The sequence below is a fragment of the Lampetra fluviatilis genome, chromosome 31, assembly GCF_964198595.1.
Source record: "Lampetra fluviatilis chromosome 31, kcLamFluv1.1, whole genome shotgun sequence".
Classification (NCBI taxonomy): Eukaryota; Metazoa; Chordata; class Hyperoartia; order Petromyzontiformes; family Petromyzontidae; genus Lampetra; species Lampetra fluviatilis.
In genome coordinates, this window is record NC_136305.1 from 3,980,963 (window position 1) to 4,052,263 (window position 71,301).

Sequence of the window (71,301 nt, forward strand, 5' to 3'; positions counted from 1 at the left end):
TTCTCCAACACACCGGTGTGCTGTACTAGTGAGGAATTGGCACGTTCTGTTTTACGTGTCAAACCTTACTCATTGGCTGTGTCGGGTGTTGACTGGTTTAACAGCACTTTCATATATTTAAGTGATGTAACCCAAAAAAGCCTGGATTTTGGATATTTATATATTTTCGCAATCTAACCCCGAAAAAACAGTATTATGGATATTTATATATTTACGTGATCTAACCCCAAAAAAAAACCCAGTATTATGGACATTTATATATTTACACGATCTAACCCAAAAAATCCTGTATTATGGATATTTTTTTGTTTACGTGATCTAACCAAAAAAAATCCTGTATTATGGATATTTATATATTTTCGCAATCTAACCCAAAAAAAACTATATTATGGCTATTCATATAGTTACGCGATGTAACCCAAAAACCCCTTGCATTATGGATAATTACGTGGTGTTTTTTTTTCTCCTCGATCATCCTTAAGAGCAACCGGCTCCTCCCACCCCCCGCCCCCACGTACTTAAGGCAACTGGGGAAGGCCAAACGCCTCCCCCCTCGCTCCGAAAATAACTGTGCTTTGCCTATCGCACAACGCTGCTGCCTGCTGCAACCTCCAGCAGCAAGCAACCTCCAGCAGCAAGCAACGCCGTCGACAAGACACAAAACACCGCTTCACCCTAAAAGATTTTAAAAACACACGCGCGCGCGGACAGGTAAGATGAGAGAGACAGAGATTCGGTCTGGGTTTTTTTTTTGTTAAATAATTTTCGCTTCGTTCGGCTGCGGTCGTTGGGGTATTTGTTGTTGTTGTTGTGGTGAGAATTTTTGAAAGAAGCTGCCGCTGCATAGAAACGCGAGATTTGACAATAGGTGGCGGCGAGGGCCTAGCGCGAGACCCCGTAGGTGCAGTGCGAAGCGGTGTAGACTAGTAAGGGCGGCTGGGGTTCGGTGGGGGTTTCCCCGCAGAGAGGGATCAGGCCGCACGCCTCCGTCCCCCGAAGTGTTTTTTTTTTCTCTTTGACAAAACATTCGTTATTGCGTTGAGCTACACGCGTACGTGTTTTGTAAACGGCGCTTATGGATGTTGTGTAAGCTTGTCGGTCTGTAAACCCTTCGAGTTATAATCGCGTGAAGTTATAATCAGCGACAGTTGTCTGCCCGTGATTCGGGGTGGGTTTTTGTTTAGGTGAATGCGCGGTTGTCGATTTGCGTTTATTGATTTGCGAACGCCATCGAGTGTCAAAAATGAACACTTACATTATCACCCTTGTTGTGTGCGTGTCTTTTTATATTCGCGATATTGTTGATGTAAACGCCGTTGTTGCTTTTATTTATTTATCCACGGCGCCGCTATCAATGTGTGTGCCCTGTTGTGTTGTGCCGTCTGTAACACGTTTCACGAGTAATTGGACGCTGCCGGGCCTGGCTGTGATTAGGGTGTTTTTTTTCTTGTTTGCTGGATGTGGTCGTGAGTGTATTTGTTTGTTGTTGTAAAGGGGCCGTTCTTAAAACGAGGAAAACTGCCGCGACCCAAGCGAAAGGTGATTTAAGTCGATTGTGACCGAAATTCGTTTTCTGGGGTGTTTAGGCAAAAGCATGCGTTGCTTATCAATGTGCTTGCTGGATGCTGACTTTGCCGGCTTCCGATCGGATTTAGGAAGCGAATTACTTTGTCTACTGATTACCCAAAGGGATTGTATCCAGTGTGTAAGTGTGTTAAGCGTGAGACGTGAAACATTTCCTAACGGGGAATGAGACCTCCCTCAATCAGTCATCCTCCGGAAGAACTGAATTGTTTGTAGCACAAATGAGACAACACTGTAATTGGTTCTTAGAAACGTTCTATTCCTTACCAAATACTCGACTATATTTGTGGCAAGTTTCAGCTTCCTCGCACTTTGTAAAACACGATTATGTGTGCAATATACCATGTGATAATCTGACTGCAACCACATCTGTGTGTGTGTGTTGTTGTTGCCTTGTTATGTTGCTCATGTCCAACATCCACACTTGAATATACCATTACCGCTGTCTGGAATGCGCTGCTGTTTTAATATGATTTATCTTTACTACTGCCCTTGACCATATCACCTGGAATGCGGCTAGTCTCATCAGAACTTTCAGAAGCTGAAGCAAGGTTGAGCCGGGATGGTGATGACTGAGAAGCCGCAACCACAATTCATAGAGCAGGCCCCTACAATTTTCAGCAGAGTCCAGTAAAATGCATTGTTATACTGTACCTCCTATGCTCCCCAACTTCACCAACCCGCACTGACCAGTGTGGTGAAGCATGGTCCAGTCACCCCAAAGACCCGTACCACATGGGAAGACATTCATCATTGGAGCTGTACACGTTATAAGTGAAGTGTTTCACAATGACACTTCACATGCGCTCACAAACTTGGTGTTTTCGTGGGATATTCTCAGGGGAGTTTGTGAGATTTGCTTACATTTAGTTAAAAGGGACCATTACAAAATGCGCTTCGTTAGGTATTGTTATGTCTGAAACAATGCCGATGTTTGGGAATGGTAACCTTGAGTTCACATCCTTAGAATTGTTTTTATTATATTTTACTGTTTCAGAGTTGGGCGTGATTATGCCACCGTTCTTTTCGTACTGCATTGCACAAGTGATTAAACTATTTTTAACGGGTTAATCGCAGACGTATGGTGAAAATAGTCAATAATACGTTTACAATTAGTGCTTAATAGTGCCTATGACTAAATCTCCCAGAATACCTCCGATTTCGTCAGATCTAGCTAAGCATGTTTGGGTCTGGATGGGCGACCACCTTGCATCACGAGCAGCATAATCCATTGTTGTCCTCTACTTCTATGCTCTCACATTCTATTCTCCTCACTCTCATCAATCTACAGGCGTGGAGAGGCCCCTCATCTGCCAGTGGTTTGACATGGCAGCACGTGTACACACTGTTGCTCTGCATTGTAATACTATCAATAATAATCATAAGAGCCACACCCATGCCGTGTCACACTTGATGTAATGTTCATTGTTATGTTTTTCCTTCTCGCAGAGGACAAAAACATGGGCACTCCGCAGAAGTTTGTGTCAAATATAGAAGAAGCAATGCTGTTGGAAATATTGAAGAAGAAGCTGGCATTTCTGTCGGGTAATTTCTGGCGCCTTCTTGTTGTTGCGTATTCTGTTGTGGTTTTGTTACAAACACGTTAAAGAGGAAGCGGCCATACATCCCAATGCAGAACCCTCTTTAAAAATGTATTGAGACTCGACGAGGTCTCTATTATACAGAATTCCAGCAGCTTCTGTTTTTTTATGTACGTGGATATTTGTTATATATGCAATTAAACGTATTAATGCATTGCATGAATATGGGAGTTAAGCAGCGTATAATAAATAGACTAAAGTTAAAAAGATGATTCGTGGGAAACATTTTGATATTTTATTTGGATTTCTCTCAGGATGAATAAAGATTCTGATTCTGGGTATAAAATACAATATGAATGTATGAAGTGATGAAATGCATTCGTATTCTGTCATTCATATGTGTATGTACCAGTTCTATTTTACTTGAATTATCGTTTAAACCTACATTCTTCCAACTAACCACCCACTAAGCGACTGCTTTATTGCCATTTAAGAGCTTGTAGCTCCGAGTGGGTGCATTGGGTTTGTTTGGTTAATTGTTGGTATTTGTGGGACACTTTTGAGGGCAGCATGTCCAAAGAAATGTATTGTTTACAGTCTCCGGTTCATCCCAGTTCATCCCAATTTCTCCGCATGTTTGTACTTGTCACATATTTTTTAGCCCGCTTTGACGTGACACAAATCGTGTTTCTTTACGATCGGTCACCGGGGGAGTCCCATGACCTTCAGATTGCTGAGTTTGACCCTGCTTCTCAATGGATGAGCCGGGTGGAAAGAAAAAAAAACACTGCCTCAGCTTTTTTTACAGGACTAATGTGCAAATGCAAAGATGTGCTTGTGCTTCGAAATACATTAATACTTCACCAGAACTGGAATGAACTGGCAATGTAGCCAGGATAAACGCCCCAATAAGTTGAAACAGAGCTGCGGGCCTAAGCAAGGAATGTCATTGTTACTATTAAGCTTTCAGCCAGTGACGAGATGGATTCTAGAAATGGGCAGATTGTGGAATCGGATTAGGTGAATGTGATTTGGGGTGGATGGTGCAGGGGGGGGGCGTGCTGTGTGTTCATTGCCAAGCAGCTGGGAGTGGGGGTTAGCCAGAGGGAGAATTAGGCTGAAGCCAGAATACTTGAGTTTCATCCAAACAACCTGACCCCTGACCCCTCTGGCTTCTCAGCATTTGAGAATTCCATAACGCGTCTATTATTTCACTGTTTGAACGCCACAACTTTAGAATGCAATTTTGAGTTGCGGTTGAGACTGTGGCCCATGAAACCCACATCTGTTTTCACAACAATGTTCAAATGCTATAGCCCTGCTAGAAAGCATTATTATATGCAGGAAATGGTAAACGTATCAATATTGCATTGTTGAAACACTCTTCTGCATCGTAAAGAAAAAGGCTACTGTGAATATGGTCATAGGTCATGAAATGGAAACGAAACAACAAAACACAAAAACAGCTCTTGTAGATGCACACCTAGGCTGTGTATTCTGGTATACCAACTCACACTCACCAGCACGGTGAAGTATGGTTAAATAACTTCCATAACCTGCATAGTGTGGGAGGGGCGGGAGGCGGGTCTCTCGTCTCGCAGTGGATTGACAAACGCCATACGTGTGTATTTTTCAACAGTTAAGTGTGCAATGTAGATGTTTTTTTGTACATCAATTTGCACTGGAGAGAAAAAAAACCACCCAAAATTCCCACCAAAGAAGGCTTTCACAAAGTTCACACAGTTTTTGTTGCCGTAATCATGACTTGTTCATGTATCATCAACCACAAAACTCAAGTCGGGCATATCGCGTGGCACAGTCTAGCCACTTAAATGCACTGTTGGCCGAAACAAAAATAAAACCATTAAAACAAACTTTGGTGGAGGGGGAAATCCAAACAAACTTTATCTGTGACATGAGTAATAACTCGATGAACACCAGGAACTTAAATAGTGCTTCCCACCCCTAGAGTTAGTAAAAACCCCCGTACACACTTGTAGCTTGCCCACAGCATTACCCATTTGTCTTTGGATAATTTGAATTTGCAGTCGCTGACTCACACCTGTGTTTACACATTGAGTGGCCCCTTTCAAACAAGGTGTCTATTGTAAGAGGTGGAACCAATTATGGTCCTAACGTATGCAGTCGCCCTGCACTTTTGTGCACTGTGATTGCATATATACGGCCCTTTTGTCAATCCACTTCGAGATGACGGCATGAGGGTATTTTTATCCATACTTCACCATGATGGTCAGTGCTGGGTTGGTTAGACTTGCAGAACGTGAATGGATTTGGCTGCACCGTGCTCTGCTGCGCTACATACACACAGTGCTGCACCATATAACGTGCTGCTGTGCATGGTGGGACACCCTTCCAAGCACTATCCTGGCTTTGCGATGCCTCCCATCCAAGATATGATGAGGTCGGGCACATTTTGGGTGATTTGGTCAGAGGTGTTACAGTACTACGCAGCGAGTCCATTTACCGCTAATTTAGTGTGGAGTACCGCTCATCTCTATTGGAGGCCTTGAGCCAGAGTTGAAAATTCCACATTCCTATGATGGGAAAAGGCTTTTTCAAAGGATAACCAGTGAACATTTTTACGATAAATATTGTATATCAGTTTGATGCAATAATTTTATCCACAAAATCTTAAAACAGCTAGACCACCTCTGGCGTGGATTATAAATGATCCCTTTTGATCAATATATCATTTACATTTCATTTTACATGAATTATTTAGGCAAAATGGGGTGCACATCTCAAGATGCTCTCCAGAAAAGTGAAAGTGCGTATATTTATTTTATAGTGGCAGCCATGCGTGGGCAGAGACTCTTGAGCCTGGACTTGGGCAGGGGGAAGGGATAAGAGGAAAGAAGTAGGAGAGCAAGGGGGGGTAGAGTCGGATGCGAGGTGAGAGGAAGAATTGGTGCATGGAGGGGAGTAGAGCGAGATGGGAGAGGCACTTGCACGGATCGGAGTCAGAATTATATTTAATAAATTATCATCTTTATTTAGACCGGAGGAATCCAATGAGCTATGAGGCTCTTTTTCACACATGTCTAGGGTGAGGTTTAGATGCGAGAGTTAGTGGAGTGGCTGGAGAAGAGTAGAGTGAGATGAGAGGTTGGGACAGATGGGTAAGGTTGAGTCGGTGGAACTTCTGAATAATGGTGAGTGTGATCTTCAAAGTGGTCTGCGCTTGGGTTGGGAGATAGTGGAAGCATTTGAGGTAAATGTGCGATGCGCTGTCATTTACCGGTGCAGGTGAGAAGTCCGGCAGCAGCAGTATAAATTAAGGACTCGTAACAGAATTACACGGAAGTCCTTTTCTGTCTCACACCGTCGCCATCTCTGTCCCCTGCAGGTGGCAAAGATCGCCGCTCCGGCCTCATCCTGACGATTCCTCTCAACTCGGATCAGAACAACATCGACGAGATCAACGTGACGCTTAACTACCTCCTCAGTATTCCCAGGCAAGTCGGCCCTGTCCTCCCCACCCCCCCAAAACCCAGGAGCGACATACAGCAGCCCAGGCGCCACCGTGAAGCTCGGATATCAAACCCTCCAGTTGGCCGTTTGCCCGCGAGCAACTTTGTTTGCACTCTAGCGCTACAGTTCCTGAAAAAACAATTGGGGGAAGAAAAAAAAATCTCTCGTGGGATGGCATTTCACACCGCCCCAAAGCCGAGTGTGTTGATATTAATGCACTGAGCATATGTGGTGTAAAAGCTGCGGAGACGGAGTGTCTGCCGCTTGTTTTGAAGGACGTTTTGCCCAGAGGTGTGTTACCCGCACTTTACATCACCATGAGCCCCGTTCGCCAGTTGAGCAAAAGTGTGTGTTGGCGTAACCTGCAATGTATGTAGCAGAACATATTACGGATAGTAATGTGAATTAAATCAAACTTAACGTGTCGTCGCTCATCATTCGTTGATTATAATGATGTTCTGTTATGATAAACGAGTGTACATAATCACCCTCTGTGTCATCCTTCTTGGCCGGTTTGACAGCTCTTGAGGTTTTCATTTGGACAGGTGAAAGGTTATGGTCTCAGAGTCATTTGTTTGCGTTTGCCCTTAAGCTACAATGACCTCCGACCTCATCACCTGCCCGTACAACTTTTTTCAGAAACGTTTGCTCACACCAGGGCTTTTGGCAAGGTGGCCAGGACGTGACAGTACAGCAAGTAGAGCGAATTCATCCGCGCAGAGCATTGAGTGATGCCCCCTGTGTGTTTGTGCGTTTTCGATGGTGTGATCCAATTTCATCCCACAAGTCGTATTAATGGAACGTGCCAAACATCCTTAGGCAAGACCGCCACAAGCAGGTCCTAAAACTCGGCGAGACTTTGCCGTGTGAACCAAGTGCTTCATTAATATTACATTGCACATTGTATGAAAACTCCTAACAGCACAATGCCAACCGCAGCCCCAATGTGACGTTGCGTGTGCTCCGCATTATGCTGAAGTCGCTTGGCAGCGGCACCGGCAATTTTAATTGCCATTGAAGACATCATAACCATTCCATGTGACGATAAGTCACGCGACGCCCGTTGCCAAGTTGCTTCTTAAAACAAAAACATTCTCCCAAGAGCCACAACTCTACGTGGTTATCACGTCACTAGTTGACACCGTTAATTTACCAGACTGTTGCTTAAACTTGATTTGAAGCTTTCGTGACTGCAGGAATTACTCTTTGGTTCTTTCGGTAAAGTCACGTAGAAAGAAAATAAATTAATAAATAGAATACGACGTTTCGATTGCAACACAAGCAACCGTCATCAGGTAGAACTAAATTTGAGAGAGAGACAAAACACAGACACGGAGACACACAGACAGACACACAAGCAGAGAGAGACAACACAGACACACAGTGTGACATCCTTTGTGCATTGGACATCAAAGACACCGTTACATCATGAATTGAAAATTTTAAGCGCATTCTGAATTGAAAACTCATTTCTTTAAAACTGCTTTTTGTATTTAGTTTGTTGTCTTTCCCCCACACCTCCGATTAACACGGTTGGCTACGCACGGTGTGAAAGAAGTTCACCTACATACATGAATGCTGATAATAATTTGGAGGACTGTTCGGCATTGCAGTGAGAAGTGCAAGTCCCGTGGCTTCACCGTGATTGTCGATGGGCGGAAGGCTGCGTGGAATCTGGTGAAGACGGTGGTGCTGACGTTACAGGTGACTTTTTTTTTACCTTTCCCATTCTAGCACCTCCTGTATCTCGTAGACCAGTGGTTCTCAACCGGGGGCGGTGGGGGGGCATGCGGACCCTTGGGGATGCGTGGCAGTGTCCCAGGGGGTACGTGGGTTGATTTTCAAATGTGTTAAATTATATCATACATGAGAGTTATTGGTGAATAATCATGTACGAATCTGCCGGTTATCAAATAACTAGGGTAAAAATTTAATCCGCATGGTGATGTAGAACGATCTAAAATTTCTTATTAAACCCACTCATCATGAACAATGTGCTTTGCAAAAGTAACCAGCATGCAAAGCGTCCGTTGAATATTTTGTATTTTCTTTATTCGCTTGCAGTTGCTATCTAGTTAGGATACTTCACGAAAGGGGAAATTGGTTCAAATATTGATGTTCATTATTCATTTATTTATTTCTCAGAACCATGTTGGGTCTGACAAGGGGGGGGGGGCGGTACTTGATTGAAACTAAATTTAAACAAGGTGCACAGTATCCAAAAACCACTCCTGTAGCCCAGAGTCATGCATGTTTCAGGGTATTTGAAAGTATTGTAAGTGCGTATAATGAAACTGGTTCCCAGGAGCAATCCTGGACTACACCGCCACACATTTGGGTTTGACAGCATGGTGTGGGGTGTTTTCACATTTGTGTATTGTCAGGGGCCGCACTAAAGGCCACCAGGGGCCGCCAGTGGCCCGCGGGCCTTGCAACGAAGAACACTGGTTTTCAGGAAGCAATGCGATCACCGGATATTGCATCGTCACTGATCTATACGCACGTATACAATTACGCGTGGTTTTTATTTCTCGCGTTGCAGAACGTCATCCCGGCGGAAGTGTCCCTCGTGTGCGTCGTGAAGCCCGACGACTTCTGGGACAAGAAGTTCACGCACTTCTGCTTCTGGAAGGAGAAAAACAGGCTTGGCTTTGAGGCATGTTTCAGTAGGAATGTTGAAAAGAATTACGGTCCTTTGTCAATTGACCCTTTCTGAGATGTTTGTGAGTTGCAGGGCAGGTCCCGTTCACCGCCGAATCTTGGAATGCGCAAGCATTTAGCGTAAATTTTATTTGGAGAGGCGTTGCGCCACTGTTTTAAAGACATTGTGCTCACCGCAGAGAACTGTAGTATACGACCGCACTCTATGACAGCTGGCACCAAAGTGTGTCACACGCCCTTCCGCATGACCATTTTTCTTCCGATTCTGTTCCGATGCCGTACACCTATGTGGTACGTACGTTATCGGAATCGTCATCGGAACGCAATCGGAAGAAAAACCGACGACGTACACGTCATCATGTTGCGATTTCAAGTCCTGGAACGGATTCAGTTTGGCTCATCATCTCTCCGAGGTCAACATAACAAAGTGCTGCTTAGGGGAAGTCAACAATATGGTTTTTCTATGGCTAGACCTACCCCCCTCCATGGGAATGTGGAATTTTCAGTTGCTGCTGTAAACAGGAAATGAACACCATCGCAACACCCACCTACTGGGCTGTGAGTTGCCCAAGAGTTGGTAATACAACAAGCCGGTTGTTGTAGGTTATTCCCTGATGTGCCATGGCAAGGCAACAAAAACCCATCGCTGTACCTTAACTGTGCTCCAGCGTCAGGCAGTACGGTCAAATAGCCCACACAGTGTTGGAAGACCCTCATCCAGCAGTGGATTGACATGTATACATCCCCTCATGTAATGGAATGCTGATACATTCCTTGGGAGTTTTGGTTTTCTCCTGCAATCAAGAGCACGCTCAAGTAAAGAATCGGTTCAACTTTCTCAGGTCGCATATTTATATATATAAGAAAAAATTGTCTTGAGGTCCAGTTGAGGCTTCCCTGTGTAAATAACCGATTGTTGTTGTTTGCGTTTTAGGTCATCCTGGTGTCCGCTAACAAACTGACGCGCTACATAGAGCCATGTCAGCTGACGGAGGAGTTTGGAGGAACGTTGAAGCACAATCACGTGGACTGGGTTTCTAAGCGCATGGTGCGTCACGCCTCAAATGCACTCCCCTTCCAAATCAACACTCTGTCCATTGCTTATCTGTGAAAATAATGTAACGATGCATGCATATAAAAGAGCCCTCTATATAAAAGCCGCATACAAGCAATCCTCAAATTACGACCACCTGCGGTTACGAACACAAGCATTTACGAATCAGCTTCCATCCTATATATATTCGTTTTTTTTTAACATTGACTTAAAACGCAAACTCTTGCTTGCACATCGAACCGCGGCACTATTTTGTTCGGCTGAGCGATGCTTCGCGAGATATAAACGAGTCTGCCTCGTGCTGGGAGTGAGTGCTTGTGTGTGCGTGGGTATTTAAATGCGGTAGATTGCTGTGTTCTGGCTTACGAACGGTTCGACTTACGAACAGGTCTCGTGAACAAATTGTGTTCGTAAGTAGGGGACTGCAAATACTGGGTGTTTCCCACGTGAATTGTGAATCGTGTGTGACGTTTACATTCGCTGCGTAATGATAACGCGGAATAATATCGACGCACGTATCGAGTTTGCGCGACGACGTGACGCGTGCAGGGTGAAGTCGTGGTCACGTGATCCTCGGGGGCCCATGGGGGGGTGGGGAGGTGGAGGTCATTTGGTGGTAACGTGTGCCGCTTGACCACTGTGTGTAGTGTTTGAAAACACATTTTGCTCTTATTTGGAGACCTAAAACTTGTTTCATTGTCACCTACTTTGAGTATATCTCCGCCTATGACCAAAGCAAGAGATTGTGCCTGATCTCATCAGATCATAGAAGCTAAGCAGGCTTTAAACCTGGATAGACTGTGGGACTATATGTGATGCAGCAAAGGGCAGTGGAGCAATATTCGGACTGTATTTATATGATCCCACGTCTATGCTCCCAGCCTTCAACAATTCATGCACTGACTGGCGTTGTGAATTATAGGCAGGTAAAATAAACTGAACAATTTTTTTTATTTTAGCAGGTAAGGCCCAGAGGCCACCTGGCCACAAATGATAGCCCAACGAAGTGGCCTTTCTTGTGGAAATGTATTGCAGCTAAATACTCGTAACGCGTGATGTTGATTCTAAATGTGAAGGGAAAAACCAGTGGACCTGGAAAAAATCCATGCGACCACGGGGAGAATATCCAAACTCTAGATAGGCATCAGGGCTGGGATCAAACCCACGACCTCTTGTATACCAGGCAAGGTAGTTAGCTCACCATGGTGGCGAGATGTTTTCTCTTACTCACCAGTGGTCGAGACTCATAACCGAGTGGCAGCCTATAGAGGAAAAATGCCTGACAGTATGTGGTAAGATATCCCATAGTGATAAATGCACTTCTACAATGCAGATGATCCAGGTTGAAATCCTGACCACGATGCTCAACAGGAATGGGAATTGGCCTGGGCCCTCCCCAGTGTCAATTTTTGTAAAACACGAGTACACCACGTCTCGCCACCATGACCCACACTGCACCGGGAGGTCCTCGTCGAACAGTGGATTGACAATGGGGCTGCACACGTGCTCGAGATGATCTCTCACCCTTTTCTCCCGTGCGTTGTCTCGTTGCTCGCCCCCCCCTGTAGGCGTTTGAGAAGTTTGAGAGAGACTCCTTGACGCTGCTCAGCGAGATGGCGCGAGTGATGAACGGAACGAAAACGTCAAACCAGCAGAGTGGAAATCTGTAAGCATCAGCAAATGGTGGCGCTTCACGGGCTTGTTTTGTACCGATGGCTGATTAGCGGTTTGAAAATTTATATTTCTCCCCATTGATGGTGGTCATCTCCGTTGCTGATCCTGAGCCAGTCAGTTGTGAGAAGTATGTACATATTTATGTACGTTTAACTTTTTTAGCACCGTACGGTAGCCAACTGCTGATCGGAGGTGCGGGGGAAGGACAACAAACTAAACACAACAAGCAGTTCTAAAGAAATGAGTTTTCAATCTAGATTTAAAAGTGCATAGCTCAAGTGGCTCCTAATATCGGCAGGAAGAGCATTCCAGACGGCCGCAGAAGCACATTTGAAAGCTAACCCAGCCAGGTGGCACCCTGATTCGATTTCTCAACTCCCAAATGGAATTGCAGTGAGCGCAGTCCTTCATCCCTGCAAGGTTTATGAAATGAGTAATCTTTTTTGAGCAGAGAATGGCCCTTGCCACGAAAAGGTGCAGTGCTTCTCTCTCAGAAAGCAACCTTCAATCAAATCACCCGGAATGCGCCAGGTCTCGCCAGGTCTCCGAAGCAAAGCAGGGGTAGAGCCTGCATAGTGCTTGGATGGGTGACCACCTTGCACAAATGGTTGTCATAGTCAGCGGGGCGACGTAGTGAAGTACTGTAAAATAACTTCCACGACCCGCACGAAGTGGGTGGTCCTCATCCAGCAGTGGATTGACAAAACGCCGTACTTACATTTGAATGCAGTAGAAACGGGCCGTTACTTAACAACATGGCTGTTTCCGGTTTCTCATTCTTGGTGCAACCTCACCATAGTGGTACTTGCTTTAATTACCATGGAGGGACACGTACAATGATGATGATTCAACCGCAAGCACAGTGGACTCCCATCGAAGTGGTTCTATCTCCTTATTAGCAGCGCACTGCAGGCATTTGATGCCGTGCAGTAATTGCGGTTCTTGTTTACGTTATGACATTCTGTTGCTGCCTTGTACAAAGTGTTTGTTGATTGAAACGTTTTGGTTCATTTTGTGTCCTTTGCAGACCCTCGGACGAGCACATGCTGTCTGGCGACCCCGAAGCCTATGCTGAAAATGGTACGGTCCTCTGATTTTCTACGTCTGGTTAAAATTTTAATCATTGTGGTCATTGTCCCTATCTAATATCTATCCACTGCTGTATCAAGGCCTACCCCAAGCCGTCACCATCCCACGTGGTCACGCCGATCGCATGGTGCCCTTGTCACAGTAGATGTCCTCTCGCGGGTGTGGTCACCCTGTTGGCCGCGCTTCCGTTGGTCTCAAGCCCAGGCCATCACCCACATGCGTCTGTATTAATTCGATAATTTTGCTGCTATACATTTTCACATGATAAGCCACTTTGTTGAGATATCATTTGTGGCCAGAGTGCTTCTGAAAAAGAAGCTAATAGCTCAGTTGGCTTCACCTGGTAAGGTAAAAATATTTTTGTTTTATTTGTGTATATGAACCTTATGGCGGTACCCCAGGGTACCATAGTATCGCGGCTCTCGCATAATTTCCAAGACTGTCCCCTTTTCCAAATCCCAGTTCCGTATTTAAATGGTCAAAACAATGTCCCCTAACTTGCGTTTTATTCCGCTCATCCATGCGTTCCTCTTTCTGTCCCTCCGGTGTGATTCAAAACGTTCACCTCTCTTGATGTTTCCTTGCATACTGCTCAGCTTTTTGTTTCCATCATCTTTGTAAATGTGCGTATTTCTGAATTGTTCTTGATATATCTGGCAAAGCCTTCCAAAGTCTGAAACGTCTGAAGCATTCTGCACTGGAATGCTTGGCATATCCCCAAATAACTTACATTGAACTACCCATTGAAAATGTACACGTACAAACGCAATAATACATTGTAAATTAAGAATGAGTAAATTTTTTGTGTATGTTAAACATAAAATGCTATTGTAAATAGATATGTAAAAACAATCAATTTTCAGCAACTGAAGCCACAGTATTTCATTTGGATTATTGAAATGTTGCGGGCACAACTTAAGTGCACCATTAAATCGCATTAAAACTTTGCCCTCCCAAGTGCAGGGCTGTGCGTGAATGATGATGATAATTGACACTTGTAGGTCACTGTTACTTCCCAGCACGGCAACCCATATAGACTTGGCATCTCTTACTGTGGCCTTGAAAGATTTGGCATCGTTGGTTTATGCTGAAGGAAGCTTGTAAATGTGTTTTTTTTAATCGCCACTTTTTGTCTCGCGGGCCGTGGCGGAAGTCGACTGCCATTTGTCTATATCTTTGCCTTTTTAAAATGTGCCTTCTGATGACAGCTGAACAATTCAAAACACATGGTTCCAAAATAAATATATATATATATACACGAGCTAAAACCGGCATTATTATTATAGTGTGAAAATAGTTCAAAACGTGTTTCATTTTATTCGAAATGCACAGCAGAAAAATGTACTGTAATTTTTTCTCTCCAAATAACCAAATTCATTCCTCCCATAAGCTTCCTGTTATTCCATAAGCACTCCAGTGCTGCACATATCAATCTTGCATTCATTCAACACATATGGACATTTTAAAGGCGTTATGGGATTTACGTGTGTTTTGATGTCTCTACAACAGTTTGGGGACCTGAAAGTTCCAGGCCAGGCTGTGTGGACAACCTCAGAAAAATGACATGGACCTTCCTGATTTCTAAATCGGATCTCTTTAAGCCGACATAATATCGATGTAGAATTCCAAAGGGGGAACAACTTTGGACGGCCCCAGCGCATCCGTGCGTCGGTTTGAGGGCTTGAGGTTGGGTTCGGGGTGCTTGAAATTCTCGGACTGTTGCTCCCGTGATCGCATTTGATAAATTCCTGCACCGCCACGTGACAATGTGCTTTAAAAACCGCTATCGGTGGATCGCACCATTTCCAGATGGCAGTGATCTAACTCCAAAAAAGAGCCTCAAAATGTGGGCCACTTTTTTGTTGTTATCTGGAAGTGTGATTACTGGCTAACTTGATGGCTGATACAGTACATGATCCTTAAGGAGTAAACCCACAAGCGGTCGTATCTCGGTCCTGCCTATGTCTAAAATAATGTAGTGACAGCTTTAAGTCTCTTTGAGTTGGTGTCTAAAGCAAGAGGCTGTGTGCATTACGCACGCATTGTGGCCATGTCACATGACACGCAGGGCATGACGCACGTTTCTGCGCGAGTTTCTCATTGTGTGCAGAGTGTCAGAATCGGTTCACGCTACTGCTGTTTCAAACACATTTTTGCTTCTTGGAATCGGCTCTCTGCTGCTGCTGTGTCTGCAACCTGCCCTCTAGTCGGCTGCTTATGGCCAATTCGCTCCGCAATGCACCCGATTCTGTCGCATCTTGGAAGCTATGCAGGATTGAGCGTGGGTGGGGGTAGTGCTTGGATGGGCGACCACCCTGCGTGATGGCACGCAGGGTGCTCTCGGCTACCTTGGGGCTACGTTGTCATCAGAGGGCAGTGCAGCAAAAGTTATTGTATTGTGCTCTGCGCCAATGTCTATGCATACCACTTTCACCAACCCATTGACTGGTGTCGTCTAGGCCTTCACCCAGCTGTAGATTAACTGAATGTACAATCATTGTCAGCTACAACTGTGTGCTCGGCACCTCCGCTTTGGTATAGCTCCTGTGCAGCGGGGAAGCGCACTTCCGGATGCAAGAAGAAGCGTTAAACGTCTTCCGTATACGACTGTTTAAACTGGGTCTCTCTACCCTGGCTGGAGGAAAAGGAGCGGCTGCCTCTCCTTTCCTCTGCTGCCCCGACCGCATGGACTTCCCTCCCCCTTTCCCCGTCCATGCCACCCAACCGACTCGCTTTCCCGTGTTCTAAACTCGACGCCACACGTTTTCCCCCTTTGCCGACAGTTAGATGTGGCGTCGCCCTGTCTACGGCATTGACTCTTGCACTTGTAAACTCTGACGTTTGTAAACGGCGTGCGGATCTTACGTGCATGCTTTGTGTTTTATATAGGTTGGCTCTCGATTATTGGTCGGTGGAATATCTAGTTTTGCGGATTATAATGGTGCTTACATGCATACGTTGGTTTAATTACAAGCTGCTCCTCGCTCGTTGAGGGTCACTGCCGCATTGTCCACTTGACCGCACGACTGTCAGCAAGTGAAACATTCTGCATGTTAACCCCTATTGTTTTTCAGGCATGCAACAAATGTATTTGGAAAGCTACGTTCACGTCTGTTTTTTATTAATCTGGGCCACCCTTCCCTCCCATTACGTCAGATAATTTAAGGGTCGACTGAACCCCTCCTTCGTAATGTGGAACTCTTTGCATCATATGTCCTTGTAGCCTTCCTGCAACATGCAGAACTCTGTGCATCATTTGCCTTGTATTGTATGCGTGCTATCATAGTATCACTTGTTTACCCCTCCTTCAACCATAACTGTGCCGATCATTGAATTACGTTTGCAGTTTAGCACTTTGTTTATATAAATTATGTTTCACCATTGGAACCTCATTTGCCAGTACAATATATGATAATTGTTTTTTTACGACAGATAGAAGGGTAAAAAACCAATTTTAAAATTATGTTTCATTAATAAATTCACGTGAAGACAAGCAATGCTTTTGAAGGTATAATAGGTGAAAGTTACTACATTTCTTGAATTGAGCAAAGTTATAAGAACTTGACAAAATAGGTCATGCAGCTGTTGTTGCTGACCAACTCCCCGCCTATACGAAAGAAGAAGTGAGCCTTTCCTGTGTTAAGAATTTCACATTGTCTGAAGCTGACTACCTGTGTGTGTGTGTGCGAGCGTGTGTATGTAAGGGAAGCGGTAGTGTAGCAGTTCGCGTGCTACAATATGAACCCGGCTACTTGCGTTTGATTTCTGCTCACAGCCAAACACCATTGATGATTATCTGAACCAGACCTGGGCCTCAGCTTGATTGAATCCGCCTCAAAGGAGTACCTGGTGCGATGTGTAAACATCGCTACTGGGGAGACAAAGGCGACTGGTCGTGGTGCTCGCCACCCACCCCTTCGTGCGCCGTGCCGGCCATCATAGGTGCTACTCACGAACAGCACTTGCCCCAGCAGTCTGTTGAAGGCTACACGGGGGATCTTTGTCTTGTGTAGGACGCCAGCTGCTCCTGGACCTGCAGCAGAGCCAAGGGCCGCGGGCCGAGGATGACCTAGTCCGGTTTCCCGTGGAGGGCGAGGTGACGGTCCAGGCCAGGGTTTTGGAGCTGCTCGATGCTGTGCACTCGCAGCACGAGAAGTGCCGTGAGATGTGCCGGCAGCAGAGTCAGCTGATTCGTCTGGACGACCTACGGCAGAAGATCACCGAGGTGGGGATGTCCTTTAAAACTGCGCACTGTTTAAAAATCTCAACACAGTGCCACACGATCTCGCAACAAAACAATTGCTGACACCTAATCGCAGACGCCAAACCCAGACTGAACAGGTCCCAATCTCGTTATCAACCCCCCCAGAGTGACATTCAGCATGATAATGTTATCTTAGAGGGGGGGAGGGGAGTTTAATTCGTGATCTTATGAACGAGAGCCCTCCAGCTCTTGCAACTGAGCTCCATCCCAGCCTCATTAATCCACATTATTTCCGTTAATTAAAAGTCCGTGACGGCTCGCTATACCACTGTTATCTAATTACGTTTAATACATGTAAAATAATATAACGTATGACCTTTCTTCGAGTAATTTAATACAGAGATAAGTTTGTTTTGGTGTAAAAAAAAAACATTTTATTATTGTAACCAGCAGAAAATTTACTATTTCGTCATTTTTATATTTTAATCAAACCAGCTGTGGCTGCGTTGGCTCTACACTTTAAATGGACTTCCCCAGAAGCCATGCGTCCCGCCTCTTGTTTTGATTACCGACCAGCTTGACGTCTTTGCGAGCGGGTTTTTTTTTTCCTTTGAGGTCGTCTAAATTCCGCAGTGTGCGACATGTGTTTACCCTTAGATCACAGTGTCCGCCTCTTTGTAATCAATCGGTGAAAAACCCCGCTTGACGATGCAAGTCCTCGCCAGCGCTTAGTTTATCTTCGTTTAAAACTCACGCGTGGCACAATTAGCTTGCTGTCCACTTTCCATAACAAACGCTGTGGATGAATATGGCACATGTTCTGCTTGAAATCACTTTACTTTGTAAAGATTCTTTACAGAGTGTGGCAGGCAGCACAAGCCTGAAGTTGTTGGGCTGTAAGCGGGCAAACAACTTCGTTTCATACGGCCACAGCCACTTTGAGGCCTACTACCAGTTTAGCTGCACTGCTCGACAACTAGAGGGGACTATTTTCAGTCTGGCAACAACACCGTGTTTCTAGATTTAGCGGTCTTAAGTCACCTTCAAAGGGGAGTCCTAATTGTTGTGATTTTATTGGATAACGCGACGGTGTGTGCGCTAATGTTGCGTGGCCCTCAAAAGGTATTGTTTTATATTCCTATCCGGCCCTCGGCAAGGGAGAGATTTTCCAGGCCTGCTTCATGGCAACATCATTCAACCTAAGTATAATTGAAAAATTATGAAGCTAGGCAACATTCATCTTCTTTGGTCTTTCGGTAAAGTCACGTAGAAGGGAAGTAATAAAATAATAAAATAATTCTCACGACGTTTCGGCCACAACGCAAGCAGCCGTCCTCAGGTGAAAACCAGGTCTGTCGAGGCGACAGCGTCTGAGGACGGCTGCTTGCGTTGTGGCCGAAACGTCGTGAGAATTATTTTATTATGTTTTATCATTATTATTTTATTATTTCCCTTCTACGTGACTTTACCGAAAGAACCAAGAAGATGAATCCCTGCAGTCACGAAAGCTTTAAATCGAAATCTAGGCAACATTGTGCACCCCGGCACTTTTGCAGGTTCGTTCGAGCAACGTGTACGGCACGGCACGGAATTAAGTATTCACAAAAGTCCGTGTAAACATAGGTTCGTTCAGTCAGCCCCGGTCATAGCATTTCATCTGATATACTGAGCATGCGCTGTAGAGACATCAGCCGATTTAGCTGCTGCCTGCCTGAGTCTGGTGCTGCACCACTCACCACTTACTCGTATGTGAGCCTGCTCACGGTGAATTCTTAGCCAAAAACTTCACAGCAATATAGTGCCATGAATAACTTGTAGGCTGATAGCTGATCGCTGAACGCAAGAGAAAATATAACATGGTTGCACGCTGCCGTTTATTTATGAAACGTGGAACGTTTCCATTTTTTTGCACGGCCCGTTGTAATATTTTTTTTTGTTCTCGCGAAGGAAGGAAATGAAGTGATGCGGCCTGGCTGGCAGAGAACGCTCTACATCCTTGTATAAATACATCAGACCGCTCAACCAAAGCGAGCGTAATTACTTGCACATTGGCAAAAAAAATTAGCGATGTTCTCTGTAATGCTTTTGAAAAATGTCAGATGTCTCAATATTTTGCTGGTGTGAAAATATTAAATCCCATGCGTTTGCTCATGCCATCACATTATTATGATTCTTTTTTTTTCATACTTTTACAGTTAAATATACTGAGAGTTAAGAGTTGAGTTGTTGCTTTAAGTATATATTATATAGGAGCACGTCGCTGGTTGACTCTGGTCCGAGCACTGAGCAGGCACCGCTGTGATCCTGGATTTGAATCTGGGTTTCAGACACTCGTGATTATCAAGTGTAGAGAGCTGGTGATCTCTGCCTGGTCGCCAATGACTGCACACGAGAAAACAAGGCAGTAATGCCGTAGTTTTACTTAATTTGCCAAACATTCCAGCTCGGACAATTGAACATTTTAGCTTGACCACCAGGTGACGAACCATTCGTATGGATGAAATGTGGTTAAAGAGATGATTTGAAAGAGTTATCAAAAGTTGTTCTGTGTTATCTGCATCTGCGAGCCGATCTTCGTATGTGGGTTGATGACCTGGTCTGGGAGTTCTGAATGGGTTTTTTTTTTGTCTCATGACAGAATGCTGATAGCATAGTTGGAATATAGTCTTGGAAAATCATCTAAGAGATGCATTGTTTCGTACTGTTTTCCAATACGCATTTATCCTTCGCAGTATATGTCCATTACAGAAACCGACGGGTGAAATGCATTTTCACATGAGTCAATTTTGCTCTGTTTTGGGTCTCCAAGTTACGGGCAACCCTTTGGTCAATTTCGTCCTATTGCATCACTATAACAAGACTTGTAGTGCCGCCCCCATGTCAGATAGACAGATGGTCATTGGAATGGATGGGTCAACTCCGGAAATGCATAAAAGCTTTCAATGTTAGTTGGAAAGAGTTAACAAGGAAATGTAAAAAAAAAAGGTAACGAGAGTAAATGGGTTTAGTTTGACTACGTTGTGTTGTGTGAGCCGAGTCTAAGAAAAAAATACTTTTTTTATTTACCAGGTAATGCCCACTGGGCTATATTGCTATTTTTCAGAAGCGACCTGGCCACCAATGATAGCTCAATGAAGTGGCTTAACACGTGGAAATTTATCACCGCAAAATACTCTAAACGCATGTTTCTAAATGTGGTGGGAAACAACGGAGGATCCGGAGAAAAATCCACGTGACCACAGTGAGAACGTGTAAACTCCAAATATACAGCAGCAGGCGTCAGGGTTGGGATCGAACCCACGACCTCCTGTATACCAGGCGAGGTGGTTAACATCTCGCCGCCGTGGTGTCGTTGCAGGTTGTGAACTGGTTTGAAGGCCCAGGGGCTGATATGCTGAAGGAGCAGCGAGGCATCGGAGACTCGGCGCGTGCGACACAAGCTCTGCAGCAGAAGCACGAAGACATCGAGAACTTGTACACGGTAACTGCCCCTCCACTGGAGGACATACGCACGAAGGCTAGTCTAGCGCACTCGGTTTTTAGTGACCACTGGGCCAAGCTAGTGCAGCGGTTTGATGGGTTTCTGGTTTGATTTCTGTTCATACCTTGAGACGTTGATTCTGAACCTCTCCTGGGGTTCCCTTCGTACAATGAAATGGGATTCGTGTCGCGTTTGAATGTGACTTGCATCTAAGATGCTGTCCTGAAACGGTGAGCATTCTGGTCCATTCAGCCTTCAGTGATTACCGAGAAAAGTGTGTTAACATCAGCAATGGGAAGACAAAGGTGGCCAGGCGTAGTGCTAACCAATTCAGTGAATTGTCGAAGTATGGGGGGGGAGGTTAATGGATCCAATAAACTTTTTTTAGCTGAAAAAAATTAATGCTAAAATTCTCACGTTAAATGCATCGATGCATGCAACACGAATGGATAAATCGATTTAAATTAAAGAATCAATGCATCATTACATCCCTAGGGGCTGTTCAGACCATTGTTTATCAAAAATGCTCTTTCACAAACTGTTTTCATTGGCTGGACAAAAATCCGTCACTCTTATTATGCCAGGCTTCATCAGTTCACCCCGAGCCAGGTCGGAGAAAATGAAGGGGATATAAACACGAGAGCTAATAGAGAGCTGTGAACGAGAGATAAAGATTTGTGAGAATGACAGTCGGTTATCGTGTGGAGATGTATAGCAGACATACACACACAGAGAGAGACATGCGAACTCCAAAAATACAGGTGTCGGGGTCGAATCCACGACCTGCATATCAGGCGAGGTCGTTAACATCTCACCACCGTGGCACCCCAATGCGATGCCTCATTACTTTTCCGTCCCCGAGATTTAAATCGCTCCCCCCCCCACCCCACCCCGAGCTATGACCAGGCCGATCCGAACCCCCCCCCCTTTAACGACTCCCTCCTGTTCTACCTGCCACTAAAACTTACACTGCCACTTTTAACAACCCAATTCTTCATCTCGAACCAATATCATCTTGCCTACAATTTTTCAATTGCTGTAAAGCACTTCGGAAAAGGCGCTGTATTAATCTCGATGAGATAAGAAAGTTGCACTGAACGGCCGTTACTGATTGCGCGCGTCATTCGCCCCCCCCCGCTCCCGCTTTCGTGCGCGTCGCGCGCCCAACCGCAGGAGTGGTTCGCCGTCTACGTGGACCTGGGCCAGCAGATCTCGGCGCTGCTGTCGGCGGCCGAGACGGCGGAGGGGGAGGAGGACGAGGGGGGGGTCGGCGGCTCCGAGGGCAGCTCGGAGGAGCTGCAGGCGCTGCAGCAGCGGCTCAACGACGTGTGCTACCGGCACGCCATGCAGCTCGAGTACCGGCAGAGCCTGCTGCAGGCCGCGGCGGACTTCCACAGGCTCTCGCATGACGTGAGCCCCTTCCCGCGCTCGCTCGCTCGTGAATTTGCTCGCTCGCTCGTCAATTCGCTCGCCAATTCGCTCGTTTGTCAGTTCGCTCGCTCACTCGCACGCCAATTTTCTCGCTCGCCAAATCGCTCATTCACACATGTAACACATTGACAGTTGTAATCTTAAAGAATGTGTACGTTGAGCCAAATCTCAAAACGCTGTGAAAAATCGAATCAATACGCACATCAGGGGGACCGCAGAAGACGGAGACCGTTTATTGGGGTTTTGTTTTGTTGTTTATGAGGTTCAGTTGGGGGGTGGGGGATGGGGGTCAGACGACAGGGCAGGCAAGTGCGCAGATTAAACACGTTTCGTAGAAAAGAGACAGGTAATTCACAAGCAGTGGAAACGCGCATCACAAACACCTCGATTGCGTTTTAGTGGCACATCACCTTGGAAAGGTGTTGGGTGGGGGGGTGGCAGAATGCATTTTCACCCGCACCTCTGCGGAGCTGAGAGGTGACGTGGAGGTGGAACGTTGTTTGGGCTGAGCGTGAATTGTATTGCTGCTGCTGGTGTCCCCCACTGACTCAACTTGCCCTTGGCAGCTGTCGCACAATCTGGACGGGCTGCTGGGAGTTCTGTGCACGGACGTTCTGCTCGTTGACGGCACCACGGCGCAGCAGAGCCTGCGCGTGCTGGAGGAGAAGCTGCAGACCGTGGGTATGAATGCGTAGACGCGCACGCTCCTATGCACGACTGGACATCGCTATGTATGTATTTGGAACTTCTTTCGCATCCATATGTAGCCGACCGCGCGAATCGGAGATGATTGGGAAGGATAATAAACTAAAGACAAAAAGCAGTTCTAAAGAAATTAGTTTTCAATCGAGATGATTTAAAAGTGAATATCTCCAGTGGCTTCCCAATATTGGAAGGAAGAGCGTTCCAGACGGCCGCAGAAGCGCGTCTGAAAGGGCCCAATGCGGTGTCCGTCTTTGTTAGATGGTTAGCCAAAAGCCGCCTCAAGGATGAATGGAGTTTGCGTGATGGTTTATGCTCCTTGACAAGACCATCAAGTTATTTTGGTTCATTTGTCGCAGGCTTTTAACAGTTGATCCTTATGGCGGTACCCCGGGGTACCAAATAATACAAATAACCGAGGCAATTAAATATTTTATTTCTGGTACACTATTTTTTCCAGGGGTATACTTAACTCCGCGACTGGGGTACCAATCAATCCGAAATTGGCGCTACTCCGCAATGTCGAAACGCAGCGAGGACGATTGCGCTGAAACCCTGAACGCTCGGGTACGCACCGTGGCGGTGCATCTTGTACAGCTCGTCGAGATGAGTCGATTGCCGCATCGCCGACCATCGACAGACTAAAAGTGACTCCATCGCGGACATTATGCGAGAGCCGGGGTACTATGGTACCCGGGGGTACCGCCATAAGGTTCAGTTGCCAAAAGTGATGCTGCCCACAGCACTCGCTTCTGTCCTATACACGCCTTAATAGCTGCTCGCTAACAGCACTTGCGCCTGTTGTGGGGAGTAGCGGCGCAGCGATGCGCGTGCTGTGCTACGAACCCAAGCGACCCAAGCTGACAATTATCTGAACCAGTGATGACGATCTGAACCAGTCTGCCTCAAATGAGTACCTGGTGCAATGCGTAAACATCGCCACTAGGGAGACGAAGGCGGCCGGGCATGGTGCCCGCCACCCACGCCCCCGTGTGCCGTGCAGGCCTTCGTAGGTGCTCGCTAACAGCACTTGCCCCAACAGACTTGAAATAGGCTATGCGGGGGTTCTTTGTCTTTGTCTTTGTGGGTGCACATGCAGAGGCCGTGTCACAGGGGCTGCAGGAGAAGAGCCAGGCCCTGTTGGAGCTGCTGGGCAGCCCCCCGCCGCAGGCCACGTGGCGCGGGGAGCCCGGCTCCGGTGACGGCGGCGAGGCCGACACCGGCACCCACGTGCGCGCACTCATGGACGACATGCTGCTGCGCAAGAAGAGGCATTGCACGCACTCGCACGCACTCACTCACACGCACTCACTCACACGCACTCACGCGCAGTACCCACGCAGGCATGCAGATACACACACGTGGGGCTGATAGAGTACACTCGCATGCACGTAGCACGTGCACATTGCATGCACTTAGAACATGCGGCACACGTAAAACGCGCACATGCAACGCACCCGCCTAGACAGATATAAAGATCCACTGCATAGCCTTTCACAGATTGTTGGGGTAAGTGCTGTTATCGAGCAATACCGATGAAGGCCGAAATGGGACATGAGGGGGTGGTTGGCCAGTACCACGCCCGACCGACTTAGTCTCCCCAGTGGTGATGTTTACACACCGCTCCAGGTACTCACTTGAGGCTGAGTCGACCTAAAGGAGGCCCAAGACCGGTTCAGATAATCGTGACTGGCGTTGGCCATGAGCGGACCCACCTGCGTGCACATTTAACGCACACCACGCATGCACGACTCGCCCGAATCTATGCACGCAAACCCGGGTAGCCAAGATTATAGCGCGGTTCTCCAACTGCATCTCGTGACGTACGAAGACAACGATTCTTCGTTTACACACGTAGGCACACACGTGCCGACGCATTAATCGAATACGTTGGCACATGCACGCACAAAGACACATGCTTTGTATAAACTCTCGGGCCCCTTTCTGTCAGCGAGCACCTTCTCAGGCCATTGTACCGAGGCACGAGGTGAGAAGTTGGAACCAATACTCTGCGACTTGGGGTCCGATAGACACGGAAAGGTGTTTGATATCTGAAGGCGGCTGCACCACTCATGCAAAAGAGAGACTCGATAATATCTAAGCAAGCGCACAGCCGATTTGATCTACGTGTCAATTCAAGCCCCCCCCCCCCGACCCGTTCTGCCGTGTTACCCGCGTCCTGGCAGGTGTGAGGACATGGTGGACGTGAGGAAGCTGAAGCTCCTGCAGATCATCCAGGTGCTCAAGTGCGAGGACGACGCCTCCCAGGTGAGGATGAATTATTGGACCACTCGATCTGTTCACGTGCTGCCTGAGAACTCGTGCTCGTCATCATTAACTCTATTCAGCTCTAAAAGCCATGATTCTCCATTAATTCCCCTCCCTGCTGATCCTTCAGGCCATCATTCAGGTCTAAAGCCCTCTTGTCAACCCTCAGGGCCATTATATTATCTTGAACCCCTCATTGTGTAGCCTGAAGACAAATTACTCACTCTCTGCTGAGCAGCCATTCTTGAGGGTTTATGGTTTTCGCCTTGAGGAGGCTGACTGGGTTGATGGTCTCAGGCCAGTCATCAATGTCTGTGTAAAAAAAAAAATCATTAATTTTCTTTCCTTAAGTTGCCTAAATTCCTCCTAACAATTAAAAAATATCGGTGGGACTGTCATGTGATAAGCAGTCTCCTCGCAGAGTTTGTAGGAAAGTGCAGCGTTTGTAGGAAAGCGCTCCTTCTGGGTAAAGGATATAAAGGTCACGTTAATCATTGATCGGGAGAGGTCGTGTCTGTCCTTGGAGGGCATACACAAGGCGTGCCCCTCGTGCGTGTGGATAAAGAGGTCTGTAAAAGAAACGTTCAAATTCTCTCCTGGTCTGTAAAAGATAGTTCAAATTCTTTCCTTGACACACCGTGTTCCACAACAGTTTTCCCGCGCGCACACACATCCACAGAGTGATGCACTCCTTCCAACGCAATGCCCAGTCCTCAAATACAAAGGAGACATCGCAGCGATACACTCGGCTGCTCCTGGTGCGGTTGTCTGGCTTGACCACCTGTACAGAAAATCGGTGGAACTCGGTCCCGAACACTGCATCTGGATTTAAAGCTCAAATCACGCACTCCTTTACCTCTCTCTTCCCCTTCTCCCCCCCCCCTCCCTTGGCCCTCAGTACATCACCCCCCAACGTGTTGTCCCCACTGGGTTGGGGCAGCGAGTAAAACTCCCCCCCCCCCACTCCTCCTACATACGGTCCCGTCGTGCCGAATTCAAATTTTCGCGGAGTTTCTGTTCCCCTTCCGATGTCGGTCGGCGTTTTGTACCCGGCTCGCGTTTTGTCTGGGTGGGTGGGGGGGTGAAATAAAAAAAAAATACTCTGATAGCACAGTTGATTGGTCGACTGCGCGCAGGCGGTGGACTGGCTCGGGGAGCTGCAGGACGCGATGCTCAAGACGCACACGCAGCTCGGGGATGACTCGCGCGAGGTGGAGGCGCTGCTGGAGAAACACAAGAAGTGCCACGACGTAGCCCAGGTGCGAGACCCCACGCCGTTCGTCCGTCCGTCAGTCAGTCCACTCGCTCGCCGATAATAACAATAAGAATGCTTTCGTTGTTTTCTATAGCGTCATTCATGCCAACAGCATCACGCACCATCGCGTGGTGCGAAAGAAGTTCTACATACATACGTGCTTCCCTCTTTATCGTTTGCGTGTGCGCGATTGGCCTGCGTGCGTGCGTGCGCCTGCCCGCGTGCGTGTGTGCAGAGCACGTACGAGTACGGGCGGGAGCTGCTGCAGGCGTCGGTGCTGATGCGCAAGTCTCTCCGCTACGCGGGGAAAGCGAGCGGCGAGGTGCTGCCGCGGCTCACGCGCGCCTGGAAGCAGTTCTCTGCCACGTCCGATGAGCGGGGATGCCGGCTCGCCATGGCGCAGGCTTTCCACGCCGCCGCGGAGAAGGTTCCGTCCCACGCCCCCCTCCCACCCCTCCCCCCACCCACCCCTCCCCCCACCCTGGACATGCTGGGCGTCGGTGAAAAAGAGCTTAGTAGCTCATCGGATGACTGGAGGACAAATAAAGATTCGAATGAATTAAAGATTCTGACTCCCCTCCATGCACGGCTTCTCTCTAATCTCACTCTACTCCCCTCCACGACCGTGGCGCCCTTCGCAGCCTAGGGGTGTGGACGTGACGCCAACGATGACCAGCGAGAGATCCTCCGGTGATTATCGGTTAAGACTACAGACGCGCGGTGGGATGTCTGGACACCCGCGGCACCCGTAGTAGTAGCTGTGCCCCTGCATCGCACCCCCGGGTAACGCAAAATGGAACGCAGCGCTGGGTTTCCTTCTGTCCAGAACCACTGCGTAGAAAACGTAGGTGAAATGCAGATGCTTTTGTAAATAACGATCAAGTCAGGGTTTCTAATGAGATGGTGAAGTATCTGGTGCTGTTACCCACGACTTCTATTGTTTGAGTAAAAACCCGTGTGTGTCTTATTTGTTTGTCTTTCTGTTGGTCTATGCCGGTTGTCTCTTGTTCAGTTAGTTTTTTTGCTTGTCCATCAATACATTTTTCAGTCTGTCAGTCTTTCTGTCTGTGCCTGCCTGCTTGCCCCACCCCTCTTCCTGATTGCCTACCTCTCTGCCTTCCTGGCTGTCTGCCTGCCTGTTCATTTGTCTGTTTGTCCACCCTCTCAGTCGGTCGGTCTGTCTGCCTGTGTCCGCCTGCGCCGTTCATTTCTCCGTTATCTTTCCGCGCGCAGGTGCTGAGGGAGGACGCGTCCGCCACGGGGAACGGGAGTCACGACCGCGAGCGGGAAGCGGAGGAGCTGGGGCGCTCGCTGCTGGATCGGCTAACGATGCCCGTGAGCCTGCCCGACGGGTACGATGCAACACGCGCACGCGACGGCAACAACAGCAATGACAACAATGTGGGTTGACGTGGCGCCTAAATGTGACATCTCAAGGCATTGGACAGCAGCCGTGTGTTTTTATATGGGGAAGCAGTCGATCAGACACGGGTGTGAAAAACAGGAAGGGTTCCTGAGTCTGGACTTGAACAGGGAGCAGCAGAGAGTTGACAGCACAGATGGATGTGGAAAAGCGGAGTTCCAGACTAGGAGGGCAGCGGAAGAGAAGATTAATTTTAATTCGTTTCAGGGAATGGACAGACCCCATTCCCGTTCATCTATTTACCTCGTATTAATTCAAAGACGCGTTTTAAGATTCGTATCATTAAATGGGGGAAATGCCTAGAACGTTAAACCAACCAAACAAAGGCAACTTTTTTTAGGAATCCCAGAGACGGTGGGAGAAACGCCCCAAGCTGCTGCTGGCACGGCTGCCTTGCTCTCGCAAATTGTTTAGTAATTATCCGGCAATGGCTTCCTGTTTGCGAAAATTAGAAACCTTCACGGGGTGTTAACGGTCATTGTGTGCGTTTTGGCGAGTCCGTTGCGTTGTCGGGTCAAAGCGATTTTTTTCCTCCGAGATTGCGAGCCCGCGTGTAGAGTGCGGTTTCCCTCCTCTCGTGCTTCGTGGACGCCAAATTGACGCGCGGGGGCGGCTCTCGCTCGCATTAACGAGTTGCCTGACGCCTTAAAATAATTTGACGCCGACGTGAATAAAAATCATTGCCCGGTGTTAATTAAACTCCTAAAGCTGAGCCAAAACCATTTTATCAACCAACTAGAAGCCCACTGAGCTTTTAGCTGCCACGCATGATAGCTCATCGAAATGGCTCGATTCGTCATCACAAGTGGAAATTTCATAGTAGCAGCCAAATCATCTTAAGCGCTTGTTTCTAAATGTGGAGGGCAAAACCGGAGGACCCGTGGAAAAATCCACGTGACCACCACTAAGAAGAGAGAACGCATCAACTCCCAATTATACAACAGGCATCGTCAGAGTCCGGGATCGAACCCAAGATCCCCTGCTTACCGGGCGAAGGAGATAGCATCTTGCCACCGCAGCGCCCCAATTTATTGCCGCATGCAGTTCAGTCCCCCTCCTGGGCTTGCAATGGCCAGCAGATGGCAGTACAACAAATGGGTTCAAGAATCTGCGTGTGGCGTAACCCTTGGTTTCATCCCTTATGCAAAACACACCTTCACCAGGAATTGGCCAAACATCCCAATGTAGGGCCCGCCGGACTTGTACGCGTTGTTATGCAAATCGTTTGTGTGACCCCCGCAGAGACGCGAGGGCACTAAAATGTCATCGCCATGTTAAAAATGTAAAGAACGAGTTGTCAGTTGAATTTACAACCCGCTGATCACGTGACAATTCATCAGGTGCGCCAAGGTGGTTCCGAATTGCCACGGGCGTAATTATTAGTTGGACATCAGTCTGTTGGAGTGGCGGCGCAGCGGTTAGGGGACTGCACTTTCAATCCCGTGACCTGAGTTTACTGCTGGTGACGGTTAACACCGATTGGCGAGTGATATCGTAGCCGGGCCCTGGTCCGCGCTTCACCAACCAACGCTGACCAGCGTTGTGAAGCACCGTGTGGTCAAATCATCGTTGTCGTCGTTGTTATCATGGTCCTTCTAATGATCTCATTGTGGTCATCGTCATGATTGTTTTCTTCTTAGTTGTGAAAGTTGTCGTCATCGCCATGGTGTGCAGCAAAGAGACACACAATACATTGACTTAAAGCTTTCGTGACTGCATGAGTTCATGCTCTTTGGGTCTTACGGTAAAGTCACGTGACTTTAGCGAAAGGCCAAAATGAGCGCTGGTGTCTTGCTCATCTCTTGTTTCGAGCCCTGAGCCAATGGTCAAAGTTCCACATTCCACCACAATGTGATGCCTACTTTAGCGACCCTGAATGGACGATGGGCTGAGTCAACCCCGAACCAGGATTATTATTAATATAGTGTGTTATTATTAATACCGTGTGTTCTCAGTACTACAGTGTGTTTTATTTACGCAAGAAAAAGCATTGCCGAGTTGCAAGGCACTTTGCCAAGTTTGCGTCGCGTCGCGGCATTTGTTGTGTTCACCGCACGCCGCTCTTCGTTGAGGGACTGCTGCTGTGCTGTCTTGGTGTGGTCTGGGACTGTTTCCTTGGTGTTGTTTTCTGCCTTGCCCAAGGCTTGATCAATCGGACTTGTATCATGAATGTATTTATAATTCAGCGACTCTCTTTTACCTGTTTCTCCATTTTACGCTCTTGTCGCCTTTTTGTATGTTTCGTTTGTTGTAACTCCTTGACTCGCCCCGTACTGGACATCTGTAGGAAAGAGCCTCGTAGCTCCACGGATTCCTCCTCCATTCCAAGCAGAGTTTCTGATTCTGGAATTTTGTACGCGGTGTAACTATATTTCTCAAAGTTCCGCTTGACAAAGGGCTGACGAATTGTTTTTGTTACAACGCGTTCCTGTCACAGGGACTTTTGCCATTGAGCGTCGTCGTCACACTAGTACCAAGCGGCGGCCTTCTCGCGGCTTTAGCGTTACACTCGAGGCAAATTACTCGGTCCACCGCCATCACCGCCGCCGCTGCTGCTGCTGGTGATCTTTGACCCTCGCTGCTCGCTCGTCTTGCACTTCTCAGCTCGGAGCAGTTCTTCGGGAGCCCCGGCGACATGGCCGCGGCGACGGAAGGGATCCGCGAGAAGCTGCGGCTGCTGGAGCAGAGGCTGAGCGCTCCGTGCGGAACACCCAACGGCGACTTCTAGTCGCTGGCCCCAAGCAGCATCCTCCGTTTCGCGCGAGCGGCTCCGGGATTGGCCTCCAGGCGACTTGCGTGCGGTCGCTCGCTCGCTGACGGCCGCCGTCCCTCCCCGCGCGGACGGGCAACTGTGCGCGCTCACGGCGGCCCGGAGCGTCGGCTTGCATCTTAACGCCCGGAGTAGAGGCGGTCTCGCCCGTTGTGGTGTGGTGACAAGGTCCTTGTTGGGTGGGGGGGGAGGGGTGGCTGAGTCTTTTTCACAAACGCCTGGTTACACTGCACAGACTTCCGCGCGAGGGCTTCTGGCGGCCGGCCTTGGTTGTCTTCCGATTACTTGGAACGAGATTTTGTCATTTGCTCGCCGTATCTCACGGCGAGGTCTCCTGCGCCGCCCTACACCGTGGTGTAACGGCCCGGCGTCCTGTACACGACACCGTCGAGGTTTATAAGCTGCCGATGGCTTGTATATCATGCTACGGTAGCCTGTGCGGTGTGTTGTTACACCTCACACCATGGTGTGTATAACATGATATTCTGTACACCAACTTAGTGCCCTTGATTTACACTGCACCTCGCTGCGGCACACACACACACACGCACTCGGTATCCCGTACGTCTCGTACACCGTTTTGCACGCTGCGCGTACCGCACCGAGTCCCGTATGCCTCCCCGTGCACACTGTGAGAGTTGACGGCTGTGTAAACTGCACTGCTAAGCACGCCTGCGCACTAACAGGCTGCACAACAAAGCCTACAAACGCGTTCCTGTCTTCGCCGGGTATATCCGGCGTTCCGCCGCCGCCGCGGGTGAATTTCACGACGAATAAAACGGCAGCGCGTGTGTGCGCGCCAGTCGCGTTTGCGTCTCGCGTTTACGAAAAGCAATGTGGTCCGGTATCGTGCAAGTGGCTTCCTATGGTTCAGCCGCTGATGCAGGGATTTAAGTGACGAGCGAAAGGGCATGCGGTCAGAGAGCGACGTCGATTTTTACTGAAGGACCTGCGGGAGTAGGGAGCGGAGAGTGAAGGGGGTGTAGCAATGGGTCCCTGAACGTAGGATATTGGTGCGAGAAGAGTACAAGAGGGAATCTGCGTTCAGGATTGGTGCGGCCTACAGCACGTGTTGTCGCTGGGCTTTAAAGCGGCGAGATTAGCGAACTCCCGTCCCCTTTTCTGCAATAAGTGAAATATTTGAGCAATGACAAATTGGATTTTCGATGGAAGTAAGTTGATTGGAAATTGCAAGCCTCTTCGGTTTTTAAAAATGTATATTCTTGCAAGGTAAAGTACGGTTTATCATCTTAAAAGAACGGGGCACATTCATTTTTGTCGGTTTTTTTCAAGTGTTGCAGTGAAGGTGCACGCCGACTGCATATTATTAATGACGATCGGGATGGGTATTTGTTTTTCTTACCTACTTAGGTAGATGGTGGCAATATTTTCTACTCCGCCACATTTTCCATCGTGGTCACACAGCAGTCTTGATTAACTTGATAGTAATAAATAAGTGCACGCTAAACTTCTTAATCAATAGAAGCTTCTTGCAGCGATGTTTAGGCTCCGGGTAATTTTCTCTTATTTATTAAAAGATTTGTTTTTTTTTAAGCAGGCTGGACATTTGTTTTACTTTTTTTTTAACTATTCGCTTGATGCTATAAATGGTGCTGAAGTAATAGCAATTTAAATATTTTACTTATCTATAATAATTATTCAATCATTAATACTTTTAGTTGACGAGTTATAGGTTAGCATATTCACGTTATTTAAACATTGAGCTGGCCTCGCCCTTGCATTGTAGTGTTAACCAAGTACAGTACAGCTCTCATTTTTCCACGTTAACACGTTTGATTATTTCCTATAGCGTACTTTTTTCTTCATTCACAGATGGTCACTATTACTTTTTGAAGTTTTCCCAATGCGTTTCGGCTTTGATTGGCCGATGTACAATGTATAAAGTAATAGCGTTTCCTGAATCTGCGTAAATATCACCGCAACGCTCATTTTCAATTGGTTCCTATATTGATATGTTTTGCCAATTCCACCAGAAACCGATGCTCGTTTTGTGTGGAAGGCAACTGGAGTGCCTGCCATAATAGGCCCTGTCGGCTTTGAATAAGAATAAGGTGCCACGGTGGCGAGATGTTGACTACCTCGCCCGGTATGCAAGAGGTCGTGGGTTCGATCATGCTCCGACGTCTGCTGTATATTTGGAGTTTGCATATTCTCCCTGTGGTCGCGTGGATTTTTCTCCGGGTCCTACGGTTTTTCTCTCCACGTTTAGAATGAACGTGCGTTTTTAGAAAATTTGGCTGCTATAAATTTTCACATGATGTTAATCCACTTTCGTTGAGCTATCATTTGTGTGATAGCCAGGTTGCTTCTGAAAAAGGGCTTTAGCTGGTAGGGAAAATACATTTTTTTAAATAAAAGGATTAATGCCTGGAGAAAACCTACACATTCGAGGAAGATATCACTCAAAACGCCACACAAATAGGTCAGAAACTCAGTCACTTTATTGGCCCCGTTGGCGGGCATCTTCTCTTTTTGTTATTTCTCCACATATCTGAGCCAGCCACCAACTCCCCCACCCCCAAGTCTCTGCACTGCAGAGGGGCGGGGAGAAGGGGGGGGGAGGGGGTACATTCACAGGTGCCGCTCCTGGCAGTGAGTTTATTAAGATGATGATACAGTTTCCTTCTGAGTAGTGCAACGGTTTGACAACGAGCAAGCGGCGTTGATTTTTTTGTGTGTACGAGCAAAGTGCAGTGCAGCGTTTCCAAGTTTTTGCTGATGTTGGCTGTAATTGAGACGCATTGTGTCCCAGCGTAATGAGACATCCGGTGTTGCGGAATCCCATCGATTTCAGATTGCCGTGCCAGTGTGCTCCATATCTTTTAAATAAGGGCGAATGCTCCGTGTTTTCAATGGACCACAGTTTGGAGTATTTTGGTCACGAAGTAGTTGACCTTTGAAATTCAGGGTAAGGCTTTAAACTAAAGTGATTTTACAAGGGCATTTACGTGGCAAGTTTAAAAAATATATATATTATTTGGATTTTTTTTGTAAAGCTGTAAATGATGAAATTAAAAATGTCTCGAGGGGAATCGAATAGAAGCTGCACGTTAATTCCATGCCCCAGACTTATGTAATGAGATGTAATGGTGTATTCTGTTATTATTTCTCAATTAAGTGTTCGAATAATGTTGAGTCCGCACAATATTTGACAACCGTTCGAACGTTGCTTTTTATGGAATTGGTCTTTCTCTCCCACAAACTTTCAGATGTTGATCTTGTTTTTATATCCAGTATTTAAACACCTTTTTGTACCCTACCTATTATTTTTGTATTGTCGGCTTGAAAACCAAACATGGTAAATGTTATGGATGTTTCATGATTGTTACTTTTAATCGGATTATTGGCCATTGCTCTCGGTGAGGCAAAGCGTCGCACCGCGTACGAACGCGTGCGTTATGGAGCATTGTGGGTAAAAATCATATCTCCAATCAATATATTGGCTTTCCAGACCAATATTATCTCGCGACATTTGTTTAAACAACCAAATTCTGGAGCGGTTTTAACCTTCGTGGGTTGCATCAGCAGAGACACGGTTGTTAAATAAAAAACATTGTGTTTATATGTATATTAAAATGCACCTGTTATTTAGAGCCAGGTTATTTCGGAGATAACTTTATTATCGTCTTGCAAGTTCAAAAGCCATGAACTGAAGGAAACTAGTTGAGGTTTATCAGCAAACATTCTGAACATTGCTAATGTTTTTCTAATGTGGAATGTTAATTCTTTTTTTTATATTCTTCTTGTTTTGGAAGTTCCGGTCGCATTTCATCCACCTGCATTGTTTAAAACAAATGTTAAACGTGGTCGTTCATTGTAGCATGTCACTGAAGTTGAGAGATACACCACAAACGAACATGTATTCATGATAAACTGAAGTATTCTTTTTTTTTGTAGTTTCTTATCCGCTTTTGTTAAATTAAAGGCACGCGGTCTCAGTAACCTCTACGTCACAAACTGTAAAAAATGTAGAAAGTAAATACAGTATAATTTTGTAGACTTTTATCGTAGGGCGATGTCTGTGTAGGAGGTTAGGCGACGGCGAGCCGAGGGTAAACCGAAGCGTTAAGGCTCTATATTCTCATATTCCTGAACTCTTGCAGTTTAACGGGTTATAAAATGTGCATGTTTCACTTACGTAAGCAGGTTCAACAATAAAGACACATTGTCTTGATACCGATGACCGGTTGCTGCTGTTGCTGTTTCACTGGCGTTGGTGAAGTTGAGCTCCACATAGATACAGGTGGAGGTGCAACCAGGGCCCTCCACGGGGGCGTGCAGGGCCTCAGGGCAAATCCCACCGTGTGGCCCCCCAATGCGCGGGGCCCGGGGCGGTCGCCCCGATTTGCCGTACCCCTAAGGACGACGGCTCTGGGCGCAGCCCTGAAATTTCTCGCGTCGCTGCCGGCAGAAGGGGCGCCTCCTCGAGAAAGAGAGAGAAAGCGAGCCGCTCCTCTGGAGAGTATTGGGTCTACTCCCACGCTGGCCAGCCGCCTCGGAAGAGGCTGGAGTCGCCACGCCGTGACTCCACCGCACGCTTTCGGATGGCTGCTGATGTCCATGCAGAGCAACGGCTACAATTTCACATTGAGGTGGTCAAGCCAGGTAACCTCGGTCGGGGTCAGTCGGAGTCTTGTATCACCGTGATGACAAACAACATGAATGGAATTGGCCAAACGTCCTGACAATTTAGCAGAGACTTTCCTGGGCAAGCAAAGGGGTTTTTTTTTTAACGTACCACAACGCAGTGTGTCCGTCATTCTCCACAGTTGCGAATGGGAAATGATAATCTCAAATACATTGTTTCGTTTTGGGCCAACAAATTCCGTGTAAGCGGATTGTGTGAAGGGCAATTTTCGAGTGCTACGGAGATCATTTCGTATTTTTGGCTTCCGCCGTACATCAAGACTGTAAGTAACGAGTGTTCGCCTCCTGTGTTACATCTTCAAATTTTCGGCCCAGAGTAGGAGTGAATAATGCCGCTTGCTTTCACGGACAAAGGACCATGGTGGATTACGTTCCTCGCAGGGTCGTGATGGAAAGGCGGGCGAACGGCTTTTCCGGGAGCTGATCCATTTAAACCCGTGTGATTACCCCGAGGTTATTGGAGGCTCGGGTATGCCGCGAGTGAGAAATTATAATAAATATTGACAGTCGCGCATTGCTATAACTTCACGGCATCCGCTCGCCACCGTCGATGGCAATTTTTTTTTTAGTTTTACCAGGTAAGGCCCACTGAGCTATACAGCTCTTTAAATTAAATAGCGACCTGGCGATCACGTGATAGCTCCAACGAGAAGTGCCTTATCACGGGGACATTTGTTGAGCAGCCAAATACTCCAAACGCATGCTGATTCTAAATGTGGAGAGGGGACGGGGGCGGGGGAGGCAAACCGCAGGGTCTACTGGTCGAAAATGCAAACTCCAGATATCCAACAGGCGTCAAGAAGTCGGGATCGAACCCACGACATCCTGCCCGCCAGGGGAGAGAGTTAACATCTCGCCACCGCAAAACCCCGTTCGTGTGAGCGACGGTTGCCACCTCTAATGTCCGGGCAAGCACCAACCCGGGACACATTCTGAGAGGCGTGGAGATGGACGCGCTCGGAATCCCATTGAGAGACATATCTGTACCGTCATCTGTACTGGTTTAAAGAACGTACGCAGGCCAAGGACATTGTTCAAACTATTAAGTGGGTTTGGGTAGAGGGCATGCCATCGGAAGGCGTGATGCCCGAAGAAGAAGAAAAAAACGTTATTATAATGGAGTGGCAGCAAAAGGGTGGACTATGTCAGAGAGCATGTCCATCGGATTGACGGAGCGATTACATCGGCTGGTGTCACACGTGTGGTGGGTGGATCATTGCATTGCAGGATGGCGACGACTTGGGGAGGAACTCCTCCAGCAGTGGATTGACCGATGGTTGATTTACGACGACGATGATGATCATGGAAAGAATCCTATCTCCGATGAACGCATCCGATTAGCACGATTGGCTTCGTGCGGTGCGAAAGAAGTTCAACATGCCTACATGCACATCTGATGGCAGAATAGAGAACCGCGTGTAACTGCGCCGTCTTGCTTGAGGTATTATCACGAAACCGGCACAAAAAACACACCGGGAGTTTTAATGTCGTGGGAGGGCTTCCAGATTTCCGAGGAACAGCAAACCTCAAAACAAAGAGAACGAACCTGGGAACCTGGGACAGGCAGCAATCCCTCTGCCGTGAGCCGAGGACGGTCACAAGCCGCGCATTTGAGGATGTTTTGTGGCAGTCTCCCACTAGGGGGCATCGCGGAAATCCTGTGGACGTAACGCCAACGATCTCCCACCATGTCGAGTGTCTGCGTGTGTGTTTGTTGAACCTCTTTCGCACCGTACGTAGCCGACCGTGCTCGTCGGAGGTGCGCGATTCCAGTGTCCATGATAGAATCAACAGGTAGGTGAAGACTGCACAGCAAAGTGCGAACCCATTCCTTGTCCCTTTTGTCCAGGGATAAAGTGTTGCACCAATCGCACGCGTGAGTTTTCTCCTACACCTAAAACAAACTACTCATTGTCTGAGAAAAAACCTAAATTTGATATGTGTGTATGCTGAACTTCTTTCGCGCCGTACGTAACGAACCGTGCTTATCGAAGGAGGTGTGGGGGAAGGACAACAAACTACACAAAAAGCGAGTTGTAAAGAAATTAGTTTTCAATCTAGATGATTTAAAAGTGCATGGCTCCCAGTGGCTTCCGAGTATCGCAAGGAGGAAGAGTGCGTTCCAGACGGCCCCAGAAGCGCGTCTGAAAGCGCCGCGCGATGCGGTGCTGCTGTGAGGATGAGCGGGAGTTGGCGTGATGATGGTTGATGCTTCTAGACGAGTAGGCAAGGTATTGCGGTTTCATTTGTGACAAGCGCAGGTAAAAATAAGTATTATTTTTAAAATACTTTATTTTAAAACACGCTTTTATGAAATGTACTCGTAATGGAAGAACTCCACGACTCCAGGAAGTGACCCCGAAGCTTGCCATAACGTAGGGGACCGTGGCCAATGACAGCCAACGTCAGTTGACCGTGGACAAGTAGACCAAAGCCGAAATATAATATATAAAACATAATATAATTTTTATTTTATTTTTTATGATCGAATATAGTATTCTCATCAGTATGACGTAAGTATACCAAGTTTGCAGTCGATACCACATTGGGAAGTGGGTTAAAATTGAGTTACAATATTTGAGGATACAACAACGACAACAGACAGAGTGAGTTAAATGACAGTGTGTAAAAAAAAATAAACGAGCAGCCCTGCGATATTTACTGTCTCGCACCGCTGCTGACGGAAGGAAATGCCATCGTGAGCTTCGTCAGTTTACAGCGTTGAGACTGTGAGCGAAATTACGCGGCACGCGCTCAATCTGATCTCATCTCAGAAGTCTAAGCAGGTTTTGAGGCTGGATCGTGCGTGCTTGGATGAGCTACTGCCATACACGAATAACAATGATATATCATTTCGATTTAAAGCTTTCGTGACTGCAGGGATTCATCTTCTTGGTTCTTTCGGTTAAGTCTTTCCGACAGACCTGTTCTTCACCTGAGGACGGCTGCTTGCGTTGTGGCCGAAACGTCGTGAGAATTATTTTATTATGTTTTATTTTTATTATTTTATTATTTTCCTTCTACGTGACTTTACCGAAAGAACCAAGCAAATGATATATGAGTGGCGGGTGTTTATCGGCTGGGCAACAGAGGGTAGTGAAGTAAAATCGATTGTGCTACTGCACTGTGACCCCCACGTCTGTGCCCTCTGCTTTCACCAACCCGAACCGACCAAAGTGGAGAGGTATGGCCAAATAGACCCCGTGACCCGCACAATTTGGGGAGGCCCTCATTCAGCAGTGGATTGACAATAGGCTCGTACATGAGCAATATCGTTCGTGAAATACGAGGGTACATTGGAAAGCATTGCGGAATCGATGCGTATGCGTGATTTTTTTTTCATTGTACTGTTCATCAACCAATATTTTAATTCTCGCAGCTGGAATGTATCCATATTAAGTGCACAGTCACATTTTACGTGATGATTTTTTGTGTGTGTGTATGTGTGCAGTCATGGGTGGCCAAGTCCGAAGACCATCAAATCACTCCGCTTTGAGAGCGAGAGATAGCCCCGTTTTAATCACAGCTCATTTCACAGAAATCGAACCCGCGATCTCAGTGTTGCACTCTGACCTCTGAGCCGCCAGGCCACCGCGTACGTTTAAAACACAAGAGTGAAGCCACAGTCTTGGCCACTGGGTTCTTCTCCATTACCGTGGACGGTTTAAAAAAAATTAAACCCCCATTGATGTCATCCGCAAGAGTAGTGCCGTTTCGTGTAACCGGCGTCATGGGGGCTCCAAATTTACAGCAACGACATAGAATGACAATTCGTTACTCGCACAGCACACGGGTGCGTTTGGAGAGCAAATCCACAACGACACTGGCAACGCGAGCACGACGTTTCGCCAACAATTACAACAGCCGGCATCATCAGGCGGCAGGCAGATTTGTGGAGAAATCTCCTCCTGTTTCCTTCCTTGTGATAGAGGGATGGATGTGATGGCGTCACTTGTGAGCCCTTCCCGTGCGAAGGCCAGAGGGGGTGGGGGGTGGGGGATTAATGAATGTATATAATGTACAATTGGCATGTTCTGTTTACGTGAGAAACCTTACTAATTGGCTGTGTCGGGTGGTGGCCGGTTTAACGACACATTTATGGACGGCTGCTTGCGTTGTGGCCGAAACGTCGTGATAATTATTGTATTATGTTTTATTTTTATTATTTTATTATTTCCCTTCTACGTGACTTTACCGAAAGAACCAAGAAGACACATTTATATTCATGGGATCTCACCCAAAAACCTATATTAGGGATAACAAAAAAATTGCCCACAATTTACTCATTTGGAATCCGCATAGGAATCATTGCCCCCTACTGCTATAATTTGGCTGGACACTCCTGCGAAAAAGAAGAGTCACAAGGCTTTTCCTGGGTAAAGAAGCGTCGTAGTAATAATAGTAATATATGAGTATGGCTGGAGCTCAGTAATGAGCTCTTACCCTTGAGATCGTGTGACTCAGCTCTGATTAACAGCTTGGAGTAATAGGGGCGGCGTGGGGAGGATTTTCACACGGTGAGTTGTTGTGGTCTCAGCTAAACCTTCGACAAATAAACATTACCCAAAAGCCCCCTCCCACCCCCCAGGACAGAACGCATTGTAAATCTCACGTAATTTATGCCTCTGAATGAGTCAGTCACCCTGCGTGTACCACATCTCCTCGCAAAGAGCAAACAAGCTGAGCAGATTTTAGCCTGGTTACCGCTTGGATGGCAGATTGCCGGGGGATACATTAAACGATGTTTTAATTTTATTTTACTTTACCAGGTATGGCCCACTGAGCTGTGTAGCTCTTTTTCAGAAACGACCTGGCCACAAATAATAGCTCAACGAAGTGGCTTATCACGTGGACATTTATGGCAGGCAAATTGCTCTAAACGCGTGTGGATTCTAAATGTGGAGGGAAAACCCGGAGAAAAATCCATGCAACCACGGGGAGAGAGACACAATCTCTAGGCGTCAATATCGGGATCGAACCCACGACCTTCTGTATACTAAGCGAGGTAGTAAACATCTGGCCACCGTAGTTCAAGCGTTGTGTACTTTGGCTTGTGCGGTGGCCAGGAGATGACGGTACAGAAATGGATTCTTGAATTGATCTGTGTGGAGTTCGAAGTGTTACTCCCTTTGTGTGCGTTGTGAGTTTTCTCTGGTTTCCTCCTTGCACGAAATGTAACTCTCTTTTAATTGAATCAGATAAATAAAAAAGAATCGCGGAGTCTTGAGAGTCCATTAATACTTCCGTAAAGAAATAAATACGTTGATTTCTTAAAATTGTTACATTCATCTCTGGAGGGTGTATTCACTTGTGACTAAAATGGCAAGATTATATTTTTTGTTAGCTAATTTTCACATCAAACAGACCGGAAAAAACCCAAATTGATCTTACATCCAGTCTCACAAAGTTCGTGCGTTTATGGCGAAGCGAATTATATTTATTGCTGCGTAGTAGCCGAGTTTATTTTTATTAAACACACGACGACGACGACGATTGATGGTTGTAACGTCGAATACATTTTTTTTTTAAACGTCGCTTGCTTTTCAACATTCCTCCTCCGGTATTTCTGAAAGACCAAATCAATTGGAAAGTTTGGCCCATCACGTGACAACTTGATTGGCTATAGTCGGGTAGTGGAGGGTTATACGTGAACAAAAAAAGACACGATGATCTCACCCAAAATAAAAAAAAAATTGGAATCCTAATATTTCTCGTGAATTCCTACACGTAACAAAACATTGGGCTGCCTCGGTTTTGAGCAGCCGTGCTGGATTGCTCTCCGATTTGCTATGGTTGTGCCGCGTGTCGTCAGATGATTCGCTTCAATTTGCTTGCCAACTCAGTTCGTGAAGAAAGCTCCCAGCAGCACGTGGAGCGAAACGTCGGACACGGTGCCGAAAGGGCACACGGCGGTGCACATCGGAGAGCAGTACAACACGCGGATACAATCGCCGTTCATGGGCGCAGTGGATTCTTGCCCTGCTGTGCACTTCCACTACAACTCATCTGGCAAAGCCACGCCTGCTTTTAACATAAACAGGGCATCTCACTCCAACTCACGATGGGCAAAATTGTGAAATATTTAGCGAGGGTTGTCATTGTGTGTATTTGTGTGTGTGTTGTGTGATAAACTGTATTTAAATATCGGAGTACTAAATGACCTCTGTTTCTAGTGGCAGGATTGGGATTATTTGTGGCAAAGGGAGAGAGGTGGATTTAGAACTTCCCAGGTGGGGAGTGGGGGGACGAGGGGAAAGGGGGAGAGAGGAAGTGGGGGAAGGGCGGGGCGAGGTCCCAAATTTCAAGATTTTTAAATAGGGCCCTAGAGTAATACATGGTAAATATCAATAAAATACCAATTTTCGGGGTCTCACGAGGGGCTGGGTCGATAGCCCCCCATCATCTCGCCTGGCAAGGGAGCAGCAAAAAAAAAACCCGGTAAATCTAAAAGAAATACGAACGGTTTGCAAAGCCTCGCTCTTGAAATTGCCTTTTACTACTCGGGTCGACTGCAACGCCACACCTCGTTACACACGGCCGCGAGGATTGCTCGCCGCTATCACCGCTGAGCCCGCGGCGTCCACGTTTCGAGCCTCAACGATGAATCAGGGCGGCGCGCAATTAGCCAAGGTCATCAAAGAGCGGAACGACTTATGGGCCTGGGGGAGAGAGAGAGAGGGGGGAGGGAGAGGATGTGTGTATGTATGTTGAACTTCTTTCGCAAAGTACGTAGGCAACCGTTCTAATCGGAGGTGCGGGGGGGGGGGACAAAACACTAAACACAAAAAGCGGTTCTAAAGAAATTAGTTTTTCCATCTGAAATTAAAAGTGCATGGCTCCCAGTGGCTTCCTAATATGGGAAGGGAGAGGGTTCCAGACGGCCGCAAAAGCGCATCTGAAAGCGCATGATGCAACTGACCATCTTCGTTCGATAGCCAGCCAAACAGCCGCCGCTACCGGCATGACCGGAGTTCGCACGGAGTCATGAAATCTGCTCGTGTGCAGATTCTAGACGGGTCATTCCATCACGGGGCCACGAGCGGTGGCGACGGTTTTGCAGATACCCTAATTCAGCAGTGTTCGATGGCCCAGCCAAACGCCGCCACTGCTGCGAGGATGATCGCAGTTCGCACCATGATGGCTTCTGCTCCTTGACGGTCTCAGCGAGCTTATTGGTGGTTAAAATTGTGGCAAGAACTCTTTGTGTGTGTGTGTGTGTAACGAGCGCGACCTTCCCGTAACGCGTTCTTTCGGCAACAGGAATCCAGTGCAGCTCGGCGGGCACTGACCGACGAGGATGAAATTGTTGTTCGTCAAATCGTTATCTCCGCTACTCCGGGGAGCCCTCGCTTTTCGACCGAGAGGAGGGCTTTAACGAGCTCCCGCACGGCGCGTTAAAAACACGGGGCCAGACCCTGAGCCGAATTGGAAATGCGCGCGCCGTCAATGCGCGGTGGCGGTGCGCGAAATTCCCCGGTGGATATCCGCGCTGCTCTTTACGAAACGTGTTAATTACGAGGCCACTAAGTCCTGTAAGTGGTCGGCGATCTACGCTGCCCGTTAGGGAAATGTCCCCCGCCCCGATGCGCGGAGCAGATCACCGCGAAGTTGTTGATGCGCCGCGACGCTCTCGTGCCGGGAGCGCCGCCGTCTCTCCTTCCCCGGTCGTCACCTACGTGACTTTACCGAAAGAACCAAGGAGTATGGATTCCTGCAGTCACGAAAGCTTCAAATCTAGACTGTGGTCGCTCGTGGGATTTTTTGTTTTTTCTTGTGTTCGTTTGTAACTTTTTTTCACGATTCCCAAGCGAGGTTTGTGAGTGTCGGTGCGTTCGCTCTGACCGCGTGTTTGTAACAGTTGGGGCCGGGGGGTGTGCTGGTCACGATCATTCTCGTCGAGATACGATGCAACATTCACAAGCTACGAGTATTAAGTTGTGTTGCTGTTCGGGTCTTATCCGAGATAAAAATGGGTTTCCCAAGAAGAGTTGGTGATTTAAACAAAACAAACAGCAGAACGAAGTGTTGTGTTGCCTTGCCGGCCATGGCGAAGAGGTCACGCGAAATCGCATTCAAGGGCTGCCACATTCCTATGTCACCTGCACGGCATGCCCCAGGCACGCATTTCACCATCCGAGGACTCGCCAGGCTCATGCCCTTCTCAGCTGCTGAGATCCGATGGGATCGAGCACGGTAAGGACGATTTGTTTTCGTACCCCCTCGCTTGGCGCGGTTGGCTACGTACGGTGCGAAAGAAGTTCAACACACATACACTTGACCATAGGCAACAGAACGTGTGGAATTATCTCCCAGAAAAACGATCGCTTGATTGAGAGCCGCGTATAAGGGAGCATAACGGTCCCAAAAATGCAACGGAAAATGCCCTCTTTTCCCTAATCGATGCCACTGGGCCCTGTGATTACGTGGGTCGGTAAGCATGAAATTATATCATAAGAGGCCTAAATCCCACAATTTTACACAAAATAATAACTGCCTCGACTTCCAGTAAACTGTCTGAAAATATGCAGCATGCTGCCTTTGTGCCACTTCAAACAAATGGATGGCAGTCTCTTTTGAGATGGGTTTCTTTTTTAAACAGAATAACGGTTTTTAATGGCAGTGACGTTGAGCGTTGGTGCCTTGATTATCGCGCACTGCACTCTGAACATGGCAGTCGTTTACTCACAATAGTATACACAGGAATAAGCTGTATGTATTGTTTTATTCCCAGAGATATGTTGAATTGGGTGGAAATGATCCATCAGCAACATGGTTAGATTTAGCATCAACACAAATATAACCCTTTCCCTGGATAGCCTTAACAGACCGTTGGGGCAAGTGCTGTTTGCGACCATCTATGAAGGCCAACAGGGCACACGAGGGGGAGGGTGTCCAACACCACGCCCGGCCGCCTTTGTCTCCCTATTGGCGATGTTTACACGCCACAGGTACTCACTGAGTCGACCAAGGAGAGGCCCATCACCGGTTCAGATAATCGTCACCGATGTTGGCCGTGAGTTAGAAGCGAACTGGGGTCTATTACTATAGTACTATACCGCCTTCAACTTTTATGAATGACTTTGTGTTTAAGGTTAGCGATTTTGTCGTATTATCTGGCTGTATAGCAATTTAAAAAATACAATTACTTTACTATGCAATAAAAAAATGTGTGTTTTAATATTTACGTGATTTTTGTTTTTATTTAGGGCCCCTTTATAACATATGCTACAGGCCCCGTACTAGCTTAATAGATTAATCTGGGCACTGGTCAAGACTAATGACAGAGTGGCAGCCAAAGGCAGGGAAGGCGGTGATCATGAGACTTTGGGAGCGGTCCACTGGCTCAGCTGGATGCGGACCGACCAGTTGGCCAGCCCGAAAACAAACCGTGCCTCATCTGGTAACAACTCACAAACGCCGGAGATCGAAGGTCAACGATCTATATTCACCTGGCCCAGAAAGTCTACGCCAAATGAACAGAAGGATTTGGGGGGGGGGGGTGTTCTGCGTTGAACTTCGTTCGCGCCGAACGTAGCCCAACCGTGCCAATCGGATGATACGGAATTCCAGTGTCCATTGTAGAAGCCGAGATGGAACGGAAGTTGTTTTCTGCAAGTGCGGTACGGTAGGCATGGGAACGCAACGACATGAACATTAAATGGACAAATGCTTTTTTTAAAGTGATTTCGACCGGCCCTCTTACCGGAAGGTCATATTCTGTCCACGTACTTTTATTGGCAGCTTTTCAATCGTACGACAGATCCCGTAAGATGTCGTTGTATGGGGGGCGGGGGAAAACATCTAAGATATGTACAATGTTTACGTTATCGTTAGTGAAGAGACTCATTGGCAGGCCGGGAGACGAAGAGAGGAACGCATGGATTCAAGATTACGCACAAGTTGGAGACGTCCTCTCGAGTGTGGAGAAACGTCAGTGGGCCTCAGCAGCACGTGTGACGAGAAGTCACGATGGATGATGAACGAAGCTAAATAAGGAACGTGCCAGCGAATACGTCCACCAGGGAGATGTCCGTATATGCACGTTGATCCTATTTCGCACCGGACGTAGCCAATCGTGGAGGTGCGGTGTGGGAGGATAACAAACTAAATACAAAAAGCAGTTCTGAAAAAAAATTAGTTTTTCAAGCTAAAATTAAATGTGATTGACTACCATTGGCTTCCTAATATCGGAAGGAAGAGCGTTCCAGACGGTCGCATAAGCGCATCGGAAAGCGCGCAATGCAACTGACCGTCTTTGTCCGATAGCCAGCCAGAAGCCGCTCCTAGGAGGATGACCAGAGTTCGCATGGAGTCATGAAATCTGCTCGTGTGCAGATTCTAGACGGCTCATTCCATTACAGGACCACGGGAGATGGCGACGGTTTTGCAGAGACCTTCATTCAGCGGTGGATAGATCACGGCATTGTTTAGACGAGAAAACGCACTTCTGTCACGGAAGCAAACCTCACCATTGCCACGGGAAATGCACGAAGCACGGAGGAAGGGGCTTTTCTTCTGGCAATTTCCCAATTTAATGGGTCGTTTGACCCGCGCTGAGATGTAAAGCGGTGGACATTCAATGATCGGACGGCACCGCATCCACCGCCAACCACCCCCGTCACAGCCCCCCCTCCCCTAACTCCCGACTCCTAAAAACCCATAGCCTGCCCCCATCACCTCATAAGGGCCCACGCGAGACTCGGGGCAATATGCAGACGCGTCAGAGGTGTCAATGGAAAATCCGAGATCAAAAGCGCAATAACCCTTAAACCACAATTGCGCGCGGAGAAATAATTCAACTGGAATAGGCTTCCCCCGCTATTGATTTAGTTAAACGTCAAGGCGCAGCCCTGCAATATCTTGCTCATGTCACTGCTGGCGGGTGGGCAGACAGACGAAAAAAAAACTTCCACTAAAGGCGCTTCACCTGAGGACGGCTGCTTGCGTTGTGGCCGAAACGTTGTGAGAATTATTTTATTATGTTTATTTTTATAATTTTATTATTTCCCTTCTACGTGACTTCACCGAAAGAACCAAGAAGATGAATCCCTGCAGTCACGAAAGCTTCAAATCGAAATTTAATGAATAGATTATCGGAGCATGTTTGTTTGCATGTTCCAGTACAAGTACCACGTGTGGTTCATGCCGACTTGATTCCTCGCAAAAGCTTTATATTTGGAATTCTTGGGTCTTTCGGTAAAGTCACGTGCGTTGCGATCGAAACGTCGTAGTTTTCTGTTATTTTTTATTCTTTTTTTTTAACCTATCTACGTGATTTTACCGAAAGACCCAAGAATAGGAATTCCTGCAGTCACGAAAGCTTTAAGTCAAGATTTATATTTGGTTTTTGGACATCTTAACACCTGTTGTTTTGCCAGAAAGGGTAAAATGTATTTGATATTTTTTCATACTTTGATCCTGGCAAAAAGGTCCCATTTCATGTTGTCATAGTTTAGGTTTGAGTTTAAACTAGAAATGTGTGGGAGACTCTTCACGTGTCTCTCCCACGGGGAAGTGTTAATAAAGGATGAGCGGCGATGATTTTGTGACCCAGGCTCATGAAACCACTGCCAACGAAGTCCCTAAACGGTGTCGCCTTTTAAGACTTTGACATTTATTAACTGCGCTGCTACACTCTCGCCATTCGTAAGACTCGAGACCTAAATGTCAGAAAGTCAATTCGTTTCGTGTTTTTTTTTATACATTCAGGTGCTAAAGATCTTTTGTTCATCCACTGCTCTCGACGAAATCAGCAAGGGTTGATGAATCTACCCGTTCGGTTTTTGAGTGTGGGTATTCTGCCTTCCTGCCACGTGCCAAACATTCAAAATAAAACATTTAAAACAACTATCTACCGTATTAACTTTTGATTTAAAGCTTTCGTGACTGCAGGGATTCATATTCTTGGTTCTTTCGGTAAAGTCACGTAGAAGGGAAATAATACAATAATATAAATATAAAACAATACAAATTATCTTATTTATATTATTTTATTATTTCTCTTCTACGTCACTTTACCGAAAGAACCAACAATATCTACCGTATGCTTATGAGCGGTTGTGTGGGTGACCACCACAAATATTTGAGCTGCTCCAGGCTGCTCTGGGACCATGTTGCGGCAAGCAAAATGCATTGTTCTACTGTACTATCCTCCTATGTCTATGCTCCCCACCTTCAGCAAAAAGCGGACTGACCAGCGTGACGAAGCACGTTCGAGTAAGTCCCACAATCCGCGTGGCATGGGGCAGGCCCTCATCCGGCAATGGAATATTCAAAGCGGCGCACGTGTACACAGTGCCGGATTAAGCTCGTGCGGGACCTGTAGGATGTGTTATTAAACACACATTTGTTTTACTTGCACAGTAAAGTAATTGTATCTCTTCATTTGCTATACAGACAGATAATACGACGAATCGCGAACCTTAAACACCCAGTCGTTCATGAAAGTCGAAGGCAGTACAGTACGATAGTGATAGTGCAAGTGCAGAATCACTGAACCGGAATTGATAGCTTGAAAGCATACTCATTGTTTTTTTCGGTAAAGTCACTTATGTAAAAATAAAATATAATTCAAATTAATACATTTATTTTATTTGGATAAAAAATGTTTTTATTTAAATTATATTTTATTTATTTACATTTTATTTTATTTCTACATACGTGACTTTACCGAAAAAAACAATGAGTATTATTTCTGCAGTCACGAAAGCTTCAATTCTAGATTTAACTTGAAAGAATTTAGCGTGGGGCCCTTGAAAGTGTGGGGCCCGTAGCTACTACACGTGCGGCTACCACACGTGCGGCTACCACACGTGCGGCTACCACACGTGCGGCTACCACACGTGCGGCTACCACACGTGCGGCTACCACACGTGCGGCTACCACACGTGCGGCTACCACACGTGCGGCTACCACACGTGCGGCTACCACACGTGCGGCTACCACACGTGCGGCTACCACACGTGCGGCTACCACACGTGCGGCTACCACACGTGCGGCTACCACACGTGCGGCTACCACACGTGCGGCTACCACACGTGCGGCTACCACACGTGCGGCTACCACACGTGCGGCTACCACACGTGCGGCTACCACACGTGCGGCTACCACACGTGCGGCTACCACACGTGCGGCTACCACACGTGCAGCTACTTGTGCTACCGGGTGTACATTATCTCTCTCAGGGGTTGGAAACCTGGCCTGCTGAGCCGCATGATTTGGCTCTTTAAGGGCCCTTTCTGCGTGACGTTATTCACATCGCATTGCGGCTCTTGAGATATTGAGTTTATTTGTTTTTTTTAATCCAAATTCGAGAAAAAATGGCTCTTTTTTGTTCATTGGTTGCCGAGGCCTGATCTGTATCGTACAGATGCTAATCTATACGAGTGGATAGAACTGGCGAGTGCCATTGGAATGTGGAATTTCCACCGCCGTCTCGGGGCTCCAAGTACATCAATGGCGCGCTGGGAGTGGCATTCGAGGGAGGCTTTGATTCGCGTGAAAATCTCGATGCACGGCACAAATCTAATCGGGGGGCCACCGCCTTCAAAAGGCGGCTGAGTGAAATGTCTCTCTGCGGGACGACCTGCAAAGTGATTTATATTTTGATTTTCCAGCGATTGAATTTCCCACGTGGTCTTGCTCGCAATCCGAAAAATTGACGCATATGCAGGCACTTTGCAAACGTTCACGCACGAAACAAAGACAAAGATCCCCCCCCCACCTCACCCCCGCTTCGTATAAACACACACGTCGTTGGGGCAAGTGCTGTTAGCGAGTAGCTATGAAGGCCGGCACGTCACACGAGGGGGCGGTGGGTGACCAACACCACGCGCACGGCCGCATTGGCCTCCCCACGGTGTTGATGTGCACACGTCGCACCAGGTACTCTTTTAAGGCTGAGGCGACCCAGGGGAGGCCCAGGACCGGCTCAAATGATTCGCCACCGTTATTGGTCGTGAGCGAGAATTGAACTCGGGCCCGTCGTGTGCTAACCACTGCGCCACCACTCCCCACACAACAACAACAACAACCGCCGTTCGCCACTAAGTAGCGGTGACCTCACCACGACGCTTGTGCCAGGCTAGGTGCACTTTAAGGCCACGTTAAGTGTCGAACGCCCGCTGGCAGGAGGTCACGGCACAAACCCAGGTGCCATTGGGTTTACTGACTGAGATGACTGGAACACCACACACAGGCACACGAAACACGAGCTACCCACGTACGTTTGTGGAGGTCATGAACACATCCTGCGGAGGGAGCTAGTAGGAACGTTGGGTTGCTCGGTCAATGGCCAGGGTCAACGGCGGCGTGGTGTATTCCGCAAATATGCCCGACTGTGAGGACGGGCACAATCCGGCGTGAGTAGGTTAAACGTTGAGTTTTATAAGGGCACTTCGGGGTGACCAGCCCCTCCCCACCCAGCCACACCCCTCCCACCCCCCACCCAGCCCCACCCTCCCCACCCGCTCCTCCTCACCCTCCCCACCCAGCCCCTCCCTACCCTCCCCACCCAGCCCCTCCCCACCCTCCCCTCCCCACCCAGCCCCACCCTCCCCACCCAGACCCTCCCCACCCTCCCCTCCCCACCCAGCCCCTCCCTCCCCACCCAGCCTTCCCTGCACGACGGACACAATAATCCCCTGTGGGCTGGTGTAACCAGGAGGTTCCTACCAGTAAAATGGGTTTAATGAAGGGAAGCAGCCACGTGATTGATTTAGCAAACAGCGGCAGTGGGCAGCCTGCGAGAACAACCTCTTGAGCGGTGGCTTGGGAGGTGCACTGAGTTTCCAGCTGTAAGTACGATAAATTCCTGCACTCTTCCGGACACATCAATTTTTATAGCTCAATACAATTTTAAATGAATTTGGTGGAGAAAAAAAACAAGTGAAGTACTTTTATTGTGAATATTTGTTCTCAGCTTGCGTTGGGTACATCGTAAAAAAAACTTATTAAAAAAATAAATATAGATAGATAGATCGTTTATTGTCATTGTCACCAGTACAACGAAATTTAAAATGCTCACCAGTCAGGGCATCATTCATAAATTTAAATTAAATAAAACAAGAAAATGAAAATAAAATTAAATGAAAGATAATCAATTTATACTATATATAAAAACAGCCCAAGTATACCCACATACCCACATAAGGTTACATTTTGTCATTGCACATCTCTATTTCACATTCAATTGTAAACACTATTACTTAATAATTAATTAGCATTATTGAGTGTGGTGATCGCTGTAGGATAAAAGCTCTGTTTGAATCTGTTTGTCCTTGTTTTGACTGATCTGAATCGTCTGCCTGATGGCAACAGCTCAAACAGTGAGTGTCCAGGGTGTGAAGAGTCCTTTAGAATGATCTGTGCTTTTTTGATGCAACGTGAACTGTGTCGTTCTTCCAGTGTGGGGAGATGGCAGCCGGCGATCTTTTGGGCTGTGTTGATGACCCTCTGGAGCGCTATGTAGATGTCGTGGTCTTTGTCCAAATCTTATTCCAGTTGTGCTACTATCAAGGTCGCACCATGAGGCGCAGATTCTGTTTGGAGTTCTCACATTGCAACAGCGCGTCAAAACGTGGCTCTGCGTAGGTACATCTCGTAGAAATTATTCTGAGATCCTTTCAAACACTAAACTATGAAAACTATTTTTTTATTTTACCAGGTAAGGCCCACTGAGTTGTATAGCTCGTTTTCAGAAGTTACCTGGCCACAAATAATAGCTCAACGAAGTGGCTTATCACGTGGAAATGTATAGCAGACTCATTACTCTAAACGCGTGACGTTTATTCTAAATGTGGAGGGAAACACCGCAGAATCCGGCGAACAAATCCACGCGATCACGGGGAGAGAACCCCAACCCAGACTTGAACCCAACCCAGACTTGAACCCCAACCCAGGCTGGAACCCCAACCCAGACTGGAACCCCAACCCAGACTTGAACCCCAACCCAGACTTGAACCCCAATCCAGACTTGAACCCCAACTCAGACTTGAACCCCAATCCAGACTTGAACCCCAACCCAGACTTGAACCCCAATCCAGACTTGAACCCCAACCCAGACTTGAACCCCAACCCAGCCTTGAACCCCAACCCAGACTTGAACCCCAAACCAGACCTGAACCCCAACCCAGACTTGAACCCCAACCCAGACTTGAACCCCAACACAGACTTGAACCCCAACCCAGACTTGAACCCCAACCCAGACTTGAACCTAGGTTCTCAAACACGCCGGATCAGCGCTCTTATCCGCAAGCCACGCAGCCACCGCCTTGAAGAGACGCACGTCATATGTGTGTGTTTTTCAATCCGTTTATTCAATCAGCCAAAAAATAAAAACCGCACGTTTCATCATGATTTAGATAAACAACGACATTTATTTAAGCGAAACACAAGTTGGGAACTGAAACCCTGCGTTAGAGGGACACGGAGCAGACAAACAGACCACGTGGCATCACAGAAACGCGACGGGGCGAGCTTCTGGGGAAGAGGCTTTGGGGTTGCCACTGCGGAATGGGTTTCAGGGCGGGGATGGCAGCGGGGGGGGGTTACGTAGCAGCTGCGATCCACTGCTGGATGAGTGGCCAAATGGGGTTACAGAAACAGGGTGGCACGAGGTTAATGAGAGGAGTTGGTGACTGGAGGGGTTTTTGAGAGCGTGGTGGGTGTGGGGTGTTGAGAGAGGGGTGGGTGTGGGGTGATGAGAGAGTGGTGGGTGTGGGGTGTTGAGAGAGTGGTGGGTGTGGGGTGTTGAGAGAGTGGTGGGTGTGGGGTGTTGAGAGCGTGGTGGGTGTGGGGTGTTGAGAGAGTGGTGGGTGTGGGGTGTTGAGAGAGTGGTGGGTGTGGGGTGTTGAGAGAGTGGTGGGTGTGGGGTGTTGAGAGAGTGGTGGGTGTGGGGTGTTGAGAGAGTGGTGGGTGTGGGGTGTTGAGAGCGTGGTGGGTGTGGGGTGTTGAGAGAGTGGAGGGTGTGGGGTGTTGAGAGAGTGGTGGGTGTGGGGTGTTGAGAGCGTGGTGGGTGTGGGGTGTTGAGAGAGTGGAGGGTGTGGGGTGTTGAGAGAGTGGAGGGTGTGGGGTGTTGAGAGAGTGGTGGGTGTGGGGTGTTGAGAGAGTGGTGGGTGTGGGGTGTTGAGAGCGTGGTGGGTGTGGGGTGTTGAGAGAGTGGTGGGTGTGGGGTGTTGAGAGAGTGGAGGGTGTGGGGTGTTGAGAGCGTGGTGGGTGTGGGGTGTTGAGAGAGTGGTGGGTGTGGGGTGTTGAGAGCGTGGTGGGTGTGGGGTGTTGAGAGAGTGGAGGGTGTGGGGTGTTGAGAGCGTGGTGGGTGTGGGGTGTTGAGAGAGTGGTGGGTGTGGGGTGTTGAGGGCGTGGTGGGTGTGGGGTGTTGAGGGCGTGGTGGGTGTGGGGTGTTGAGTGAGTAGAAGGTGTGGGGTGTTGAGAGAGTGGTGGGTGTGGGGTGTTGAGGGCGTGGTGGGTGTGGGGTGTTGAGAGAGTGGTGGGTGTGGGGTGTTGAGAGAGTGGAGGGTGTGGGGTGTTGAGAGAGTGGAGGGTTTGGGGTGTTGAGAGAGTGGTGGGTGTGGGGTGTTGAGAGAGTGGAGGGTGTGGGGTGTTGAGAGAGTGGTGGGTGTGGGGTGTTGAGTGAGTGGAAGGTGTGGGGTGTTGAGAGAGTGGTGGGTGTGGGGTGTTGAGAGAGTGGAGGGTGTGGGGTGTTGAGAGAGTGGTGGGTGTGGGGTGTTGAGGGCGTGGTGGGTGTGGGGTGTTGAGGGCGTGGTGGGTGTGGGGTGTTGAGAGAGTGGTGGGTGTGGGGTGTTGAGAGAGTGGTGGGTGTGGGGTGTTGAGTGAGTGGAAGGTGTGGGGTGTTGAGAGAGTGGTGGGTGTGGGGTGTTGAGGGCGTGGTGGGTGTGGGGTGTTGAGAGAGTGGAGGGTGTGGGGTGTTGAGAGAGTGGAGGGTGTGGGGTGTGGGGTGTTGAGAGAGTGGAGGGTGTGGGGTGTTGAGAGAGTGGAGGGTGTGGGGTGTTGAGTGAGTGGAAGGTGTGGGGTGTTGAGAGAGTGGTGGGTGTGGGGTGTTGAGAGAGTGGTGGGTGTGGGGTGTTGAGAGAGTGGAGGGTGTGGGGTGTTGAGAGAGTGGAGGGTGTGGGGTGTTGAGTGAGTGGAAGGTGTGGGGTGTTGAGAGAGTGGTGGGTGTGGGGTGTTGAGTGAGTGGAAGGTGTGGGGTGTTGAGAGAGTGGTGGGTGTGGGGTGTTGAGTGAGTGGAAGGTGTGGGGTGTTGAGAGAGTGGTGGGTGTGGGGTGTTGAGGGCGTGGTGGGTGTGGGGTGTTGAGAGAGTGGTGGGTGTGGGGTGTTGAGTGAGTGGAAGGTGTGGGGTGTTGAGAGCGTGGTGGGTGTGGGGTGTTGAGTGAGTGGAAGGTGTGGGGTGTTGAGAGAGTGGTGGGTGTGGGGTGTTGAGAGAGTGGTGGGTGTGGGGTGTTGAGAGAGTGGAAGGTGTGGGGTGTTGAGTGAGTGGAAGGTGTGGGGTGTTGAGAGAGTGGTGGGTGTGGGGTGTTGAGAGAGTGGAGGGTGTGTGGTGTTGAGTGAGTGGAAGGTGTGGGGTGTTGAGAGAGTGGTGGGTGTGGGGTGTTGAGAGAGTGGAAGGTGTGGGGTGTTGAGAGAGTGGTGGGTGTGGGGTGTTGAGTGAGTGGAAGGTGTGGGGTGTTGAGAGCGTGGTGGGTGTGGGGTGTTGAGAGAGTGGAGGGTGTGGGGTGTTGAGTGAGTGGAAGGTGTGGGGTGTTGAGAGAGTGGTGGGTGTGGGGTGTTGAGTGAGTGGAAGGTGTGGGGTGTTGAGAGAGTGGTGGGTGTGGGGTGTTGAGAGAGTGGTGGGTGTGGGGTGTTGAGAGAGTGGAGGGTGTGGGGTGTTGAGAGAGTGGAGGGTGTGGGGTGTTGAGAGAGTGGAGGGTGTGGGGTGTTGAGTGAGTGGAAGGTGTGGGGTGTTGAGTGAGTGGAGGGTGTGGGGTGTTGAGAGAGTGGAGGGTGTGGGGTGTTGAGTGAGTGGAAGGTGTGGGGTGTTGAGTGAGTGGAGGGTGTGGGGTGTTGAGTGAGTGGAAGGTGTGGGGTGTTGAGTGAGTGGAGGGTGTGGGGTGTTGAGTGAGTGGAAGGTGTGGGGTGTTGAGAGAGTGGAGGGTGTGGGGTGTTGAGAGAGTGGAGGGTGTGGGGTGTTGAGTGAGTGGAAGGTGTGGGGTGTTGAGAGAGTGGAAGGTGTGGGGTGTTGAGAGAGTGGAGGGTGTGGGGTGTTGAGAGAGTGGAGGGTGTGGGGTGTTGAGTGAGTGGAAGGTGTGGGGTGTTGAGAGCGTGGTGGGTGTGGGGTGTTGAGTGAGTGGAAGGTGTGGGGTGTTGAGTGAGTGGAAGGTGTGGGGTGTTGAGGGCGTGGTGGGTGTGGGGTGTTGAGTGAGTGGAAGGTGTGGGGTGTTGAGAGAGTGGAGGGTGTGGGGTGTTGAGTGAGTGGAAGGTGTGGGGTGTTGAGGGCGTGGTGGGTGTGGGGTGTTGAGTGAGTGGAAGGTGTGGGGTGTTGAGAGAGTGGAGGGTGTGGGGTGTTGAGAGAGTGGAGGGTGTGGGGTGTTGAGAGCGTGGAGGGTGTGGGGTGTTGAGTGAGTGGAAGGTGTGGGGTGTTGAGAGCGTGGTGGGTGTGGGGTGTTGAGTGAGTGGAAGGTGTGGGGTGTTGAGTGAGTGGAAGGTGTGGGGTGTTGAGGGCGTGGTGGGTGTGGGGTGTTGAGTGAGTGGAAGGTGTGGGGTGTTGAGAGAGTGGAGGGTGTGGGGTGTTGAGTGAGTGGAAGGTGTGGGGTGTTGAGGGCGTGGTGGGTGTGGGGTGTTGAGTGAGTGGAAGGTGTGGGGTGTTGAGAGAGTGGTGGGTGTGGGGTGTTGAGGGCGTGGTGGGTGTGGGGTGTTGAGAGCGTGGTGGGTGTGGGGTGATGAGAGAGTGGTGGGTGTGGGGTGTTGAGGGCGTGGTGGGTGTGGGGTGTTGAGAGAGTGGTGGGTGTGGGGTGTTGAGGGCGTGGTGGGTGTGGGGTGTTGAGAGCGTGGTGGGTGTGGGGTGATGAGAGAGTGGTGGGTGTGGGGTGTTGAGGGCGTGGTGGGTGTGGGGTGTTGAGAGAGTGGTGGGTGTGGGGTGTTGAGAGCGTGGTGGGTGTGGGGTGTTGAGAGAGTGGTGGGTGTGGGGTGTTGAGGGCGTGGTGGGTGTGGGGTGTTGCGAGCGTGGTGGGTGTGGGGTGATGAGAGAGTGGTGGGTGTGGGGTGTTGAGTGAGTGGAAGGTGTGGGGTGTTGAGAGAGTGGTGGGTGTGGGGTGTTGAGGGCGTGGTGGGTGTGGGGTGTTGAGAGCGTGGTGGGTGTGGGGTGATGAGAGAGTGGTGGGTGTGGGGTGTTGAGGGCGTGGTGGGTGTGGGGTGTTGAGAGAGTGGTGGGTGTGGGGTGTTGAGGGCGTGGTGGGTGTGGGGTGTTGAGAGCGTGGTGGGTGTGGGGTGATGAGAGAGTGGTGGGTGTGGGGTGTTGAGAGCGTGGTGGGTGTGGGGTGATGAGAGAGTGGTGGGTGTGGGGTGTTGAGAGAGTGGTGGGTGTGGGGTGTTGAGAGAGTGGAGGGTGTGGGGTGTTGAGAGAGTGGAGGGTGTGGGGTGTTGAGAGAGTGGTGGGTGTGGGGTGTTGAGAGCGTGGTGGGTGTGTGGTGTTGAGAGAGTGGTGGGTGTGGGGTGTTGAGAGCGTGGTGGGTGTCGGGTGATGAGAGAGTGGTGGGTGTGGGGTGTTGAGAGCGTGGTGGGTGTGGGCTCTTGAGAGCGTGGTGGGTGAGGGCTCTTGAGAGAATAGTGGGGAGTGTTAGTGAGTGCTGGCGCTGCTGGTTTGGTGCCCTCGTGGCGATGAGGGGTGGTGTCGTCCGCGTCGCTGCGGTCACTTCTTGCGGCCAAAGCGTTGGGGCATGGCGCGCATCCAGAACTTCTCGGCCGGCGCTCCCCAGCTACGCCGGTAGAAGAGGTTGGGGGGAACGTCCTCGTCGACGTTCGATCCACGGCCAAATCTGCACGGAGCGCAAACACGGGGGGCCCGGCGAGGAATGGACTCCTTAACGAATTGACTACACATTTTAGTCTGTTCAAGTGTAAAAGGTAAGGGTGCCAGTTTAACACGTAGGCTTTCGCGACCAATATCATCCATAAGAGGTGTTTTGTGGCCCCATTGGAACCTCATTTGCCAGTAGCAAAATATGATGATAGTTTTTTTTTACCCTTTTATCTGGCAACAAAACTGACACCTTTTTTGGCGACATCTGGTCCAACACCATGTGAGACTAGGCTCTAAGAAAGCTGTCTCGGGTGTGGACCAATCAATTTCAAGGACAATGCATACATTATCAAAGTTATGTTTTTTTGTTTGCATTCCGACCGCAGGTATTGTGGTCAATGCAAACATGACTCCTTGTAAAAAAAATGTGTCAGTTTTGTTGCCAGATAGAAGGGTAAAAAAACAATTATCAGGATTTTTCGGGTTAGATCGCGTAAATATATAATGTGTCGTTAGTGACGGATTGGCGCGTTCTGTTTACATGACAACGCTTACGAGTCGGCTGTGTCGGGTGGTGGCGGGTTTAACGACACATTTATATATTTAAGCGATCTAACCCCAAAAAACCTCTATTATGGGTAAAGGGTGCCGCTAGGGGTTCACGCCTGTCCAGGCCTAGACCGGGACAGTCCAGTAATCGGATTCTGTGTTCGGGTGGCCTTTTCCCAACTGTGGGCACACAGCTGCCTGCTCTTGCCAATGACGCCACGGTTACCTGTTTTTTTACGCGCACTGTGAAGTGAATGTGTTTTTTTATGCATTTAATTTATGTGAATGTGCAACCGCAGCATTAACCAGGGCGGCCGCTCGCCTTCGATCCGTGACGAGGGGTGATCGCGCTTCCTCGTAGACAAATGGACAACTTCAACGCTGGGGACTCGAGCGTGAACGGTGGGACGAGGTTGGACTTGTGGAATTGAGTTGGTGAAAGGAATTAAAACAACAATTAGGGGTTTTCAGAGCGTGGAGGGTGTGGCCAGGTCGCTTCTGAAAAAAGCTTGAGAGCTCATTGGGCCTTACCTGGTAAAAAAAAATAGTTTAAGAGTAGTTTAGGTTATTACGTTGAATTTGCATTCCAATATCGCCTCTTTGTTGACTTAGAACAACACTTAATATTAAAGACAAAGACGTTTCAATTATTTCCCAAAGCTTATTGAATGAAAATAACCGCGCTTCTTTAGAAGTCAGAGAGCCTGTTTCACTAGACTATATGATCTTACTCTCACAACTTCAACACACATAGTAGTGCTCCATTCAACACACGTACAGCACCATCAACTGCTATCAGACGCTGTCTGAAGCCAGCGGTGAATCTGGGATTGAACTCAGGTGTTCATGGTGGTGTGGGGAGCGGTAGTGTAGCGGTTAGCGCGCTGCGCTACGAACCCAGCGACCCGAGTTCGATTCCCGCTCACGGCCAACACCAGTGACGATTATTTGAACCGGTCCCGGGCGTCCCCTAGGTCGACTCAGCCTCAAATGAGTACCTGGTGCGGTGTGTAGACATCGTCACTAGGGAGACAAAGGCGGTCGGGCGTGGTGCTGGCCACCCACCCCCTCGTGTGCCGTGCCGGCCTTCATAGGTGCTCGCTAACAGCACTTGCCCCTACAGTCTGTTAAGGCTATATGGGGGATCTTTGTGTGTGCATGGAGCTGTGATCTCGAACGCAGGTGTTCGAAATTGACTGGCTTCTTCGCAAGTACCGGAATTGAACGCCTGTGTGCGAGCACGTGGTGCTGTCACACCTGAAGCGCGGTGGCGCAGGCTGCGCTGCGAAACCCGGTCACCCGAGTTCGAGGCCCGCTCACGATCAATGACAGTGGCCAATGGTCCTGGGCCTTTCCCAGGTCGACTCAGCCTAAAATGAGTACCCTGTGGTGCTGGCACAACCCCTCCCCCCCCGCGTGTGACGTCTCGCTCTTCATCGGCGGCTACTCGCTAACGGCACTTGCTCCCCCCCCCCACGGTCTGTTCAGGCCAACTGCCAAATCGCTGTCTATGGTACTGATGTTAGGAAAACCCGCCACTTTTTTCAAAATTTATTTCTGTGGATTTCACACCTGATGATGATGATTGCTTGTGTTGCAGTCGAAACGTCGTGAGAATTTGTATTGTTTCATTATTAATATTATTTATTATTTCCCTTCTACGTGACTTTACCGAAAGAACCAAGAATATGGATATTTCATCTTCTTGGTTCTTTCGGTAAAGTCACGACGTTTCGGCCGCAACGCAAGCAGCCGTCCTCAGGCGAAGAGCGTCGTGAGAATTATTTTATTATGTTTTATTTGTATTATTTTATCATTTCCCTTCAACGTGACTTTACCGAAAGAACAAAGCAGATGAATCCCTGCAGTCACGAAAGCTTTAACTCGAAATTTAATACGGATCTTTGTTTGTGTATTTTCATGGGACGCACCAAAGCGGGGCTGGCATAACAACCCAGGGTTTTCGCAGCGGCGGGCGCGTGCGTCTCTGCATTCGCACGGTGCGCCGAACGCAGTTGACCGCTGGCGGTGTGGCCGTGAGTTGGGTGATGGGGGAGGGAGGGAGGTGAGGCTGAGTCCACGACGCTCACCGTTGTGGCTGGAAGAGGGCCGAGGGTCCAGCGCGGCCGAACCGCTGCGGGAAGTGCACGAAGGCGCGGGCCAGGCGGCCGAGCAGCAGCTGCTCGGACGAGGAGGGGACCGCGGTGTCCGGAGAAGCGCGGTCGAAACTATCCCGGTAGGGATCCTCGTGGACGCTCTGCACGCACACAGACACAGACACGTGTGTGTGTGTGTGTGCACGATGCGGCGGTGGTGGTATAGTGGTGATGATGATGATGGTGATGCACACGTGTACACAAAGTGGTGGTGGTGATGATGCACACGTGTACACAAAGTGGTGGTGATGATGCACACACAGTGGCACATAGCACATACACGCACATGCGACACATAGCACGTGCACACACAGCACACGCAAAGCGGTAGTGGAACTCGGGTCGCCGAGTTTGTACACAAGCCCATTATCATCATGCCGATGTGTTCTTGTGTCTACCTCCTCATGCTCCTATTGATATATTGGCATGTCTGTTCTTCCGTGTGTAACCGGGCCTTCATCCAGCAGTGGATTGTTATTTATCGTCGCTGTTTGACAGGAGCGAGATCCCTGTACACATTGCGAGATGCATAGCACTACTTGGAACGTTGCTATCGCGTCTCCATGCTATGGCAATTTTAGAGATAAAAAAAATCACGTGTGTTTAAACGTGTAATGTGTTTATTGTGAACGAAGGTGGCTAATGAAGTCGTCAATTCACGTGGTTAAATATAATACATAAGTGCGCCTAATACATAATAGTAATAATATCATACATAATAGTGGTGCATTCAAGTCGCGACCGTCTTTACTGGACATGTGTGGGGGAAGAAGAGCTTCAAGGCTCATCGGATTTCTCCAGGAATAAAGACTCTGATTCTGACATTGTGTTCGCGGTGCAACGATATTTCTCAAAGTTTCTCTTGACAACGGGCTTCCAAAATTGTTGCTGTTGTTATAATTATAATAACGCGTGCGTGTCCCATGTCACGGTGACTGTTGCCATTGAGCATTGTTGTATTACTTGGTCCACTACCACACGGTGGCGAGATGTTAACTACCTCGCCTGGTATGCAGGAGGTCGTGGGTTCGATCCCTACCCGAACGCATGGAGATTTGGAGTTTCCATGTCTCTCTCTCTCTCTCTTCCCGTGGTCGTGTGGGATTTTTCTCCGGGTCCTCCGGTTTTTCACCTCCACATTTAGAATGGACATCACGCGTTTAGAGTAATTTGGCCGCTATAAATGTCCACGTGATAATAAGCCACTAAGTTGAGCTTTCACTTGTGGCCATGTCGCTTCTAAATAAAGAGCTGTAGAGCTCAGTGGGACCTTACCTGTTAAAAAAAATTAACCCGTAAAAACAAAGTTTTTCACTATAAATCCTTTATATGCGTGGCATCGGTTTTATTTTATTATTCATTTCTGTGTTTCTTGAGTAAGAGTTTCATTTTTATCACATTGGTATTTTAAATTAAATATGAAAAAAATTTTTTCCTAAAAAGTGGAAAATTTGGCCGAAAATAAATTGTCACGCACAACGAGTCTGCGTGCAAAATGTCAACTCGATTGGATCACGGGAAGTGGGTTAAAAAACGACCGAAAGATTTGCACGGTCGTAAGCGCGCAAGCAAGCAAGCAAGTGAACTTAATATAAAGGATTTAATAACAAATAGTTTAAAGAGTAAACTGCTGCTGCTGCTGATGATGATGATGCTGACGGATCTCGTATCCCCCCGCGTGAGCAGCGCTGGGGCAGCTCCAGCCTGATGCTGCCCCCCCCGGTCCGTGAGTGAAACCAAATCGTGATTTATTATTTTATTTTATTTCTATTAATACTTTTATTAATTTAAATTTTATTTTTTACCTACGTGACTTTACCGAAAAAAACCTAAGAGTATGATTCCTTGCAGTCACGAAAGCTTCAAATCTAGAATGAAACCAAATCGGCGACCTCCGCTATAGCGACCCCCAACATTCTAAACGTCTGATGACCTTCTCGTCACCAGCTTCCTCGTTGGTTCGCTCATGTTGAGGGCCGCATTACCCCGAGCTCGTTATGCGCGTGATCTGTCATTCTTGTGAAATTCTCACCAGATACTGTGTTTTTTTTAAAAAAAAGACTAACAATATGCTTACGAAAACTGAAAATAAAACTCATTCTAGTCCTGAGCAGAGACCCCCACACTTACTATTTAGTACATGCATGTACTATTTAGTACATGCATGTACTTCGTATTTAGTACATGCATGTACTTCGTATTTAGTACATGCATGTACTTCGGGAAACATTTCGGCTGCTCCTCGAGCCTTTCTTGAACATCATTCGAATTCACTTCAACCAATTGGGGTCACGATCGTCTTCGTATCGCATCGCTTAAGAAAGTTCGTACTCTGTGAATTGCCTCGATATCGAAACGCGACGCGTGGATACGAAAGCTCCGATGAGCAGGGTTGGCTACGTACGGTGCGAAAGAAGCTCAACGCACACACGGAAGCTCGCCTGTGCCCTGTTGTTCGCCGGTCGATTATTCTATGCCGACAGTGTGGAATGTTGTTATCACCAACATCCCACGCTCCCCCTTTGTATTTTAACCAAGGCTCTCTCCACACACTACAACTAAAATTTTATTTTTATTTTTTTATTTTACCAGGTAAGGCTCACTGAGCTATGAAGCAATTCTTTTCCAGAAGCGACCTGGCCACAAGTGGGTAGTTCAACGAAGTGGCTCATCACGCGGACATTTATATCAGTAGCCAAATACTCTGAACGCACGTTTCTAAATGTGCAGCGAAAAACCCCACCGGATAAAAATCCACGCGACCACGGGGAGAACACACAAACTCCAAATATACAGCAGCAGGCGTCAGAGTCTGGATCGAACCCACGACCTCCTGCATACCAGGTGAGCTAGTTAACATCTCGCCACCGCTTCATCGGTGAATAACAAAAAAAACGAACGGGGGGTGCAAAATGCGTCGATGAATCATCGATTAAAATCGATTCTTACGCTCATCGTACTGGCAATTTGCGAGCATTGTTCAGTGCGCGTAAGTCGGTGTTTTTTCATTGCCCCCCCCCCGACAATCCACGAAATGTGTAAAAAAAACCCAATCATCTTCTTGGTTCTTTCGGTAAAGTCACGTAGAAGGGAGATAATAAAATAAAAAAAAATAAAACATAATAAAATAATACAATTCTCACAACGTTTCGGCCACAACGCAAGCAGCCGTCCTCAGGTGAAGAACAGGTCTGTCGGAAAGACAGCGTCTGAATTAACACCGCCAAGCTTGGCAGCGTCTGAATGAACACCGCCAAGCTTGGCAGCGTATACAAAGGAATTTGCAAATTCCTTTGTCAAGGCGCTCTTCCCCCCCTAACCCAGCTTAAATATACGCTGCCAAGCTTGGCGGTGTTCATTCAGACGCTGTCTTTCCGACAGACCTGTTCTTCACCTGAGGACGGCTGCTTGCGTTGTGGCCGAAACGTCGTGAGAATTTAATTATTTTATTATGTTTTATTTTTATTATTTTATTATCTCCCTTCTACGTGACTTTACCGAAAGAACCAAGAAGATGAATCCCTGCAGTCACGAAAGCTTTTAATCGAAATCCAATCATCATCATGCTGCTGTCCAAACCCGCAATGGTTTCAAACGTGTGGCGGCCCCCCGCACTGATGATGTCTTATCGGCGAAAGTGCCTCCCACCCCCCACGACCACCACTCCCAGTGGCAGCTGCCCCTGTGCGGCACAAGTTGCACGCAGCACTGCGGCCTGCAAGCAGGAATAGATAATTATTTCCGATCAATAAACCGTTTGTACGCAAACGGGTTTCGCCGCCAATTTTCGTTTAACTCACCACGATTGCAAAAAAACCCTAAAATTCGTCGATTCTCAAATAATCGATTATCTCGCAAGCTTAAGCACTCGTGGGGCTTTGTCACATCGCAAAGCAGCGTGCAAGTACACACGTTGTATCCGCGTGTGTGCCCCGTGTCGGTGTGTGTGTTATGCCTCCCCTTGGTCGACTCAGCCTCAAATGTGTACCTGGTGTGGTGTGTAAACATCGCTACTGGGGAAACAAAGGCGGCCGGGCGTTGTGCTGGCCACCCATCCCCTCGTGGGCCGTGCCGGCCTTCATTGTCAGTGGAGGCTATACGGGGGACCTTTGTCTTTGTAATGTAAGCGGTGAGTACTTTTCAGCCGGAACATTCCAGAACGCTGTTCCGGAAATTATTTGTGGCACTCCACGTCCACCTCGATGTATTTACGACTTGTAAAACCGATGGGGCACAATAATTTCGGGTAATTTTCGACAAGCTTACCTTGTACTCAATCTAGTGGTAGTGCCTTACGCCCATGATCCCGAATCCAAATCAGCCTGAGCAGTGAGCACTGAGTTATAAGTGCAATCCAGTCATTATAAAAGAGCTCATCACCAATTAATGTATTGTGAGGTCGCGCAAAGTGCCATATAAATACAAAGGTCTCCCGTATAGCCTTGACACACTTTGGGGGCAAGTGTTGTGGCTGAGTAAAGTTTATGGGTATACCTGCTTCGTCCAACACGCGTGTGCAATTGCGTGCTCGCAGTTTCAGGGCCGCACCTTTATCTCTCTGACAGCTATAAACTAATAACAAAGACAAAGATCCCCCGTATAGCCTAAAATCACTTTTGGGGCAAGTGCTGTTAGCGAGCACCTATGAAAGCCGGAACGGCACATGAGGGGGTGGGTTGGCCAACACCACGCCCGGCCGCCTTTGTATCCCTAGTGGCGATGTTTACCCACCGCACCAGCTACTCATTTGAGGCTGAGTCGACATAGGGGAGGCCCAGGACCGTTTCAGATAATCGTCACCGGCGTTGGCCGTGAGCGGGAATCGAACTCGGGTCGCCGGGTTCCATAGCGCAGCGCTCCAACCGCTCCCCACTTAAACGTATAACACAACACGCAGACAGGCAGACAGACAGACAGGCAGACAGACAGGCAGACAGGCAGGCAGGCAGACAGACAGGCAGGCAGACAGACAGGCAGGCAGGCAGGCAGGCAGACAGACAGACAGACAGGCAGACAGACAGACAGACAGACAGGCAGACAGGCAGGCAGGCAGACAGACAGGCAGACAGACAGACAGACAGGCAGACAGACAGACAGACAGACAGGCAGACAGACAGACAGGCAGGCAGACAGACAGACAAGCAGACAGACAGACAGGCAGACAGACAGACAGACAGGCAGACAGACAGACAGACAGACAGGCAGGCAGACAGGCAGACAGGCAGGCAGGTGTGACTGTCACCACTCACCTCCGCCAGGTAGTCCTTGGCAAGGGCGCTGTCACTGTCGGGCACCGCCGCCTCCTCCATGGACGAGAAGGAACCTCTCGCAGCAGCCACGAGGACACAGTTGGCCAGAGTTAGGAGAAGCATCGCAGACACCGCCTTGGCTTCCATCGGTGAAGGGGTTGTGAGAGAGGGTCGCGTGAGTGAGTGAGTGAGTGGTGGAGTGCAAGGCGGGTGAGTGACTGCTGCTGCGGGCTGACGCGGACACAAGACTCGGACACACGCGCACGAGGGGGAGGGGGGACTACGTGAAGATCAAGCCGCGGTCTATTTCAGCGGAACGCTGCGTGTCTCATATATATAGAGAGAGAGCGAGCGTGTGAATTCCTGTTCTGATGGAGACCTCCCCCCCCCACTCTACCCCCCACTCCACCCCCCACACTCGCCCTTTTTAAAGCTTCCTCTGGGATGGGTGTAAATGACGCGGTTTCTATCAGATAGGTATAGTTGTAGGTATTCTAGATTTGCACATTCACGAGCCCGCGTCTCATCGCTGGTGTAAAGCCGACCACTCGTTTATATAAAAAAAAAAATGACCTCCACTGATGTGCCCATGATGATGGGATTTCTGGTCATTTGCAGATTTGTTTCTAAAGGGGAATTGGTCAAAGAGCCCAAATCCAGCAGGACCGCCCCTGAACGGGTCTTGAGTCTCAATGAGTAAATAAATCATCATTAAGGTCCGCTCGCCTTTGCTCTTGCGCGCGTACGAGCAACAACGGGTTCACGTTATGCACGTGGTTCGCTGTTCGTCGAACGGCGCGCGCGTGTCGCCCGCACAGCATCGGCACGGAACAACGGCGACGCCGAGGACGCTGCAACGTTCTCGCATCGTTCGTGGCGGCAGCGGTAACGATTTTGATGCGTCACGGGTGGCCAGCGACGATCATCAGCGCGCTGCGCCCAACGACCCTTCTGGGTTCGCGAATTTGTTTGCCTGCCACGGCTCGCGTGCGTCGACATGGGGAGCAGTATCTGCACGTTGTCCTGGGTCACCGCCGTTCGGCAAGCCACACCGCTCAGTGTGGTGAAATATGGGCAAATAACGCCCCATCCCCCCCCCCCCCGCGCCATGACTAAACAGCACGGCGCAGTGATGCCGTTGGCACGCACACAGCTGGGTGGGACGTGAAGACCCCAATCGCGTCGTGTCGGGGGGCTGTCGCGAGAAGGGGTACCTGGGGGTGAGCCCTGCACCAACCACGGTGTCCCTTGATACCCCCTCGCCATCCTCCCCGCCACCCCCACCAAAGTTCACTCGACAGGGTGGCCCAGGTGTCTTGTGACCCCCCCCCCAATTTAATTGACCCCATGCATTGTTTTTCCTTTTGTACATTAATTTCAGATTTAAATAAACCTTACTCTCTTTGCATATTAATTTCTCATTTCAAATTAAGCTTTCGGAGGAAATGTTACGTTTTAGAGAATGAAAACTACAATTAAACTATTTTTTATTTAATGTTACTTGGTAAGACCCACTGAGCTAACATAGCTCTTTCAGAAGCGATGTGGCTATCACAAATGATAGCTCCACGAAGTGGCTTATCAACGTGTGGACATTTCAAGCAGTAGCCAAATACTCTGAACGTGTGACGTTGATTCTAAATGTGGAGGGGGGAAAAACCAGAGGACCCGGAGATAAAAAAAAATCCACGCGACCACGGGGAGACAGAACAAATACACAGCGGGCGTCAGGGTTAGGGTCGAACCCAGGGACCTCCTCCTGTATACGAGGCGAGGCAGATAACATCTTCCCACCGGGGTCATAAGAAATCTGGACCACCCTGTACTTAGCGGTTAATCGCTTTCACGGTGCCCCCCCCCCGTCCTCATCCGCGAAGAGCCAGGCCTGGTGTCATGTCAAGGTTGGCGAGGTGAGTCCTGTGGACGGTCTTCGCCATGAGCTGCCTCCACCACCGTGAACATCTGAAATGCAATTGACGGTAATGGATTTCACGGTGCGCTATGCTCCCGCAGTGGCTTATGAGAGGCTTAACAGGGGAGCTCTATCACTGCAATACGAGCTCTCGCTTGACCAAATAGAGGGGGAGGGGAGGTGATGGGAGAGAAGGAGGGACATCAAATTGAAGTCTCATTTTGAATCCTCATAAGTGTTCCTACGCACGCGTGCATGCTCCAGAGCTGAGCTTGCGCCCGGGCACTCGCTCGCTCATCTCGCCACGGCTCGGCTCCACGCACATCCACAGCGCGCCGCCCTCTACCTTTGCGGGGTCACCAACGCGGCTTTGCAAAAATCACCGCGTGACGCGTCCCCTTTGCATCCTGCGGATTTGAGCCACGCAACGCAACGCAGACGAGCGAGCGAGCGCGCGATTACAAAGAGCAAGTGACAGACAATCGAAAGGGCTGGTGGGGAATTGAGGCGGCTGCTGCTGCGAGGATGCTGTGAGCACCCCCTGTACGCCTGGAATCCTCGCTCATCTCACCAATTAGAGGACGACGTAGCACCCCTACCTGCCCCCCCCCCCCAAACTCCCCCCGCACTCTCCTCGAATGCCACCCCCCGGATTGATCTGGAGAAAGAGAGAGAGACAGAGACAGCGGAGCGATGAATGCACTCCGCCGACCCGACTCATATTCGCACGCCGCGCTGGAGGGGATGGATGTTGGACGGCGAGAGGCACACTTTTGAAACAATCGCTCCACCCCCCCCCCACCTCCTCCCCCCCTCCTCCCCTTCCCCTCTCCGCCATCCCTGGTCTCCAGTTGTTGTTTCTCGCCGCTCTCTCGTTGCTGTTGACGTGTCCCGATCACGCCTTGAGAAATGATTACCAAAATACATCAAGCGGAGAGACTGGCGTGGGGGCTGGCTATTGTAAAACATCGGTCGTGCCCCTCCATCCACACACCCACACCGCCTCCCCCCCCCGCCGACCCAGCACATGCAATGGATTCTAGATTTGAAGCTTTCGTGACTGCAAGGATTCATACTCTTAGGTTTTTTTCGGTAAAGTCACGTAGGTAAAAAATTTAAATTAATAAAAGTAAAATAAGACAAATTAAAAATTCACGACGTTTCGGAAGCAACACAAGCCTCCGTCTTCAGGTGGAACCGTCACAGCCACGACAGCTGTATCAAGTAAATGAGAGATCACAAGAAATACTACCCCGTATATATAATGGTTGAGGGGGGAAGGGCCAGGAACGCCACACACTTTTTTTATTAATATGGTAAGGTGAGGCTTAAGACCAAGAGTAGACTGCATAACAAAGGACTGAGCCTTTGTTATGGAGAGGTGCGGTTTGTAACTAACACACGGCAAACAGCTTTGCGCAGTCTGTGAGTCCGGTGATGGCGCTGCCGATGATGATCGTGGTGACGACGACGACGATGCCCGTTGTCGTAATCGCCACGGCGAAAAGTCGTCGTTCGCTCGAGTTATGAACGTGGCGCTGTTCACAACGCGACCCACTTCCCCTCCACTCGGACTGCGTCGAGTGGTGTCGGGTTTACGACGCGCTTACACGTTGACGAGATCTAACCCAGACAATTGGATGATATTGGTCGCGAAAGCTTGCATGTACAATGCAGGCGTTATTTGTGTTTGCGCCGATACTAGCCGGTAACCCTATAGACTTCTTAGGTTTTTTTCCGGTAAAATCACTTGATACGGCTATCGTGCTGTGACGGTTCCACCTGAAGACGGAAGCTTGTGTTGCCTCCGAAACGTCGTGATTTTTATTTACTTTTAATTTTACTTTTATCAATTTTAATTTTGTACCTACGTGACTTTACCGAAAGAAAAAAACTAAGAATATGAATCACTGCAGTCACGAAAGCTTCAAATCTAAATCCCTATAGACCTTCATCTATATGCAGCCCCTAACCCTCGCACGAGCCACTAACCCTAGACCTGACCCTAACTCTAAACCTCCGTAGAATATCTTCTTGGTTCTTTCGGTAAAGTCACGTAGAAGGGAAGTAATAAAATAATACAAATAAAACATAATAAAATAAAATAATTCTCACGACGTTTCGGCTACAACGCAAGCAGCCGTCTTCAGGTGAAGAATGAGACACTGCCAAGCTAGGAGCTTATATATAAGCTGGGTTGGAGGTGGAAGAAGAGCGCCTTAACAAAAAAATGTGCATATCAAGAGGAATTTAGCATATTCATGGAAAATGCGTAGGAGGTGGGCGGGGGGGTTTCAAAGTCATATTATGCCCATGCATTATGCAGGATAGAATAGTCGCCGAGCACGCCTGCGACCCCATAGAGCCTCCTGGTGGCTGGGTGGTGGTGGTGGTGGTGGTGGCGGTGGTTGTGGTGGTGGTGGTGGTGGCGGTGGTTGTGGTGGTGGTGGTGGTGGTGGTGGCGGTGGTTGTGGCGGTGGTGGTGGTGGTGGCGGTGGTTGTGGTGGTGGTGGTGGTGGCGGTGGTTGTGGTGGTGGTGGTGGTGGTGGTGGCGGTGGTGGTGATTGCCTCGACGAGTCGGTCGATCGGGACGATGTCTGCGTTGGCCCCGCCGTTCCAGCCTTCAGTGCTGCCCGATGTGCGACCCGAGTCCTTTTCTGTCGTCGTTCCACAGCGGATTTTTGCGATTTCCGGCGGAATCATCGGGCGAGATTGTTGACGTCTGCTCTGGCACGCGAGCTGTTGTTGTTGTTTTTATCTCGGCAACGGGGGCGACTGGAGTGTCTTTGGTCATCATTTCTCGAGTGCACATGAAATTTTGGCAATGGCTAGTGGATCATACAGAGGGGCGATTGAAGCGGTGGTTGCACAGGGCAGTACAGCAAGTGTGTTTCTCAACGGTCTGTGGAATGTCTTCTGAGTGCTCTTCTTCAGACGCAGCCAGTTGTCACCGTGCAGTGAAACTAAGGTTTGATTCCCGGCGATGTAAACTATTCAACTATATAGATATTTGTTTTAACCCGGTGAGGCCCACTGAGCTGGAATAGTTATTTTTCAGAAGCGACCTTGGTCACGAATAAAAACTCAAAGAAGTGGCTCATCACGTGGAAATGTACAGCAGCCAAACACTCTAAACGCGTGATGTCGATTCTAAATGCGTAGGGGAAAACCTGGAGGACCCAGAGAAAAGCCCACGCGACCACGCAGAGAGAGAGAGAGAGACACGCAAACTACAAATATACAGCAGCAGGCGTCAGGGTCGGGATCGAACCCACGACCTCCTGCATACCAGGCGAGGTAGTTACAACCGCGCTGGGAGAGACAAAGGTGACCGGGCGTGGCTCTGGCCAAACAACTTCTTCTTCCTCCCACATAAAGGGAATTCAGTGCCATAGTTCGTACGAACATTTCTTTTTTAAACTCGACCGAGCATCTCGGACCCTTTTGAAACGACGCCATTCTTTCGACTCGTTAATAAGTTGCTGCTTTTGTTATTTTTCTTCTACCTTGCGTGAATAAATGATATTCTCATTAGCATCGTAGCCCGAAGATAGGTGGCCGTGACATTTTATCAAAAGCGACGGTAGTTTCCACCTATATCATGCACAACGCCCGTGCGACATCGCGTTTGGATTAACGCGCTTAATCACAGCCGGGGAATTGATATAGAGTGAGTGAGTGGGGGAGAGTGGGGGAGGGGGTATAGGGGGAAGATTGGGATGGATGGATGGATGGAGGATGAGTGTGGGGTTTGGCATTCTACTGTGGACGGGGGTGGGGGTGTCGGGTGAATTGTCAAAGAGAGCGAAATAAAAACGTCTCTACAGAGGCGCTGCGGTGTCGCTCGCGATGCGTCACATGTACGTCCCAGGCGAGAGGGAATTCATCGCTCGCGGATCGAGTTTATTGCGGGGGGGGGGCTGCCATGGTGGTCCCGGGGAGGGTGGCGGTAGTCCCGACAGATGTTTATGAAATGAGCGCGAATTTGCGATTCCCTCGGGGCGCTCGTGGGTTGTCGAGCGAGCGAGCGCGGGAGAGGCGACGACCCAAAGTCGATTAAGAGAGAGCGGAGCGCAGTGCGCGCGCGCGCGAGAGATAAAGTAATGAAATCTCACACGTGTCTGCGTGCGTGCCTTGGTTGTAAGAACGTTGAGGCCGTACCGGCTACAAACTTTGCGCGACCTTCGCGGACACGCGGCGCTCTCGCCGGGTGTGCAGGCGGTGCAACTGCGCTACGGCCCATGGGTCTGATGGGTCCGGGCGCCAGGCTGGAGAGACGCGGGGTGAAGGGGAGTGAAGTAGATGGGAGGGGCACCCATTGAACTCCTTGCACCAGGGCCCATTCACAACCAACGCAATGCCTCTGTAGAATCATATAGTTAATTTGGTCTTGTCAACACCACACCCCTATCGGGATGCTGGGTAGCCACTGTTGCTATGCAGTTTTAAATCGAGATTAGAAACTAATTTCTTGAAGAAGAGTTTGTGTGTGTGTGTGCGTGTCAAGTTTCGTATCCTTCGCGGTTGGCTACGTACGGTGCGAAAGAAGTCGTGAATCGCTCACGGCACTTGCTCCAAAAACTCCATTACGTGCGATCTCTGTCCTTGTGCGCTACATGTTCCCGCTATTCTCAAGCTCGCGGTCTGACGTATACGCGAGCCCAAGCCAGCATCGCAAATAGCGAATGCTGCCCTCAAAGTGGCCAAAATTAAAACCATCCCTCAAGTCAAACTTCCGGGCGCTCACCCCCCCCCCCCCCCCCGAGCTCGCCTCGCCGCGGATTGGGAGTTAACAGCCTTCCCCGTGAATTATTTCAATAATAAGGACGCCGGAGTAGAGCTGAATAGATATTGCAAGATGACCGTCTAATAAAGCTCAGTGCACTCCCTCCCCCCCCCTCCTCATTCAGTGTAGATGACACGCGCACAGGCTTAGCGGAAATATCACAAAAAGAAACCATGTTTGCGCCTTCGAGCGCTGTCCTGGACCATCTGCATCTCGGATTCGGTCATTGGCATTTTGAGTCGCTTGAAGCGCTATTCCCGTGTAAGCCACCTTCATAAAGCAGCGCCTGGTTGCCGCTAATAAAAAAAAAGCGAACCTAAGCCTCGTTCCCGGCAATACAAT

General features: G+C 48.8%; 2 protein-coding genes across 2 annotated transcripts; one reads left to right on the top strand and one right to left on the bottom strand.

The window, feature by feature from the left end:
- Positions 1 to 551: 551 nt before the first annotated feature.
- On the top strand, positions 552 to 34,833 carry SESTD1 (SEC14 and spectrin domain containing 1). Its single transcript, XM_078870909.1, has 18 exons — positions 552 to 711; positions 3,034 to 3,129; positions 6,493 to 6,601; positions 8,231 to 8,321; positions 9,160 to 9,273; positions 10,213 to 10,326; positions 11,901 to 11,998; positions 13,034 to 13,086; positions 17,109 to 17,320; positions 20,658 to 20,780; positions 21,954 to 22,190; positions 22,778 to 22,892; positions 24,013 to 24,184; positions 25,100 to 25,181; positions 26,318 to 26,440; positions 26,672 to 26,863; positions 27,670 to 27,788; positions 30,464 to 34,833. The coding sequence occupies exons 2-18, from the start codon at positions 3,045 to 3,047 to the stop codon at positions 30,585 to 30,587; spliced, it is 2,163 nt and encodes a 720-aa protein (XP_078727035.1). The 5' UTR covers positions 552 to 711; positions 3,034 to 3,044; the 3' UTR covers positions 30,588 to 34,833.
- A 21,272-nt stretch (positions 34,834 to 56,105) lies between these two features.
- Positions 56,106 to 64,553, bottom strand: NPFF (neuropeptide FF-amide peptide precursor). The gene is made up of 3 exons (XM_078871172.1): positions 64,262 to 64,553; positions 58,947 to 59,113; positions 56,106 to 56,323 (listed from the first exon to the last, which is right to left on the bottom strand). Exons 1-3 carry the CDS (start codon positions 64,406 to 64,408, stop codon positions 56,197 to 56,199), a joined length of 441 nt encoding a protein of 146 aa, XP_078727298.1. The 5' UTR covers positions 64,409 to 64,553; the 3' UTR covers positions 56,106 to 56,196.
- Between the last annotated feature and the right edge of the window lie 6,748 nt (positions 64,554 to 71,301).

What these genes read in the sequence shown, in the direction of transcription:
- SESTD1 (XM_078870909.1), top strand. Translation starts at nt 3,045, where the DNA reads ATGGGCACTCCGCAGAAGTTTGTGTCAAATATAGAAGAAGCAATGCTG. An exon ending in ACATCGAGAACTTGTACACG is followed by an intron (nt 20,781 to 21,953) that starts GTAACTGCCCCT and finishes GCCCAACCGCAG; the next exon opens with GAGTGGTTCGCCGTCTACGT. An exon ending in TCCACGCCGCCGCGGAGAAG is followed by an intron (nt 26,864 to 27,669) that starts GTTCCGTCCCAC and finishes TTCCGCGCGCAG; the next exon opens with GTGCTGAGGGAGGACGCGTC.
- NPFF (XM_078871172.1), bottom strand. Translation starts at nt 64,408, where the DNA reads ATGGAAGCCAAGGCGGTGTCTGCGATGCTTCTCCTAACTCTGGCCAAC. An exon ending in CCAAGGACTACCTGGCGGAG is followed by an intron (nt 59,114 to 64,261) that starts GTGAGTGGTGAC and finishes GTGTGCGTGCAG; the next exon opens with AGCGTCCACGAGGATCCCTA. An exon ending in GCCCTCTTCCAGCCACAACG is followed by an intron (nt 56,324 to 58,946) that starts GTGAGCGTCGTG and finishes CGCTCCGTGCAG; the next exon opens with ATTTGGCCGTGGATCGAACG.